The 56,280-nt window shown below is 57.7% G+C and overlaps 6 protein-coding genes across 12 annotated transcripts in view; 3 read left to right on the forward strand and 3 right to left on the reverse strand.

Annotated features, from left to right (window-relative positions):
* Positions 1–15,482: 15,482 nt before the first annotated feature.
* Positions 15,483–29,035, forward strand: SULT2B1 (sulfotransferase family 2B member 1). The gene is made up of 6 exons (XM_029925511.1): positions 15,483–15,648; positions 20,777–20,985; positions 23,124–23,250; positions 23,644–23,738; positions 26,996–27,176; positions 28,828–29,035. The coding sequence occupies exons 1-6, from the start codon at positions 15,483–15,485 to the stop codon at positions 29,007–29,009; spliced, it is 960 nt and encodes a 319-aa protein (XP_029781371.1). The 3' UTR covers positions 29,010–29,035.
* A 192-nt stretch (positions 29,036–29,227) lies between these two features.
* On the reverse strand, positions 29,228–37,457 carry FAM83E (family with sequence similarity 83 member E). Its single transcript, XM_029925459.1, has 5 exons — positions 36,796–37,457; positions 35,230–35,397; positions 34,791–34,915; positions 31,368–31,812; positions 29,228–29,995 (listed from the first exon to the last, which is right to left on the reverse strand). Exons 1-5 carry the CDS (start codon positions 37,267–37,269, stop codon positions 29,720–29,722), a joined length of 1,488 nt encoding a protein of 495 aa, XP_029781319.1. The 5' UTR covers positions 37,270–37,457; the 3' UTR covers positions 29,228–29,719.
* On the forward strand, positions 32,606–33,654 carry SPACA4 (sperm acrosome associated 4). The gene has a single exon (XM_029925460.1). It carries the CDS (start codon positions 32,886–32,888, stop codon positions 33,267–33,269), a length of 384 nt encoding a protein of 127 aa, XP_029781320.1. The 5' UTR covers positions 32,606–32,885; the 3' UTR covers positions 33,270–33,654.
* Positions 37,458–39,103: 1,646 nt separating the features above from the next.
* RPL18 (ribosomal protein L18) lies at positions 39,104–43,451 on the reverse strand. Its single transcript, XM_029926466.1, has 7 exons — positions 43,349–43,451; positions 41,888–41,974; positions 41,241–41,348; positions 40,706–40,804; positions 40,016–40,139; positions 39,866–39,935; positions 39,104–39,219 (listed from the first exon to the last, which is right to left on the reverse strand). The coding sequence occupies exons 1-7, from the start codon at positions 43,349–43,351 to the stop codon at positions 39,144–39,146; spliced, it is 567 nt and encodes a 188-aa protein (XP_029782326.1). The 5' UTR covers positions 43,352–43,451; the 3' UTR covers positions 39,104–39,143.
* Positions 43,452–43,629: 178 nt separating this feature from the next.
* On the forward strand, positions 43,630–52,221 carry SPHK2 (sphingosine kinase 2). Of its 7 annotated transcripts, none has more exons than XM_029926459.1 (7): positions 43,630–43,764; positions 44,665–44,905; positions 48,038–48,515; positions 49,424–49,573; positions 49,702–49,796; positions 49,893–50,008; positions 50,489–52,221. In XM_029926459.1, the coding sequence occupies exons 2-7, from the start codon at positions 44,867–44,869 to the stop codon at positions 51,591–51,593; spliced, it is 1,983 nt and encodes a 660-aa protein (XP_029782319.1). In that variant the 5' UTR covers positions 43,630–43,764; positions 44,665–44,866; the 3' UTR covers positions 51,594–52,221. The 7 variants fall into 7 exon arrangements, with proteins under 7 accessions (XP_029782319.1, XP_029782321.1, XP_029782318.1 ...); XM_029926461.1 differs by having other exon boundaries at positions 44,750–44,905; XM_029926458.1 differs by lacking the exon at positions 43,630–43,764 and adding an exon at positions 43,772–44,090.
* Positions 52,222–52,395: 174 nt separating this feature from the next.
* DBP (D-box binding PAR bZIP transcription factor) overlaps positions 52,396–56,280 on the reverse strand; it is a 5,637-nt gene continuing 1,752 nt past the window's right edge. The window contains 3 exon segments of the mRNA XM_029926465.1: positions 52,396–52,876; positions 54,397–54,608; positions 56,210–56,280. The exon segment at positions 56,210–56,280 is cut by the window's right edge and continues 100 nt beyond it. Coding sequence (XP_029782325.1) covers positions 52,661–52,876; positions 54,397–54,608; positions 56,210–56,280 — 499 coding nt within the window. The 3' untranslated portion in view covers positions 52,396–52,660.

Below are 56,280 nucleotides of genomic sequence, written 5' to 3' on the forward strand. Positions count from 1 at the left end.
CACGACGAAATTCTCCTTAAAATAACCAGCATCAGGGGCCCCAGGGACCTCAGAGTGTTGAGCGTCCGACCACGGCTCAGGTCACGATCTCGCAGTTCGTGGGTTCGAGCCCTGCATTGGGGTCTGTGCGGACAGCTCAGAGCCTGGAGCCTGCTTCGGATTCTGTGTCTCCCTCTCTCTCTGCTCCTCTCCCCTCTCAAAAATAAAATAAATATTAAAAATTTAAAAAAAAGCGAGCAGCTGACAAGGATTTATCGGGTGGCGGCTGTGGGGAGGACGGCAGCGGGGCGAGGAGGCGCCCTGAGACCCCAGCAAGGCAGTGTTGCTCAGAACGTTCTGGATCACGGCATTTGTTAGGAAGCAGCTCGGTACCTCGCGCGGTTCCCCGTAGCCCTGTACGTAGACCAAAACAGGCGATCTTGCGGGCAAAATGAAACTTCGAGAAGGAAAATGTCAAAAGCAGGAGGCAGGCGGGACGCGGACAGTTACGCTGGGTTTCCAGGCGGGGACGCCCATGGCGACCTAGGCCAGGGGACGTTAATTCCTGGTCCCTCTTGCTCACGTGCCTAAGCCACGGTCACCCGCGTAACCTTCCCTGCAACTGAATTGACCGCACAAATGACTCGCTGTTATCATTGCATTTATGGTTGAGACACCGGAGGCCCAGAGAGGTTGAGCGAGCTGGCCAAGGTCACACAGCCGGTGTCGCCGGGGTTTGAGCCGACCCTGCCTGAGTCGCACGCCCCGGCTGGGATGAGCAGGACGAGGACGGGGAAGCTGGCCTGGCCCGATGGCAGGCGTGGTGGGCAGCCCGCGCTCTGCCGCATTTCCTGTCCGCGGGCCGGGCTCGTCCCCAGGACCAGCCCTTCCTGGACGGAGTCAAGGTCAGGGGAAGCCAAGCAGGCATTTGGACCTGCGGTTACCACCCTTCCCTCCCTCTGATCTTGGAGAACCTGGTGCAAGGCCCTTTCTGATGTCTCCCTCTTTATGGCTGAGGTCCCCAGCCCAGGCTTTACAATCCGGCCCGCTCCTGCCCTGGGGGAGGGCTGAGCCGCTCAGAGGTTTTATGGCCCCAGCCCCGCCGTCCCCTGAGCTGCTTCGCCCAAGGAGAAGGGGGCCGCTAATAAAAAGGTTCCAAGCAATAAACGAATAATAAGACATCAGGCTTCATCGCCTGGATGGATTTGGGGCCCCAGATTTGGGCAGAGAGGGGAGGGGACTCAGGGCACCGCTAGGAAAGAAGGTGCCTTGGGAAATGCTCACAGCCCCGTCCCCCCCAGTGACCCCGGCTTCCAGAGTGAGGGGCCAGATGTGTCTTGTTCTCACGTGCTCTGTCGGGGCTGGGAAATGGGAACATCCAGGCGGCCCTTGGTAGCACTGAATGCCGAGGCAAGGAGGGAATTGCTGGCGCTGCTGGTGAGGCCTGAACCAGAGGCCCCCAGAGAGACGTGGCCGGCTGCCGCCATGGAGGGTTGGGACCAGGGCCCCGAGGACTTTGCTACGCCGACAAGAATGCCCGAGTCACGGAGTTCAAAAGCAGGCAACCCTGATTTAAGATCCTGCCACGTGGCTGGCTGGCTGGGACCCGCGGGGGCAGATGGTGGCACTTGGAGAGTCGTCTGTGAAATGGGTGCAGAGGGTGCTGCCTGGAGCCCGGCCAGCCCCGGCGCTCTCTGCTGAGTCAGGATTTCTGCGGTTTCTCTCTCCTCCTTCTGCAAATCCCCTGACCCTTCCTGAGCCAGGAACTCAGGTGCCAGGAGGGGCGGGGTCCGGGCCAAGAATGGTAGTAATTACAACCTTCCCGAGCCTTCGTGCGCCCGGCCCGTCGAGGGCTTTGCGTGGTTTGGCTCCTCACCTCCCAGCAGCCCTGTGAGGCTCCCACTTCTCAGATGGGCACACTGAGGCCCCCAGAGGACGCTTACATCTGAGCTTGGCTCCCAGACCGCCCAGAGAAAGGGGTCAGGCAGGGGCCTCAAAGGGGAGGAAGAGACTATGCCCCACACGTCTGTGGTCTGTCCACCCTCCAGACCCACGCTGTCCCCTAGATGCGCGGCGTGAACCCCGAGGGAAACATTTTCTAGTGGCCGCATTGAAAAAGAAAAAGTGGCAAAAGGAACAGGGAAAAATAATTTCAATTGTGCATCTTATTTAACCCGCTCCATCTGAAATGTTACCATTTCAACACGTAACCGACAGAACGAACTATCGAAATCTATTCCGTTCTTGTCCGACTGAGCCTCTGAGGTCGGGCGGGTTTTCTCTCCAAGGAGACGCCCAACTCCCAGGAGGAGGACTTGATGTTTGGATAGAGCTCACCTCGTGGGGCCCCTGGGGGGCTCAGTGGTTAAACTTCAGACTCTGGATTTCGGCGCAGGTCATGATCTCATGGTTTGTGAGTTCGAGCCCTGAGTCAGGCTCTGTCTGGGCTGACAGCGCGGAGGCTGCTTCGGATCCTCTGTCTCCCTCTCTCTCTGCCCCTCCCCTGTTCTCTCTCTCTCTCTCTCTCTCTCTCTCTCTCTCTCTCAAAGAAATAAACATTAGGGGCGCCTTGGTAGCTCAGTCAGTTATGCGTCAACTTTGGCTCTGGTCGCGATCTCGCGGTGTGTGGCCTCGAGCCCCGTGTCCGGCTCTGTGCGGACAGCTTGGAGTTTGGAACCTGCTTTGGATGCTGTGTCTCCCTCTCTGTCTCTTCTCTCTCTCTGCCCCCCCCCCCCCGCTGCTCATGCTCCATCTCTCAAAAATAAAGAAACAGTTTAAAAAGTTAAAAATAGATAAACATTAAAAGAAAAATAGACCTCACCCTGTTACAGCTAAAAAAAAAAAAAAGTCAATTCCCAGGCCGGAGTTGTTCCGAACCTGCCTTAAAAGTTGTGTCGTAACTGATTCGAGTGTCAGGGTGACAGTTGAAATCAGTAATAATCAAATGGAACCGAAGCGCCCCTATGATCGGGGCCGAATTTCAAGGGCTCAGGAGCCACATGCAGCCAGCAGCGTCCACACTGGACAGCGCGGAGCGAACGGTGTCCATGTTCCTTGGATGTGTGTTGGGAGGAGAGAGGGGGAGGGGAAGAAGAGTCCAAAAGAGCCTCGGGCCAAAGGCACAGCACACACAGAGATCCGAGGTGTGCTGGAGCATAGAGTGTGGAGGGAACAGTTAGAACTTGATGGTGGGAAGGGAACAACACTGGCCGTGCTGGTGCATGGACCTAGGAGAGGTGGAGACACAGGGCGGGGGGGGGCACGGCCGATGGGGGCAAGATGACTCTGCCTTTTAGGGACAAAGCCAAGGATTCAGTACAAAGAGCTCTGAGAATTTGAAGAGAGTGATTGATTTCTTTCGCTAGATTTTTTATTATGATGATGATTATAAAAGCAATACATCAAAGTGATGTGTCCCAAGTGTTTTTAAAACCTATTTAAAGGTTTGCATAATTTTTTAAAAATTTGTTTATTTGGGGGCGCCTGGGTGGCTCAGTCGGTTAAGCCTCCGACTTCGGCTCAGGTCAGATCTCACGTTCGTGGGTTCAAGCCCCGCATCAGGCTGTGTGCTCACAGCTAGCTCAGAGCCTGGAGCCTGTTTTGGATTCTGTGTCTCCTTCTCTCTCTGCCCCTCCCCCTCTCATGCTCTGTCTCTCTGTATCAAAAATAAATAAAACACTAAAAAAATTTTTTTTGAAAAAAAAATTTGTTTATTTTGAGAGAGAGAGAAAATACACACACGAGTGGGGGAGGAGTAGAGAGAGAATCCCAAGCAGGCTCTGCGCTGTCAGTGAAGAACCCAGTGTGAGGTTTGATCCCACGATCCGTGAGATCATGACCTGATCTGAAATCAAGAGTCAGACCCTTAACCCTCTGAGCCCCCCGGGTGCCCCACAAGTTTGTATAGATTTTCAGTGTGTGAGAAATTGGCGAGGAGTGGGTGCCCAGGTGGCTCAGTCGGTTGAGGGTCTGACTTCGGCTCAGGTCATGATCTCACGGTTCGTGGGTTCGAGCCCCGCATCAGGCTCTGTGCTGACAGCTAGCTCAGAGCCTGGAGCCTGTCTTCAGATTCTGTGTTCCTCTCTCTCTCTCTCTCTGACCCTCCCCTGCTCATGCTGTCTCTCTCTCTGTCTCTCTCTCTCTCTCTCTCTCAAAAATAAATAAAACATTAGAAAAAAAATTAAAAAGAAAAAAGAAATTGGCAAGGAGGGAGCAAGAACAGAGGGGAGGAATTTACACCCTTGGAACTTCAAATCCTAGAAGTCACCGCAGCCCGAGCAGTATGACCCGCTTCCTCCAGCTGAGCAGCCCCAGTCCTGCCCCAGGAAGTGAGGACACAGGTCCACACAAGGGCAAGGCCAGTGCAACAGCTTTGTGCCGAACAGCCTGATCTAGAACCAGACGTAAATAGTGGATTGGATAATCACGCTGTGATTTATTCACGCGGTAGAATTCTACTCAGCTGCAAAAATGGAGAACATTCTAATAGACACGCAGACACCGGTGAGTGTCGAGAAGGTTCTGCTGAGCAAAGAAGTCAGGTGCCAGAGTACAGTCTATAAGATGAACGTTCTAGAACACCCAAGAGCAGACAACTCAATTTATGAGGAGAATGCAGGACAGAGGTCACCACCCGGGCCCGGGCGGGGACAGATTAGGAAGAGGCCCGAGGAAAGTTTCTGGGACAGTGGACTCTTGACAGGAGTTCAGAGTGCGTGAGGATATGCGTTTTGTCCAAATTCACTTAAGATTAAGACCTCTCTGGGGTGCCTGGGAGGCTCAGTCAGTTGAGCGGCCGGCTTTGGCTCAGGTCATGATCTCACAGTTCGTGGGTTCGAGCCCCGCGGCGGGCTCTGTGTGGACAGCTCGGAGCCTGGAGCCTGCTTCAGATTCTGGGTCTCCCGCTCTCTCTGTTCCTCCCCCGCTCACACTCTGTCCCTCTCTCTCTGTCTCAAAAAATAAAATAAAATAAACATTTAAAAAAGGTAAAAAAAAAAAAAAGGCTAACACGTTTCTTCAGAAGGAAAATAGTTTAAGAAGATGAAAGTGGGCTATCTCGCAGCTATTTTTAAACGGAATGACAGGCTGCAGATTAACCCGAAGGAATAATCAAGGTGCGGAGGACAGTGGAAGAGGCGAAATCAATAGTGTTTGGAAGGAGGGAGGGGCGAGGGGGAGGGGGGAGGGGGAGAGGCGGAGGGGGAGGGGAGGGGGGAGGCGGAGACGGGGAGAGAAGACATCTGAGCGCTCACACTGTGCTTGTTTGCATGTGCTTCTAGAAGCACCCAGGTTACTCACCAAACTGGCCGGCCTGGGACCCCGCCCCCCAGGCCCGCATGGCATTGTCTGCCCAGACCATTAACTTATTAATAAGCCCGGATGATGGATAAGTGTAGAGCCATGATCCAAGAATTTGTTCTTCTCCGAATTAGATGTTCTTTTTTGTTGAGGGTCATTGACTTACTTTTGAAAGAGAGACAGCACGCGTGGGGGAGGGGCGGGGGGCAGAGAACCCCCATCCGGGGATCGACCACGCGGAGCCGTCAGATGGTGACTTGAGTGGACACCAAGAGTCGGACGCTTCACCCACTGACAGTTCAGAATTCAAGAGGTCCGAAGGTCGGGACGGGGAAAATTCTAGCCATAGAAACCACTTCTAACGCTTCCTGCCGGAAATTTCTCTCTATGCCCATATTCCGTCTTACGCACTTGTTTTGAAAACATGATTAAGATACTACTTTATACTTTGAACCCTTTGTCATGGCTGGGGCGCCCTCCGATCTTTCAGTGTGAAAATTTCAAAACGCATCAAAACCAGGGGCCATCTCTATACCTACCCCCCCCCGATGTTTTATGATCTTTGTGTTATCACATGTCCCTGCATCCCTCTCTCCACCCTTATCTGTGATGCGTTTCAAAGTTGCAGACATCAGTACATTTCATTGCAAACGTTCCCATATTTGCTTAGGGGATTTTCTTTTATTTTTTATGGGGGGAGGGGCAGAGGACGAGAGAGAGAATCTTATCAGCGTGGAGCCTGACACAGGGCCTCCATCCCACGATCCTGGGACCATGACCTGAGCTGAAATCAAGAGTTCGGTCGCTTAATCGGAGTGAGTCACCCAGGCGCCCCAAATGGGATTTTCTTTTCTTTTCAATGTTTATTTATTTACTTATTTATTTTAAATTCTTTAAAATTTGTTTAATGGTTCTTTTCTTTCTTTCTTTCTTTCTTTCTTTCTTTCTTTCTTTCTCTTTCTTCCTTCCTTCCTTCCTTCCTTCCTTCCTTCCTTCCTTCCTTCCTTCCTTCCTTCCTTTCTTTCTTTCTTTCTTTCTTTCTTTCTTTCTTTCTTTCTTTCTTTCTTTCTTTCTTTCTTTCTTTCTTTCTTTCTTTCTTTCTTTCTTTCTTTCTTTTGAGAGAGACACACACACAGCATGAGCAAGGGAGGGTCAGAGGGAGAGGGAGACACAGATTCTGAAGCAGGCTTCAGGCTCCGGGCTGTCAGCACAAAGCCGGATGCGGGGTTCGAACCCACAGGGAGCCAGAAGATCATGCCCTGAGCGGAAGTGGGAGCCACCCAGGTGCCCCAATGGGATTTTCTTTTAATACATGATGTTCACATCACTGATTCTCGGACGTGGGGCATGAGAGGAGGAGAAATTTCTGCTGCCTCCTTGTTCCCATATTGTTGGGGCGGACCGATTTTCAGAAGTCGATAGCCAAAGAAATTAGCTACTAAGTATTAAAAGGGCTGTGGAAGAAGCACACGGGATGCTGCAACGAATAACAATACACAGTGCGCCCAGAGGGGGCGTCTCCTGCCTCCGAGGGGGTGGTCCGCGTCATTACAATGTTGCCAAGCGATTGCCCTAAGCCGGCCAGTGAAAGGAGCCTGTTTTCTCTGTACTGCGGCCAAGGCCTGAGTCACCGCGCGGAGACGGGGGAGCCCAGAGGAGCCGGGGACGCCTGCCCAGATGGGCTCCCAGCGCAACTGCAGGAGGCGAAGGTGCTCCCGCCGCAGAGAAGGACCCAGGCGGAGGCTGGCGGCTGGGCTGGGTGCCGCACGGCGCGTTCAGGAAGGAGGCGCCTTGAACCCCGCTCGGGCTCAGCGAGGCTTGGCGGGGCTCCGCGGGGAGAGGCGGGCTGACCCCAGGCGCCCGCCGTGACTCAGCAGCATGCCGGCTTGGGCTGCTGGGAAGCCTCCCGGGCCGGATTGCGTCCCTGAGGGGTGGGGCGGCTCGCGGGAAGGGGGCAGTGCCGGCGCCCTGCAGCCCCCCACCCCCTGTCCCCTGCTTTGCACGCACCGGTCCCCCGCCACTCCCCTCTCCAGACCCCGCACTGCTTTTCAAGCCTCTTTCCCGTCACTTCTTCTGCAGAGGACTTGCCGTTGACTCCATGGATCGAAAATTACAGCCTTCGCTGGGGCGCCTGGGGGGCTCAGCAGGTTAAGCGTCCAACTCTTGATTCTGGCTCAGGTCATGATCTCACGGTTGTGAGTTTGAGCCCCGCATGGGGCTCCGTGCTGACAATGCAGATCCTGCTTGGGATTCTCTCTCTCTTCTGTCTCCACCCCTCCTCCCTTCTCAAAAATTATTAAAAAATATATATATATAATTTCAACCTTTCCCACATGCTCCGTGAGCCCCACCCACCCCATCTGCCCCGATCACCATCTGATATGCCACACTGAAACGTTTGGGGTTCAATTTTGTCCGCTCAAACACAAACCACAATAGGGCCTTTTTGTCGCTTGCCTTCGCAGCCTACAAATATTTATTGAGCACCTACTCTGTGCTAGCAAACCTAGCAAACCGTAGGTGCTCAATAAATACTCACAGGCTGAATTTATCAATTTGAACCCATCCCAGGCAAAAAGGCCTAAAGCTTCCAGGCATAGAGAGTTCTCTTTGGACATCAGACCAGAAGGTCCCTGGAAAAGAGGTCCCTGGTCCCCTCCCTACCCCGCTGCTCATTCTTCAAATGAGACCAGAGAGGGCTTGAGAGTGGACTCAGATCACACAGCAAATCCAAGGCAGACACTGTTTCTTCTTACACTCCTGTGTAGCCAAGAAGGACACTAGCCAAAGAAATGTTTTGTTATAAGACTGGCTAATGGGCAGTAAGCATTTATTTACATGAATGAGGCTCTTTAAAGAAAATCACACAAGGTACCTCGCTGACTCAGTCAGTGGAGTGAATGACTCTTTATCTCTGGGCTGTGAGTTCAAGCCCCACATCAGGTGTAGAGATTACTAAAAAAAGAAAAGATGGGGCACCTGGGTGGCTCAATGAGTTAAGTGTCCCACTTTGGCTCAGGTCATGATCTCGAGTTTCGTGGGTTCGAGCCCCGCAACGGGCTCTGTGCTGACAGCTTGGAGCCTGGAGTCCGTTTGGGATTCTGTGTCTCCCTCTCTCTCTGCCTCTCCCCTCTCACACTCTGTTTGTCTCTCTCTCTCTCTCTCTCAAAAATAAACATTTAAAATTTAGAAGGACCCTTGTGATTACACATCGGGTTCCCCCCCTGCTCCCCGATAATCTCCCCATCTCGAAACCCTTCCCATAACCGCAGCCATGAAATCCCGGGTTCCCTGCCATGGAGGCTTTGGGGATTGGGAGGTGACGTCTCCGGGGGCTGAGTCGGGCTCCTTTTGCTCAGCGCGGTGCCTTCGAGAGGCATCCATGGGGCTGTGGTTCTCGGGGGCTGCTTCTTGTCGTTGTGAACTAGTGTCTCGTGGTGTGGACGCACCTGTTTGCCTGCTCACCTGTCGAAGGCCATCTGGCTGTTCCGGGTTCGGGGCCATTCTGAACGGCGCTGCTATGAACGTGCGTGTGGGTTCTTGTGCGAACAGATGATTCCGGTGCTCTGGGGTGAACACGCGGCAGAGGGAGAGAGTCTGGTTTAATCATTTATTTATTTATTTATTTCTGAGAGAAACAGAGACAGTGTGAGCAGGGAAGGGCCAGAGACAGAGAGAGAGAGAGACTCCCAAGCAGGCTCTGCACTGTCAGCACAGAGCCCGACGTGGGGCTCGAACTCACAAAATCACAAGACCATGACCTGAGCTTAACCTAATGAGCCCCCAGGCGCCCCGAGAGGATCTGGTTTAAAATCTGCTTCCATTAAGATGGTCCAGGGAGGGGCACTGGGGGAGGGGGGTGGCTCAGTCGGTTAAGCGTCCGACCTCGGCTCAGGGCATGATCTTGAGGATTGAGGGTTCGAGCCCCGCGTCGGGCTCTGTGCTGACACCAAGGATTCTCTCTCTTTGCCTCTCTCTCTGCCCCTCCCCTGTTCTTGCTTTCTTTCTCTCTCAAAATAAATAATTAAACTTAAAAAAAAAGATGGCTCAATGAGATATATTAATATATAGTATACAGTGCAATACAAAATGATAATATTCCCGGAGGAGTTAAATTCTCCAGTAGCCGAAGGGAGGCCAACATCCCTCCCCGAGCAGCCCCTGACCAGAATGAGCACTCGGGGAGAACCAAATTCAGGGGTTACCTCACGGCCCTTGGTGGTTAGGGGGTCACACCGCTAGGGTCCAAATCCCAGCTCTGCCTTCGGTGGCTGTGTGACATCAGACAAGTGACTTTGCCTCTCTGTGCCTCTCTTCTGCATCTAAAACTTGGGGATGGCAATACCACCCACCTCCTCAGTTTGTTGAGGGAATAAACGAATTCATGAAAAATGGATTCAGGTGGGTAGCACGTGCCAGGGGGCACTCTGCATTATTTCCATTTTTTCAACGAATATTTTTTTATAAATTCTTTTTAATGTTTTTATTTATTTTTGAGAGACGGCGCAAGCAGGGGAGGGTCAGAGAGAGAGAGAAACAGAATCTGAAGCAGGCTCCAGGCTCTGAGCTAGCTATCAGCACAGAGCCCGATGCAGGGCTCAAACCCACGAACCGTGAGATCATGACCTGAGCCAAAGCCAGACGCTTTACCAACTGAGCCACCCAGGCGCCCCTCTTCAACGAATACCGTCCAAAGGTCTCCTCTGTGCCTTCCGGTGTTTGGTACACACTAGTAATCAAGACAGACTGAAAAAAAAAGAAATCCCCTAAAACGCCTGCTCTCACGGAGCTTACACGTAAGCCGTAAGCCGAGAAGGAAGGCAATAAAACAAAGCAATTACATGAACCTCAAGAGGCTCAAGGGCGCTGGGAAAACAAAGGCGAGCGGGAGGGGGGGTCACCTGTAAACAGGGTGTCTGGTGAGGCCTCAGGGACAAAGTGCAGGGGTGATGTTGGAGGGGAGCGTGCTAATCGCGGGCCTGAATGGAAGACCGACACATCAGTCAGGTGCAAGGGCTGTGAGGCAGGCTGGGGCCTGAGCTGTTGGGAGGACCCGTGTAATTGGAGCTGAGTAAGTGACGGGCGGGGAAGGGGGGAAGGAAGGCAGAAGGTTCAGGGCCTTGGGCTCAGGGTGAGGACTTTGCTTGTTCTCTGAGGGAGACGGGAGGGGTTCCAACCAGGGAGAGCTCAGAGCCTCCTTAGCTTCTAACCAATGGAGAACGGGCCATGGGCCGCGGAGGCAGGGAGATCAGTAAGGAGGGACCTTGGCTTTTCATCCTTACCAAGTCCCCTCAAGGGAGGCCCTCCTGTCCCCCTTATCCAGAGGCCCAGAGAGGTCAGGCCAGGTATTCAAGGTCACAGAGCCACTTAGTAGCAGAGCCTGAGTTCAAATCCAACCTCAGCCCATCTTCCTTCCCCGCCGTGGCTGCCCCTGGAGATCGTGACGGAGCCCCCACCCCCAGGGGATCTGAACCGGGGACCCACGGGGTCGCTTCACACATGTTGTGTGCCAGGCGCCGGGGATGCAATACTGAATGTGACCAACACACTGTGTTCGAGTGGCAGGGGGGAGGGGGGAGGGGCGCCGTGACAGGTACTTACTGAGACTACCTAGGAAGACGGCTGTGTGACCTTAGGGAGATACATTAACCTTTCTGGGCCTCCACTCTTTCCGGCCCCAGGTGGGCCCTCACTACCCACTTCACGGGATTCTGGGAGACGTCTGAGAATGCACGTCCTTGGCTTCGAATTTCTTCATGCGTTTCCCACCCCCCCTGCTGGTCTCTCAGGTCTGAGGAGGCCAGAGAAATGGGCAGGCCCAGGCTATGAAGGGCTCTGAGTTCCGGGCTAAGGGTCGTGGCCATGTGTGGGGTGGACAGGTGGGAGCGACTGGAGGCCAAGAGACCGAGGAGGCTGGGTTGAGGGCCCGAGGGACGAGGAGGCGGCCAGAACTGGATGGGGGCAGCGGGGACAGAGATGGGGGGCCAGGGCCTGGTGCACGGCGGGTGACCGAGGGCCCGTGCGTTGGGCCGTCCTAGACCCTCGCGTCCTGGGGTCTCCGGCGCAGGGCCGGGCTGGGCACCTCCTGGGAGGCTCCGTAGGCCCTCGGCCAGTTGTGCATCGCGTTGGCTGTTCTTGCTGCAGGCTCTCTGGCCCAGCTCAATGGCTATCTCCACGCCTCTGCTCCCCGGGGCCCAGGTGTGATTCACAAGGTTGGGAGAGAGGCACACAACACACACCCCCTTTAGGACGCACAGTGAGGTTGAGCTGCGCAGGAGTCGGGCGGGGGCCCCACGGCCTCCGTGCTCTCACACGGACAAGGACAGGGAACCAAAGTCTCGGCTGGAGGACTCAGTGGCTGCAAAGGCCTGGAAGAGGGAATAATGCTCAGTGCACTAGGGAGATTCAGCTGGAGGCTGGGGTGCGTGGGGAAGGGGTGACCCGAAACAGAACACTGCCTTCAGGGCTGAGGTTCAAATCCCACCTGTGCCTGGAACTTGCTTCGTGGTGTCTTCCAGACCACGTCCCCCTCCTAATCGTCCGTTTCTTATCTGTAGTCTCAGAGCACGGAGGGAGGTCCCAGCCCTACCCCATTCATGCCTCAGTGATGAGTGGAAGACTGATTCACTCATTTATCAAGCGGTTGGTTGCTCTGGGCTGTGAGGGCGCACTGGGGAGGTCTGGAGAGACCCCAAGCTTTGGGCATCTCTACGGGCCCCACAGGGGACTCTGAAGGGCCAGGCACTGAGAGCCACTGAGGCAGGTGAAAGGTCATAACGAAAGCTCTCTGACTTACCTCCGCTTTTTTCTGGGTAAATCCCTTCCTTCATTCAGATGAATGAATGAACCGAAACCCACCTTCATTCAGTCAGTCCAACACCAGCTGAGCACCAACCTTGTCCCGCCAGGCTTGGCGGATCCCACCGCGGCTTCCTGGGGTGGGGCTTAGGGCCCTTGGATTTGCAGGTTGCACATGCTGGGGGAGGGGGGGAGGCCTGGGGGAGGGGGACCGCCTCATGTCAGAAACTGCTGCAGCGACCCCTGACAGCCGCGGGATCTATTCCCAGTTGGCATCTTCGTTTTCCTCTCCCGTAAACTGGGGAGGAAATTTCTCCAAGTTGCTGTCAGATCAAGGACCGAAACAGCACCGCGTACTGAAGGGAGCTCCGGAGTGGTTATCAGAAGGCAAGCGCTTAACCTGTATTACCCCTCTGAATTCGTCCCTGAATCCTCGGGTACGATGAAAACCATGAGGTAGAGATTACCGTGACCCTCATTTGCCAGGTGAGGAAACTGAGGCTCAGCAAGGGGAGATCCGCTGCCCCAAGCACCGAGCCACCTGTCTGCCCGGTGGTAATTGACCACCTCGGAGCTCCGTATCGCGGGGCCTCATCTGCCTAGCAACCAGTGACGTCATTCATTCCCACCCACCCTCAGCCTTTGGGGGAAGTGACGTCATCACTAAACAGTAAAGGAACTACAGTGCGCTGAGGACTTACTGTGTGTCAAACACGGAGCTCACCAGCCTCTCCTCTGGACGCACACCGTGCCCACTGGGGGCTCTGTTACTGTTTAGCAAGAATGACTCAGCTGTAGCGCTGAGGACTCCAGATCTCAGGGTGGTGAGTTCAAGCCCCACGTTGGGCGTAGAGATGCCCTAAAGATAAAATCTTAAGAAAGCCGCGCAACAGTAGTACCCGCCCAGATTTACTGAAGGCAGACTATGGACTGAGCTCTATTTTAATTATGTTTGTGTCTATCGACACATTATATTTTCCCACTGTCCTTATTCTTAAAAAAGGTTCGCAGGGATTCTCGCTCTCTGCCTCTCTCTCTCTCTCTGCCGCTCCCCTGTTTGCCCTCTCTTTCTTTTTCTCTCAAAATAAATAAATATTTGAAAAGGAAGGACTGGTGCTTTAAAATAAATATTTAAACATAAATAAAATATAAACAGCTGTTTTCATGGGAAGGTTCCCTCCTCCCTTTTACTCTTTGTCTATTCATTTGCTGAATATTTTGTTAAAGTAAAACACGCGGGTCTTCAGTCAACAAGGGAATTTTGCAAAGTAGGCATACCCTGTTACCAGACCCCGGTCTGCCTCCACCCTGCCCTTCCCCCAAGGATAACTGCCGCCCCGCCTTCTAGCGCTTTCTAGCACCTTCTAGTACATTCTAGCACCTTCTAACATATTTTCTATACTTGAACTTCCCACAGTTGAAATTATGGGGTCTGGACTCTCTCGTGGCACTCAACCTTGTGTTTCTGAGTTTTCATCTGTGTGGTCCTAACCTGCTTTATATAACAGAGTATCTGTAACAGTCTCTTCACCGTCCTGAAATGTAATCCAGAGACAGTATGACCTACTCACATCTACTCACATACTGTTCCCCTCCCCCAATTTAACGTATTCAATGTCTCTAGCAAGACATGACAGAGCAGTGCAGTGTGGCCGCTTCGAACTCACATCGAGTTCTGCGGGATCGGAAGCTTATACCGTTGGAAGGGGGCTCTCCTTCAGGAAAAGAACCAATGCGTGGGACTCCAAGCACAGGAGGAGGGGGTGATTATTTGGGCCCAGGAAGAAAATGCCAGCAACTTGTCTCATTTCAAAAGCTGACAAACCCTCCAAACATTCCAGAAAACTGACACAGACTAGCTTCTGGCTCCCTCCCCTTGGAACCGGTGTCTCCTCCTCCACCACATACTTTCCGTGCCAGGTGTCCTGGGACAGGTGAGGCGGGATGTGACTTCTGTGAATTCCTGCAGCCAGCCGGCTTGCACGGATGAAACCATGCCTGGCCCGACGTGACCGCGGACCTCATAAATACCCCAGGGAACTCGGTGAAACGTATCCCCACCTCTACTTCACCTTATAATTTTGTTTAATGTTTGTTTATTTTTGAGAGAGAGTGCAAGTGGGAGAGGGCCAGAGAGAGAGGGAAACGGAGGATCCAAAGTGGGGAAGGGACGGTGTGTGTGTGGCGGGGGGCAGACCAAGGATCCAAAGCTGGCTCTGCGCTGTCAGCTCAGAGCCTGATGCGGGGCTCAAACTCACGAACTAAGAGATGATGACCTGAGCTGCAGTCACACGCTCAACCCGCTGAGCCACCCAGGCGTCCCTCTGCTTCACCTTAGCCCGGTCCCCCAAATACCCACCCTGTCCCATGCCAGGGGCAGGAGACCCCGGGGGAAGGTGCAATGGAAAGACGCAGTGGGTTAAATGGACTGCTCTTAAAACATCTCACTCTGGAAAAATTTTACCTCCGTGTATGGCCCTGTGGACGCTTTGTGGGGTTTTTTGGGGGGAGGGGGGGAGAAATACAGCTCAGGTGAGGGGTTGAAGCGTAAGACTATTTCAGTTTCGGGGTGCCTGGCTGGCTCTTGATCTTGGGGGTTGTAAGTTCAAGCCCCACCTTGGGGTGTAGCGATCACTTAAAAATAAATTCTTCGGGCATCTGGGTGGTTTAGTCTGTTAAGTGCCTGACTCTTGATTTCCGCTCAGGTCATGATCTAATGGTCGTGAGTTCAAGCCCCGTGTTGGGCTCTGTGCTGGCAGCGGGGAGCCTGCTTGGGATTCCCGCCCCGCCCACCCCTACTCGCGCATGCGCTCTCTCTCGCTCGCTCGCTCGCTCGCTCAAAATAAATAAACTTTAAAAAATAATAAAACGAAGGCAGGTTAATGCTTTCTCTTGAGAAAACTAAACAAAACAAACAAAACAAAAAAGACCGTTTCAGCCCCATGGTGACCCCTGGATGGGGTTTCACAGGTGGGCCCCAGCCCCGTGGCCTTGCATAAAAGAGTCCGCGGGACACATAATTTCCGTGGCCTCGGTTTCCTTGTTGGCAAAATGGGGTGGTGACTTAGCCTCTCCCTCGAGGATCGGGCAAAGAATCAATGTAAGGAACGCACTTTGCCCCACTTTGCAGCCGTGAAGCGCTCCATGTCCCACAGGCTGTGTGGCTTTGGGAAAGTCACTCAACCTCTCTGTGCCTCGCCCTCTTCATTCCTAAAAGGGGGTTGCTACTCACTGTTACCTCATAGGATCCTCGTGGGGTTCTGGTAAAACATTCCCACGCTGCAGATGAAGCCATGGGGCTCAAGCAAAGTGTGCTGACGGGGGTCGCCAGCCAGCGGGTACCCTTCTCAGTCTCCTCCCTGCCCGCCCCCCGGGGGACCTCTGGCCTCGTCGCCTCCCAGGTCCTCATGGTGTCTCCGCCGTATTCCTACAGCCAGAAATTGTCGGGCGAATACTTCCGGTACAAAGGGATCCTTTTTCCCACGGGTCTCTACTCCCCCGAGAGCATCCAGACAGCGGAGGACGCCGAGGTGCAGGACGACGACATCTTCATCATCACCTACCCCAAGTCAGGTACCTGCTGGCCGGGGCTGCTGGGGTGGGGGTCGGGGTGGGGGGCCACCGAGGCTGAGAAGGGCGCCCCCAGCGCAAGGGGGGAGAGGACGGAGTGGGGGAAGGGCCTGGATCAGCTCCGAGTCTGGGTGAGCTCGCGCGTTTGCACTGACGGGCCCCCTCCGCCAGGTGTCGCTCTTTCCCCCCGACCGAGGGGGCTCTCCGGTCCTCTTGGTCTCCGGGGCTAAATCACCTGTCCACACCCTGTCCCTCTCTCCGTCCCCTTAACTCGCCTCTACTTTTCTTCTTCGCACCTGTCCCCACCGGCCACTAGACTATGTTTCTGGTTGGTGATGTGTCTTCTGGCTCCTCCGCCCCCCTAGAACATGAGCTCTTTGGGGGCACATGGTTTAGGGTGTCTGAATGGCCGCTCTATTCTTGGAGCCTAAAACACTGCCTGACGCACATTCAGTACATATTTGCGGGAGGAAGGAGGCAGGGAGGGAGGGGAGGACCAGCTTCATTTTCTCCATTCCTCCCTGAAATGCCGTTTACTATCTGCCATGTGTGGAGACACGGCTGTGAACAGGGGAGACACTGGTTAAATTGTTGGGAGAGACAGGCTTTATGTAAACATGCACTTACCTCCTTTACCATATAATCAGGGCTGGGATGGATAACCCCAAGGGCAGAGAGCATTGAATGTAGGTAACAAGAGACCGTCTGGGGGATGAGCGCAGGCTTTCAGGGGGAGAAGATGCTCATGCCGAGATCTAGAAGCTGCAGAAGGTTTGGGTGGGGAAGTGTGCCTAGATGACAGAGAAGTGGCGCACGCAAAGGCCCTGGGGTCGTGGAGGCTTGATGGGATCAAGGGAGAAAGAGATCAATGAGGCTGTGGTGCCAGGGGAGGGGGGGGCATGCGAGAGGCTGGGAATGAGGTAGGGGGAGGCACACGGGCTGATGACACATCCCCTTTGGAGCGAGAGAAGGGACAGACTTCAGCGCTTCCTTCTCTAGAATGAGGGGGATTGGCTACTTCATTTCTTTGTCAAAATATGTTCAAAAATTTTCAAAATATGATTTTCAGATGGAGTTCTGTGAGGGTACTTTTTAAGTATAATTCACAGAGCATATGGTTAACCCATTTTAAAGTGTACAGTTCAGGGCACCTGGGTGACTCAGTCTGTTCAGTGTCTGACTTCTGCTCTGGTTATGATCTCACACTTCGTGAGTTTGAGCCCCGCATGGGGCTCTGTGCTGGCAGTAAGAACACCTGCTTGGGGTTCTCTCCCTCCCTCTCTCCGCCCCTCCCCTGCCCACGCACACAGTCTCTCTCTCTCTCTCTCTCTCTCTCTCTCTCTCTCTCTCTCTCTCAAAAATAAATAAAGATTTAAAACTATTAATAAAATAAATAAATTGAGGGGCTCAGTCCGTTGAGCGTCCAGCTTCAGCTCAGGTCATCATCTCGCGGTTTGTGGGTTCGAGCCCCGCGTCGGGCTCTGTGCTGACAGCTCAGAGCCTGGAGCCTGCTTCGGATTCTGTGTCTCCCTCTCTCCCTCTGACCTTCCCCTGCTCACACTGTCTCTCTCTCTCAAAATTAAACTTAAAAAGAAACATTAAAAAATAAAAGAAATGAAATAAACATTAAAGATCTTAAAGAACCAAAGTGTACGATTCTATGGCAGTAGCGTATTCGCAGATTTGTGCAAACATCGCCACAGTCCATTTTAGAACATTTAGAACAAGGAACCTTGTACCCATCAGCCATCACTCCCCAAACCCCACATCCCCGACCCCAAGCCTTAGGCAACCATTGACCTGCTCTCTGACTCCGCGCTGTGCCTCTTCTGGACGTTTCACATACATGGATGGAACCCTACACCATACGTGGTCTTTCATGTCTGGCTTCTCTCACTGAGCGTGACGTTTTTGGGGTTCAGCCCTGTTGTAGCGCAGGTCAGTGCTTTGTTCCTTTTTATGGCCAAGTACCATTCCATGGTAGGGGCATACTATTTTTTTTTTCATTTTTTAAGATATTTATCGATTTTTAAGATTTTTTAACACTTTTTTTTTTAATTTTTGAGAGAGAGACACACAGAGTGTGAGCAGGGGAGGGCCAGAGAGAGAGGGAGACACCGAATCAGAAACAGGCTCCAGACCCTGAGCTGTCAGCACAGAGCCCGTCTCGGGGCTCGAACCCACGAACCCTGAGATCATGACCGGAAGTCAGTGGCTTAACCCACTGAGCCACCCAAGCGCCCTTGTTTATTGAGTTTTGAATGAGAGACAGAAAGACAGAGCACAAGCAGGGGAGGGGCAGCAAGAAGGCAACACAGAATCCGAAGCAGGCTCCAGGCTCCGAGCTGTCAGCGCAGAGCCCGACGCGGGGACTTGAACTTATGAGCTGTGAGATCAGGACCTGAACCGAAGTCAAATGCTTAACCGACTGAGGCACCCAAACACCCCTTAGGTTTTACACTTAAATCTTTGATTCACTTTAAGACAGTTTTAATATGTGGAATGAGGTACAGATTGAGGTTCTTTTCCCTTGGATGTCCGATTCCAGCTTCTTTCTTTCATTGGAAATGTATTGATTTCTTTCTTTCTTCCTCTCTTGTTTCTTTCTTGAGAACTAAAGCATCCATAGCTCAAGACCTACAAAGGGCTTGCACTGAGAGATCTTTCCTCCTGTGCTCACCAGGAGCCCCTGTGTATCTTCTAGAAAGGGCGCCTACAAGCAGAAATGTACATAAATATATTTTCACGTTTCCGCACCAAAGTTAGCACACTATCCACATCATTCTGTATCGTGGTCTTGTTTATACTTCTGCTTTCTGGGGCGCCTGGGTGGCTCAGTCAATGGGGCATCCAGCTTTGGCTCGGGTCATGATCTCGTGGTTCGTGGGTTCGAACCGCACGATGGGCTCTGTGCTGACAGCTCGGAGCCTGGAGCCTGGCTTCGGATTATGCGTCTCCTTCTCTCTATCTCTGCCCCTCCCCCACTCACGCTGTCTCTGTCTCTCTCGAAATAAATAAACATAAAAATTTTTTCAAATTTATTTTTGCTTTCTTCTTCCTTGTACTTTGACATTCTTTCATCTGAAACTGCAAAAAGAGCGCCTTACTTGTTTACGGTTCCGCAGTGTAACATTGGACGTGTAGGAATTCTTGTTCAAACACGGAGTGGTGTTTGCTAGTTCTCAACCCTTCGCCTTTGTACACAAGGTAAACTTTGTACACAATGATATTTATTTTGAGAGAGAGAGAGAGAGAGAGAGCAGGGGAGGAGCAGAGGGAGAAGGGGAGAGAGAGCCCAGAGCAGGGTCTATACTGTCAGTGCGGATCCTGACAGGGGTCTCGAACTCATGCACCGAGAGATCACGTCCTGAGCCAGATCGAGAGTCGGACGCTTAACCGACTGAGCCCCTCCAGGCGCCGCTGAACTGTAACCTTTAAAATGGTTACATTGGTAAGTTTTATGTGACGTATTTTGTACCAGAAAAGAATTCACTAAGAAGTGACGGAGAACTAAACTCCCAGGGGGTGAAGAGAGCCCCAGTGGGTACAGGAAGAGCCCACACAGGGGTCAGCCACCGCCCCCTGGGCTGGAGCAGGGCACCCAAGGAAATGTGCTGGGGTGCGGGGTGGGGGAGAAAGGGTCCCTGGGGGACCGCGCCGGCCGCGGTCCAACCCAAAAGCCCGCAGGGCGGAGCCCAGAGGACCCAGGACCAGAGCCCGCGGGGTCCCTCCGGCGCCCTCTACTGGCCGAGTCTACCAAGCGGCCGGAGGAGAACTGTGGGTCCCCCTCCAATATCCCCAAACAGGGCGACCTACGAAGCACGACTTGGAGGGAGAGGCAATACACTGAGAACCGGGGCAGGATTATTGTTGGAATCCAGGGGAATGTCGGGGCGCCGGGCTGGCTCGGCCAGTGGAGCATGCGATTCTTTGATGCGGGGCTCGTGGGGTCAAGCCCCACATTGGTCACAGAGACCACTTTAAAAAAACAAAAAAACTGGGGGGCCTGGGTGGCTCAGTCGGTTGAGCGTCCGACTTCGGCTCAGGTCATGATCTCAGGGTTTGTGGGTTTGAGCCCCGCCTCGGGCTCTGTGCTGACAGCTCAGAGCCTGGGGCCTGTCTTCGGATCTTGTGACTCCTTCTCTCTCTGACCCTCTCCTGCTCACACTGTCTCTCTTTGTCTCTCAAAAATAAATAAAAACATTAAAAAAATTAAAGCAAAAACAAAAAAAACAGAGAGCCCAGGGCAACAGAATGCTAATGACAGCTGACTGTGGTTATTATGATTATGATTACTATTATTTCTCATCTGACTTGCCTATATCCTCCATGAACCAGGTCATTGATGAGATCCCTTCCTGTGACGTGACATCTGGGTGTCCCCACAGAGATCAAGGGGTTGCCCCCAGGCCGGGGTAGTGAAGAGAGCGGAGATTTTAAGTCCAGATGCCTGGATTGCCTTGCAGGTGTCTCTGTCTGTTAGCACAACGCTTCTGCCCTAATACGTGAGTGCAGGAAGCTCAGAAACGAAGCCTACTAGAAGCTTCTCCGTCATTTCTTTAAACTCCAGTTGGTGGAGGGATGCAGAGAAGCTGGGGACGATCCAGGCTCTCTCGGGCATTCTGGCTCCTTCCATCTCGTGGCCCGCCATCCCTGGGAGCCCCAGTTTCCACTGGTGTCCCCGCATCCAGCCAGCAGAGAGGGAAGGGGGGGAGGGACGTAGGAGGCGTTTATGGGCCAGCCACCTGCACATCGCTGCCACCTGCACTCACTTGGCCGGAACTCCGTCACGTGGCCCCACGTGTAGCAGGGAGGCCAGAAGAACGCGGTCCCCTCTCTCCCCAGAAGGGAAAGGAAATGGGGTCGGAGGACAGCTCGCTGGGCCCTGCCACAGCCACTTCCTCACCTCGCCACCTTGGCCCTGGTGACTTGTCTCCTTGAGCCTTGGGGTCCTGCTCTGAAAACGATGATCAGGAGCCCTCGCGCCACCGCCGGCCGTGAGGAATCTGAGAGACCCCATGCGTAGCGGATGGTGTGATCAGCCCAACAGGACGCACCCAACTCTGCTTCTCTCTCCTCGCCCCTCCCCCCTTCCCCACCTTGGCCTGATGTGCCCAATTTCTCCTGACAGGCACCAACTGGATGATTGAGATCCTCAGCTTAATCCTGAAGGACGGGGACCCAGCCTGGACCCGCTCGGTGCCCATTTGGAAGAGGGCGCCCTGGTGTGAGACCATCCTGGGCGCCTTCAGCCTCTCGGACCAGCCCAGACCCCGCCTCCTGAGTTCTCACCTTCCGATCCAGCTCTTCACCAAAGCCTTCTTCAACTCCAAGGCCAAGGTGCAGGAGGAGGGAGGGGTGGCGCGGTGGGGGAGCACGTAACTAATTGATGAATTCAGCAGTACGTACAGGGCACCTACTATGTGCCGGCCCCGATCTAGAACCGCAGTAAATAAGCACACAGCAATGCCTGCCCTGTAAGCCCACGTCCTAAAGGGTGACAGAATAGCAGAGAAAAATCTTTTAATCTGCAAAGATGATAAATTCACATCGGAAAGGAGCGCAGGGTGGGGGCGTCTGGGGGCAGAACATTCTGGGCTCAAGGAAGAGCAGGTGCAAGGGTCCTGGGGGTGGGGGTGGGCGTGGGGGGTGCCTGAGGATCAGCAAGGAAGCCTGTGCAGTCAGAGCCAATTGAGGGAAGGGGAGAGGAGTGGAGATGAAGCCGGGGAGGGACCAGGCTCCAAACTGCAAGGCTTGGGAGCAGAGAAACCCAAGTTGCCTTAGGGTTTCGCGGGCGCCCTCTGGAGGCGAGATGGGGGAACAGCCCGCAGGGGCGGGCGAGGAGCGCAGAGTCCAGGTGGGAGGCAAAAGGGGACCCCACCAGGGTGGTGGCCCGTGGAGGCGAAGAGAAAAGGCCGAGTTTGGGGTGTATTTTGAAGGTGGAAGCAGCAGTAGGATTTGCTGACAGATGGGGCGTGGGTGGGAAACAGATGAGTCAAGGGTGACTCTAGGGTGTTTGGTTTAAGCAGCTGGGAAGCTGAGGCTGGTGTTGCGGGAGATGTGGGGGTCGGGAAAGAGGCCGGGGGGCGGGGGGGGGAAGGCGGGAGCCCCCTCGGGGCCCGGGGACGTCCAGGCGGAGGCTGCCAGTGGGAGTGAGGTAACCGACCCGGGATTCGATAGGACAGACCTGCTCTGGACACACGTCTGTGTAATTTGCTGGTCGGTGCAGAGGTGGATGGAGTCGTGAAAGGCAGGAGGCTGGGTGCATCACCAAGGAAGTGAGTGTAGACAGCAAGGATGGCGGCCGGGGTCTAGGAGGCCCCCAGGACTCCACGATGGGCTCACAGATTTGTCGCAAGGATGCCCAGATCTCGGCCATGCTGTTACCGCCACGGCGGCAGGTGGTCCCAGCGAAATGACAGAACTAACGTCGGTGGAGGAGAGAGGCGTGTGGGGTAGAGTTCCGTTGTCTGTCCCAGAGCAGGGCTGCCTGAAGAGCGCCTGCCGCTCCCGGCAGTGACACGTGATCACACGGAGCAGCGGCTCCCGCCTGGGAGGCTCACCCAAAGCCTTGGCACCGGGCTGTTTGTTGGAGGTTGGCCGCGTAGACACGGCAGACCACCAGGGTTGCTGACCGTGGCCTTGGGGAAGGAGACCGTTGCCAGGAAAAGACACATCTGATGGGGCTGACGTGGGCTTGGCTGGGGAATATGAGGCTGGTAATCAGATAGGAGCCAGGAACTCGGAGCCTTGAATGCCAGGCTCAAGGGCAGGGGTTCTTTTCTGGGGGCGCTGGAGAGTCGGGGAGGGAAGGGTCTGCTCTCGGGGAGGAAGGGTCCTCTGGGGCCCTGTGGAGGTTGGGAGGCCTGGGAGAGGGCAGAGGGGAGGGGCCAGGCGGGAAAGGATGAGGCCAGGGGCCTTCACTATGGGAATAGGAGAGGGTCAGTGCCTGTCACCTTGATCGCCCCCATCCTGAGCCCCCATGTCTTCCTCCAGTTTGCATTTGTTTGTTTGTTTGTTTGTTTGTTTAGAGCGGGGTGGGGAGGGGCAGAGAGAGAGAGGGACTGAGAGAATCCCAAGCAGGCTCCATGCTGAGAGCACAGAGCCCACTGTGGGGCTTGAACTCACGAACCGTGAGATCGTGAGCTGAGCGGAAATCAAGAGTCAGAGGCCCAACCGACTGAGCCACCCAGGCGCGCCCCTTCCCAACCTCCAGTCTTTATTCCCTTGAAGCCAAACTGTCACTCTGGCTGGTCCAGGACCGGTCCCTCTGTCCTAGAATGTGGCTGCAGGGAGCTCGGTCCGTCCTCTGCGATGGGATGAACTGATCCAAGCCACGGTTAGCGGGAAGTCCCTTGAGAAGTCTATCCTGTGTCCTTCCTGCTGCAGGATCAGAACCGAGAAGGCTTGGGGGCATGCAGGCTTTGGGGAGGGGTCCTGTTTGACCTCTCTCTCTTCTCCCCGACACCCACACACAGGCGATCTATGTGGGCCGGAACCCCCGGGACGTGGCAGTGTCTCTCTATCATTACTCCAAGATCGCCAAGCAGTTGAAGGACCCCGGCACGCCTGACCAGTTCCTGCAGAACTTTCTTGAAGGCGAAGGTGAGGACTGGGGCAAAGTAGGGGGGGCGCCCCTCTTGGACCCAGACAGGAAGGGGGCAGAGGAGGGGTAAGAAGGAAAGAGACAGAGATAAAGGGCTTTATTAACAGTGAAGAAGTCAAGTGAGTCAGAGACAGCAGGAAAAAGAGATAGACGCAGAGATACAGAGAAAGGGAGAAACCTAAAGAGACAGGAATGCAGGAAAGGGGCGGAACCAGAGAGAGGTGGGGAGGCAGGGGTCCTCTCTCGGGGCGCCAGATGTGGGGGGCTTGGGGCAGGCCCGCAGCTCTGAGGGGCGGCGCCTGGGGCCACGTGGGGCTAGTGAACCCACCCCCCCGCCCCAGCAGGGCGTGGCCCTGCTGCCTGACCCTCCTCCCCCTGCCCCTCCCCCGCAGTGCAGTTTGGCTCCTGGTTCGACCACATTAAGGGCTGGATTCGGATGAAGGGCAAAGAGAATTTTCTGTTCATCACCTACGAGGAGCTGCAGCAGGTGATGCCCCGCCCCCACCCCGCGCCTCCCTGCCTCTCCCCTCCTCACGCCCCCTTCCCTTCCCCCTACCCCAGCCCTGCCCTGCTGCCCGACACACCAGGTTTTGATAGCACAGCGGTGAACAGAACAGAGTCCTGAGCAGGCGAGCAGGAGAGGGGCCGAGGGCAAATAATAAAACAGATGGCAGTTGGGGCGCAGAGAGAAAAGGCAAGCAGGAAAGGAAGATAAGGAATGTGGGGGGGGGCACAATTTTAAATAGGGTGACTGGGAGTTCTCCAGGAGAATATAACACTGAAGCAAAGATCTGAAGGAGAAGGACCCATGGAAAGAGCTGAGGGGGAGGGGGCGTGTCTCAAGCAGTGGGAACCGCCAGTGCAAAGGCCCTGAGGTGACAGCGCACTTGATGTGTTTCCAAGGGCAACAAAGAAGGGTGTGGCCAGAGCCAGCTGGGGGGAGGGACGGTGGGAGGCACAGCGAGGACGTTGGCTTTTCTCTGAGTAGGTGGACACCAGGGGCCAGCCGTGAGCAGGCGAAGTGATAGGAAAGGTGAGGTTGTGCGGGACCGTGGGACGTGGGCCGTGAGCTCCAATGATGGTCGTGAGCTGAGAGGCAGAGGGGAGCAGCGGAAGGAAATAGCCTTTGGAGTTAGACAGGGATCCTGTGTGGACCCCATCAAAGGTCCGTGGCGCAGGCATCTGGGAGAGGGGTGCCCTCTGGCTGGGGCAATCAGGGAGAGCCCCCTGGAAGAAGCGTCGGGCAGAACACCCAAGGCTTTGCCCAGCTGTGAGGAGGAGGCTGGGCCTCTAGGGAACAGCCCACAGGGACGTGCCCAACCATTCCAGGTTCTTAACAAAGATGCTTCCAGAAGCCGGGCACCTGTGAGGCTCCCCTTACACGCCCCTTCCCCAAGCTCCCCAGACATGTTTCCTTCTTGTATGTACATTTCATGCATTTATTTTATTTTGGGGCGAGGGGGAGACAGAGCGTGAGCAGGGGAGGGGCAGAGAGAGGGGGACACACAGAATCCAAAGCAGGCTCCAGGCTCCGAGCTGCCAGCACAGAGCCCGACGTGGGGCTCGAACCCAGGAACCGTGAGATCATGACCTGAGCCAAAGTTGGAGGCCTAACCGACTGACCCACCTAGGCGCCCCCTCATGTATTTTTTTTTTTTTGGTATGCTTTCTGCTGGGACATTTTGGAGGGGGAAGCACCTGAATGTTTGTGTTTGACAAAGCATTTAAAATCCCCCCAAATCTTTCAGGACCTCACGCATCTCATCCTTCAAATGGGTGGGAAAATGCCAGCTCAGGAGATTGTGAGAAGCACAGCAAGAGGTCCCAGCGTATGATTCCCATGTGACAAAGTGCACCAAAGTGTTAATATAGTGCGTAAAGTAAGAGTGATGAGGCTCTGAGCCAGGTCTAGTAAATGTCTCCTAAAGATGGCGAATGCCATGCACCAAACACGGCACGTGGATTGCCTCACTTCATCCTCAAAGTATGGACGGGCGAGTGACCGATTAGAGAGAACCACCTAAAACTACCCGTATTTGACCAGTTTTGATCTGCAAAAAATATATAATTTTATGCGGCTCACCCCAATATTGTGATTACCCCTGTTTTTACGGAGGAGGATGTTGGGGGATTTGTAACCCAGAGAGAGCTGACGACCTGCCTGGGCCTTTTGCCCACGCTGTTAAATGTCTTTTGGTGGAAAGATCCAGAAAGGAGTTTTGGCATTACCACCGCACCCCCATCCCTCTGCTTTTTTTTAAATTTTCATCTAGGTTTTTTTTTTTTCTCCAAAACCAAAAACTGGGCCATGCAGCCAGGCAGACCTTCTGAGCTGCCCCCGGGTGTGAGCAACGGCCAACATGCTAGAATTTCTGGGACAAACCAGCGGTTCAGGTGGATAAAGGGATGGAGGGTTATGAAACCACAAATGACCTGGAAATCCGGAGCTGTGGGGCTGGCGAGAGGGCTAAGCGTACTGGGCACTGAGTACCAGGGAAGGCAGCGAGGTAGGGGAGGGGAGGGTGGGCTCCGGGCACTTAAATCTGCGTGCCTCCCTAGCTGTGTGACCCTGGGCCAGTGTCTTCCCCTCTCTGGGCCTGCATTTACTGATTGGGGTAACAACGTCTCTCTGCCAGGCTACTGGCAGGCTCCCAGAGCTGAGTACACAGTAGGTGCTCAGTCCACAAGACTTTTTACAAATGATTATTTACTTCTGAGAGACAGTGTGAGGGGGGAGGAGCAGAAAGGGAGAGAGGGAGACAGAGAATCAGAAGCGGGCTCTGTCAGCACAGAGCCCGATGTGGGGCTCAAACCCATGAACCCTGAGATCATGACCCAAGCTGCAGTTGGACGCTCAACCGACTCAGCCACCCAGAAGCCCCTCAATCCACACGGCTTGACCAATCGACCATTGCCGGGAGGAGGGGGATGTGTGAGTTGAGTCTGGATGGGGAAGTCTGCCTGGTGGAGGAGGCATTTTTGGTTGCAGGGAGGGAAATGCAGGGAATGGTAAGTTCTGGAAATATAGGCCAAACCAGACCACTTCTGTCCTTGAAAGCCAGGCTTGGGGGGCCGGGACTCCTGTCCCAGGGCACTGGGGAGCCATGGGAGGGTGGGGAGCGGGGAAAGAGTAGGGCCAGCTTTGGGTGTGGGTGCCTGGAGGCAGGGAGGCCGGGGAGGAGGCCAGAGGAGGAGGCCGAGGCTCAGGTCCGTTGTGGAAGGACAAGGCCAGCCCCGTGCAAGGGCGCTGAGAGCAGAGGAGGGGATGAGCAGAGGGAGACTGACAGGGGTGTGGAGGTAGGGGGAGAAAGAGAGGGGAGGCCGGGCGGGGAGTCTGGTCCTGTGACCCGGTGAGTGAGGCTGCTCCTCTGGGTTGGGGGTCTTGCGGGGGGGTGCGTGCAGATTTGGGGCACAGACCGGCAGACCCCCACATCTAATCCAAGCCAGGGATGATTCTGCATAAGGGGCCAAACTGAGCTCTGCCCCAGCTCTCTCTCTCTCTGCCCCTACCCTCCCACCCATGGAACCCCCAAGACCCCAACCCGCGAAAATTCAGCAGCCAGAGCCCCACGGCTCGGCTTGGTGGTGGGGAAACTGAGGCAAGGATGCAGAGTCACCCAGGCGGCTCTGGGTTGGGACTCGGACGTCCAGATTCTGGGCCGGGTGCTCCTTCCTTCCTTGCCCGGGGTCCCCCCCCCCCACCGCCTCGGCCCGGCCTCCCTGACCCCTCTCCCCGGCCCACAGGATCTCCACAGCTCCGTGCAGCGCATTTGTCAGTTCCTGGGCCGGCCGCTGGGCGAGGAGGCGCTGGGCTCCGTCGTGGCGCACTCAGCGTTCGGTGCTATGAAGGCCAATGCCATGTCCAACTTCACCCTGCTGCCCCCCAGCCTGCTGGACCAACGCCACGGTGCCTTCCTCCGGAAAGGTGCGGGGTGGGGGCCTCTGGGGTTCCGAGTCCCACCGGCCACTGCCTGCTTGTGCGCCGCGGGCCACTTACGTTGGGCCTCAGTTTTCCCAGCTGACCCATGGGGTTGCTCCAAACAGAACTGCTTTCCCAAGGTCACTGTGGACCCCCGCCCGCCAGGGCTTAGCACAGGGCGGGCGTCCAGAGAGCCCCAAACGGCAACAAAGCGGCCTCATCCAAGGCCACAGCCAGGACGGAACCGCTGGGAGGTTATATAGAGCCTTCGTGAGTCTTTCTTAGCGTAAGACTCACCCCAGAAATATTCAAGTGCTTGGATTATGGGGGGCGGAGCGTCTTCGTTCCCATTCCTGCTAACAGACCGCAAACGTAGCGGCTTACCACCACCACGCTTATTCCCTTACAGCTCTGGTCAGAAGTCCCAAATCAGGGTCATTGGGTTAAAATCAAAGCGTCCGAGGGACGGCTCCTTCCGGAGGCTCCGGAGGGAGAATCTGTCCCCCGCATTTCCAGTGTCCGGGCCGCGCATATGGCTGGGCGGCTCACCCCCACTGGCCTTCAAATCAGAACATAGCATCTTCCCACCTCTGACTCTAACCCTCCTGCCTCTACGTCTTCTTTCTTTCTATGTTTATTTATTTTGAGAGAGAGAGAGACCGAGAGGGAGCGAGTGGCAGAGGGGCAGAGAGAGACAGGGAGAGAGGGAGAGAATCCCAAGCAGCCTCCCCGCGGTCAGCTCGAACTCACAAACCGCGAGATCGTGACCTGAGCCCAGATTGGGAGTCGGACACTCAACCCGACGGAGCCCCCCAGGCGCCCCTCCCTCTTCTTATAGGGACCCTTGTGGTGTAATCCTGGGCATAATCCTGCATAATCATCTTCCCCATCTCCGGGTCTTTAACCAATAACACCTGCAAAGTCCCTTTGGTAAGGTCACATATTCATAGGTTCCAAAGACCCGGATGCTGGAGGTGGGGTGATTATTCAGCCTACCCCAGGGAGCCCCCACACCCCCCGAGCTCACTAGGGCCATCATGTAATACGTGGTGTGCATGCTTGCTAAAATCCAAACTGCTGTGACCCAAATGACATTGGCTCCTGGACTCCAGGTAAGGGGGTGGCACCCCAGGTTGAGGCCCCGTGACAAGGTCAGAAATGCTGCCTGCCTGGGCACGTGGAAGGGGCAGAGGCCATCCCCTTGCCTGCTGGGTGGCCCTGAGCGTTCCCTGGCACGGAGTGTGGGAAAGCATTTATGCCCAGTGTCAGAGCCATCGTGGGGGAAGTGTAGGTGTTGCAGGAGCCCCGGAGTCCCGAAGCCCTTTTCTAGTCCCCGAGGTTAGGGACAGGGAGCCAGGAGTGCTAGCGGGGGGCAGATGTTCTGGGCAGAGACTTAAGGGGCCTGAGCGTAAAACTGGAGGAGGAAGGCACAGTTCTACTGAAGGGATAGGTAGGGTAGAGGGGGAGCCGAGGGAGGGGCCAAAATGGTGCCCAGGGGACTGGAGGCTAGCGTGAGCCACAGCCACCAGGAGGAGGTAAAGTGGCAACATGGAGATGAAAGGGAGGGGGCAAGTGGTGGGAAAGAGGGTGCCGGGCTGTGGGGCGCAGGGGATGTTCCCGATGCTCCTCACCTCGCCGCCTCGCCCCTCCCCTCCAGGGGTGTGCGGTGACTGGAAGAACCACTTCACGGTGGCGCAGAGCGAAGCCTTCGACCGTGTCTACCGGGAGCAGATGCGGGGGCTGCCCACCTTCCCCTGGGACGACCCCGAGGACGCCAGCCCGGACCCCGACCCCAGCCCCACCCCCGCCCAGCCCTCCGAGGACCCCCCGAGCCCGTGACCCTAAGAATAAACGCATCGCCCCTGTCCCGGCTCTCTCGATGCGCTCCGGAGGGTGGCGCGCCGGCGGCCGGCCGGCAGGGGGCGCGCGAGGGAGGAGGCCGCTGGTGGGGACCCGGCGGCGCAGGGCGCCAGACTCCCCTAGCGAGTCCTGAAGGAGGAGGAGCCCCCGGGACTGGATTCGTGGGTCTACTGCTAGGCCATGAACTTGCAAGGTCGTGGCATAAAGCAGCTTTATTCTGAGCAGAGGTAAAGGGAGCCCCAACAACATGCCCCTTAACACCCACAAAACAGTCCCAGGGCCTACTGCCCTGACCTGCCCCCCAGCAGGGGTCCCCATCAATTTCCTGCCCCTCATTATTAAGCCCTGCTCCCTGGACTGGATTCTCTCCTCTCCTCTCCTCTCCCAAGCTCAGTTTACCCACAGCTCCAAGGCCCGGTGGGTACAGGAGGCTCCCCACCCTGTCCTGGGGACTCCCCGCCCTACAATGGGACATACCCTGCCCTGGGGTGCCAGCTGGTCAAGACTTTCCGCCCATTCATCCAGACTGAGCACTGGGCTTGCCCACGTTCTAGAACAAAGCAGAGGAAATCCCTACTGCTTCCCAGACACTAGGAGGCCAGAAGCCTTGTCCAAGGCACAACATGGAGGGAGTGGGGGTTCTGGGAGCTGGCCGTGGGCAGGCCAGCCCAGCGTGGCTTTGGGTCCCGTCAAGGTCGCCCCCTGAGTCCTGCCTGGGTAGCCCAGTCCGACTGCGGGGTGCCTCGGGGTTCCTGGGGCTTGGAGGCAGCATCCTCACCAAACCTCCTGCCGGCCGAGGACAGATATTGGAGGCGGCGGGCAGGGAGGTGGGGCAGGGGGCCGCCTGGGGACTGGGACCGGCCCGGAGGACGGGGCTCTGTCTCCCCCCAGGGGGCCCCTCCCATGCCCCGCTGCCTCATCAGGGCCTTCGCGGGGGTGTCCTTGGAACCCCAGGATTTCTTGAGCTGTGGAGGGAAAGACAGGGAGGTGAGAGAAGGTCCTGGGGATGAGTCCAGGCAAGAGGGTGTGTGTGTGTGTGTGTGTGTGTGTGTGTGTGCGTGTGTGGGTGTAGGGAGGCCTGGGGGCCCGTGGGAGCCATATTCGTGCCCCCCCCCTGCAACTCTGCACTTGAGGGGGAACAGGAAGCAGCCAGCAGCTGCCTGGGGGGAGCAAATATTTGCCAAGGGAGGTGATGCTGGGTGAGGGTGGCTCAGGACCGGGTGGAGGCGAGGACCTTGCCCCTGGTGTGCCCATCCCCACTTCTCCCCTGGCCCGGAAACCAGAGAGGCGATTTCTGGGACATTCCTCCTATACCCCCTCCGAAAAGGCCCCCAGCTGTGCCCACTTCACAGATGAGGAAACTGAGCCCGACAGGGGCACAGCTCATGGAGAAACTGTACCCTGATTCTGCCGGCCTCCAGGGCGAGGTCACCTGTTTGTCCCACAGACTCTGCCCCTACGCTCTCGACAGCCTGCTTTACAGCGGGGGGCACTGAGTCCCCCCACCCAGGATCCCAGTGTCTAAGCCACTGAGGAGGGGGGAGGCAAGACCCCCTCAGAGCTCACCAAATCCCCCAACCCACTGCCGTGACACTCGAATCTGGGCGGTGCATTTAAAAACTTCACCCGGGAGGCCATCAGGGCCAAGAGTTCCAATCTCTGCCTGGTGCCTCAGTTTCCTCGTCTGTGAAACGGGTGGGGTGTGATAACATCCACCTCAGAGGGTTGTGGCAACGGTCCCATCTCACCACCCCCATGACAGCGCCCGGCGTGTAGCAAGGCGCCCGCAAAAGACTGTTGGTTGTTTTGACTCGGGGCTAGTGACTTGACCTCTCTGAGCCCCAGCTTTCCCATCTGTGACAATGAACGTGAGAAAACTGTTACCTCGCTGACCTGGGGATGAGGGTGTCGTGAACTCGATAAAAATCAATTCCACGTGGCGAATTCGCCGTATTGATGATTTCTAGTTCACCCGCCCTCACTGACTCCTTTCAACCAAACTGAGCATGGGGACCACTGTTAGGTCCATTTGCTAGATGAGAACACGGAGGCTCAGAGAAGGCAAATCTCTGCCCACCAGGCATATCGTGCCCGGATTTGCACCCAGGGTGGCTCTCGGGGTCTGTGCCCCCGGCCACCCAGTGCTCACGCCTGCCCCGCACGCAATAGGGCCATAGGAAATGGTCCCTGCGCTCATGAACTCAGGCGAGCACCTTTGTTTCCCCTGCCTTCCCCCCCCACCTCCTGGCCTGGAGCCAGGCGCATAGTAGGCCCTCAGCTGCCTCCATAGTCCTCCACCTATTCCTGCCCTCTCTCAGGCCAGACACCAGGTCTCACCTCGCTGTCACCGCCGCTGGAGCCGGACAGCTGGGACAGGCAGCTCAGGTCCCACAGGGAGCGGCTAGGCCGGGCCGGGGGGCCGCTGGGGGTCCGGGTCCGCTGGACACTCCTCAGGATGTCGCTCAGCGCCGGCCCTGGGGTGGCCGGGGTCTCCTGCCTGTTCCCGTCAAAGACTCGGCAGGCGGCCAAGCGTTGGGCCAGCGGGCCGTCGGGCGGTGGCGGTGACTTGGGGGCCACAGCGCGGCGGCGGGCCACACGGTGGGGGTTGTGGGCCAGCCGCAGCCCCTCCACGGTGCTGACGAAGGGGCCCGAGCCGGGCGCAGCCGGGAGGGGCCAGGAGGCCGCGTACAGGGTCCGGAACTCTCGGCTGAAGGCGTCAGCAATCTCACCGGTCAACAGGGTCACCAGGCCTCGATGCAGGCGGGAGTCGCTCCACGTGAAGCTGGGGGCGCGCGGGGAGGGGTCAGGCTCTCCGTGAAGCCCCACGGGCCCAGCCCGAGCCCCAACACCGGCCCCCACCTGGCCCCAGGGCAAGCTGTGTGACCTCAGGCAAGTCCTGCCACCTCTCTGGACTCAACATTCCCCTCCGTAGAATGGGAACAACTCAGGCACCTACCCAGAGGGTTGATGTGACGACTACATGACTTAAGATACTTAAATTACCTTAGGGATTCTGCCCCCTTCCCAGCCAAGGCTGCGGCAGTGCCTCGGTTTCCCCATCCGTAGTATGGAGTTCATATGTAGGGAGACCGGAACGAGGGGACAGGGGGTTGAGCTCCGTGCCCCTTGGCCAGCACTAAAAGCCTGCTCGCTTTGGTGAGCAGTGTCCCCACTGTCCCTGGTGTCACGGTGGTGGCATTTAAAGCACCTGGCACAGGTCTGGGCATACAGCAGGTGCTCAGTAAATGCCCTCTTTGGAATCACTCAAACCTGGCTCAGTGGAACTTGGACATGTCTCTCTCCTTTCCTAAGCCGTGGTTTGCCCATCTGGAAAATGGGCTCACCATGGGCTGCATATCTTGTGCCCCAGCGGGCACAGCACCCAGCACCCAGAGAGTGGACGACTCAGCCACCAGAGTGGCCGGTGTGGGTCCCATCGTTCTTACCTTGGTGGGGTGCCAGTGTCCTCCCTCATTCCCTGGCAGCCCTCAGATTGTGACACCCCTCCCCCCACTGGTGACCTCACCCCTGGTGTGGCCAGTGGGAACCCTGAGGAGTCTGTGAGGTCACCCCATTCCGCTCCACAAAGACCCCTGCCGGGTGGCACCTGCCGGCTTGTCTCTGTCCCGGGGAAGCTTCTCAGACCCAAGGACTCCAGAACCGCGGTCACGGCGGAGCTCCTGAGAGGGACACGGAGCGTTGTGAACCGAGGACACTCCAAGTGCTGACCCTGGGAGGCCAGCCCGGGGGCCAAAGTCGCAGAGGGCGGGGACCTCAGGAGCGTCATTCAGCAGTTTCAGGAGGCCCAGAAAGCCCACGGACTGGCTGGGGCACTGTCCCCGCCACCAGGCCACCATGGTCCTCGGCTGGCTGCTGCTTCTGGCAATGGCTGTGCCCCCAGGTGCTAGGGGCGCCAAGGACTGTGCGTTCTGTGAGCTGACCGACTCCACGCAGTGCCCCGGGACCCACGTGCACTGCGGCGAGGACGAAGACTGCTTCACCGGCCACGGGGTGGCCCCGGGGCTCGGTGGCGTCATCAACAAGGGCTGCGTGCAGTCCACGTCCTGCGGCCACGAGGAGCCCGTCAGCTACATGGGCGTCACCTACACCCTCACCACCACGTGCTGCTCCGGCCACATGTGCAACGGCGCCGCTGGGACCGAAATCGGCCAGAGGGAAGGGGCCGCCGCCGCCCCCAGCCTGGTGCTGGGTGTGCTGCTCCTCCCACATTTGCTGTGACCCACCTGAGGGGCGGGGCCTGGGACTGGGCTCCCGGGCTTCCTCTTCCCTGAGCCCCCTGCCTCCACCCCTTCCCACCCCTCATTAAATGCCCAGAGGCCCTGGACAGCCTCTCTCGGGCCCTGGCCTCATCCATTCCAGGGCTGTCCACCTGAGCTCAGGGCTCAGCGAAGCCTCTTCAGGCCTGATTGAGTGGCAGAGAGCCATGCTTGGTGGCTCTGACTGCACCCCCTCTTGTATTTCATTGGTTCTAAGATGCATCTCTTTTCTCATTTTGATCGGGATGCTTCTTTCCAGCAGCGGCACCTTAGAGTCAATGAAATATGGTTTTTTAAAAAAAAAAAGTGAATGATGACCATAATAAACAACAGTGGATGTTTACGGAGCCCTGCGTATGTTAGGTGCCAAGGCCCTGTGATCCTGTTCGATCCCCCAGGCAAGGCTGGGAAGGTAGGCTCTTTCCTAAAGATCCCAGGCTCCACGGTAGCAGTTCCCAAAGTGGGGTTCTCGGATGGTGAGCAGGAACGGATTCTCAGGCCCCATCCCAGGGCGGCTGAATGTGGGGGGCGGCGGGGCCCTGCGATCTGCATTTTGATTCTGATGCAGGCAGATTGCAATCCACTGGTCTAGAGCAATGGTAATGGGCCAGGGGACACCTGGCCATGTTTGGAGACACTTTTGCTCGTAGGGGAAAGAGGGGATGCTATCAGAGACCACAGCTTCAGTTCAGCCCCCTCCAGTGCCCGAGAAGGTCCCCCACAACACGGGACCATCCGCACCCAGCTCATCCCGAGCGTGAGCAGTGCCTCTGTCAAGAAACCCTACTCCCCAAGCACTAACCACATCATCCCGCTCTGTAGAGGGGGAACCTCAAACACAGAGAGGTGAAGCCAGTTGCCCACAGTCACACAGCGAGTTAGCCACGGTTTGAACCCAGGCCATCTGACCCAGGAGCCCACGCATCCCGCACCCTCCCGAGCTGTGACCTTAGGAGGTAGGTGCTGTGATTATTCACACCTTGCGAATGGGGAAACCGAGGTTCAGAGCAGGGGAGGCACGGAGCTCAGTGTCACAGAGCTAAGAGGTGGAGGAGCCAGGATCCAGGGTCGGTAAAGCCCCAAAGACAGGAGAGAGGAGGGTCACGGGCCAGTCCGAGGGCCAGGCCTTTGCACGCCAGCTCCCTTTTTTTTTTTTTTAATAGGTGCGTAGAGAGGTGGGGGTAACTCACTCAGAGCAGAGCTAGGACTCCAATCCAGCTCCTCCTGGTTTGGAAACACACAAACTGCGGGCCTTGCTTTCCAGACGAGGAGACCAGGGTTTAAAGAGAAGACCCCCCCCCCAGGCCGCTAAACTGCCCCCCCCCCGGTTCTCCTCCATGGTACCTCCTCTACCGGCGAGGGTGTTCTGACCCATTTCACAGACCAGGAAAGAGAGAGGCAGGTCAAAGGGATGCCTGCTGCTCTCTGAGCGCGCTGGGGGTGGGGACAGGATACCGCGTGGCATCATGAGGGGCAGCCGCACCTGTAGGATCCGGAGAGCACCCTCTCGCCGTCCAACAGCACAAACTTCTCACGCACGCTGCCGCTCACTTGCCGTCGCCAGCGGCTCTGGAAACTGCAGCCCCGCACGACCCGGATGTCGAGGTTCTGGAGTGGAGAGGACACATCTTTTGCTCAGGCTGACCTCACACGCCTCCGCTCCCTGAGAAGGGCTTGGGGGTCCCCTGCTTAGGACTCTGTCCCAGCTTCCTCAGGCCCACCATTATCGGGCTTTGGAGGGGGCGCTCTTGGAGATAGGCCAGACTCAGAGGGATCCCCATGGGAAGCCCCACCCCTGATTCCCCCAACGCCTTGGGCATCGGATCTCAGCAGACCCTCTTAGGGCCCTGGGGAAGGGTCTGCCCCTGCTGGCCCCAGCACCAGGAGCATGGCGACTGGGGTCCCTCCTGCCAGGCTCCTACCTCCGTGGCCCAGGGGTTCACCCCCAGCTGCTGGGCCAGGATCAGGAAGGCAGGCAGCTGCTGGCGGTCCAGGAGAAGATAGACAGGCACCCAGCGGCGTGTGGCGGCGTCTACCAGGTCCGAAAGCAGGTCTGGGTCAGTGAAGACATCCATGACCACGGCCACTAGCTGGGTGGGGTGGGGAAAAGGGCTGTGGATGGAGCCTGGAGCTCCGGGGACACTGTGGGGTGGGGAGCGGGGCCCTGGGGGTGAGGGGCTCTGGGGGTGGGAGTTGAAGGGCCTGGTCTCGGACTGATGTTCAGGGGGATTGTGGGAGAGACCCCGCCCCCAGACCCACACTGCTGCTCATACAGCGCCTACATGTGAGTGAGGAAAACGCCTTTCCTGGAGACCGAGGCCTTGAGCACTGGAAAACTGACATCCTAATCACATGGGCAATGGCAGATGATGTCCCCGGAGCTGTGACACACTGCATGGTGGCCCTGCTCCAGGGCTGGATGCCCGGGCAGAGCACTGTGGGCAGCTGCACAGCTGGGTCCTTGGGGGTGCCCTGGATACCAGGAGTGGGAGGGATGACCTGCTAGGCCCCCCAGAGCTCCCCTGGGGACTGGAGTGCTAAGCGCCTGGAAATATGTAGCACTGATGAATGTTGATCCACTGGCCAGAACTCTAGGTTCAAATCCCCACTCAGGGGGCGCCTGGATGGCTCAGTCAGCTAATCATCTGGCTTTGGCTCAGGTCATGATCTGATGGTTTGTGGGTTCGAGCCCCGTGTCAGGCCCTGTGCTGACAGCTCAGAGCCTGGAGCCTGCTTCGGATTCTGTGTCTCCCTCTCTCTGACCCTCCCCTGCTCGTGCTATCTCTCTCGTCTCTCAAAAATAAATAAATAAAAAAGTCCCCACTCGGCCACTTACCGGTGAAGAGACTTAACCTCCCATGCCTCAGTTTCCCCATCTCCTTGCTTGGTAAAATGCGTCCGACCTCACAGGACCCTCCGGAGGATCATTAAATGCTAACCCGTGTACAGCACTTCGTGTGGGGGCTGCTTAATTAAGGAACAGGCTTGTGGCACCTGGGTGGTTGAGCCTCCCGACTTTGGCTCCAGTCATGATGTCACAGCTCATGAGTTTGAGCCCCGAATCGGGCTCACTGCTGTCTGCACAGAGCCTGATTCGGATCCTCTGTCTCCCTCTCTCTCTGCCCCTCTCCTGCTCTCTTTGTCTCTCTAAGATAAAATAAACATTAAAAAAAAAAAAAGTAAGAGTAGACGACCCAGGGGGGCTGCAGCGGAGAATCTGGGGGTGGGGCGGAGTAGATGACTGCGCCAGGGGACTCTAGTGAGGTCCAAGGGCCTGGATGCCTGGGGGTAGCCAGAGAGAGGGTGAGGAGGAGGTCTGAGGGACGCCGACACGTGGTCACTGGGGCGGAGAGATGTGGACTCAAGTCCCAGGAGGGCACGGCTGCGGCGCCCTGGGCCCTAGCGGGTGTGCACTCGCAGGTGTGGGCGCTGGCGTGTGAGGACATGAGGGTCTGGGGAAGGGACACGGAGCTCCTCCCGACCCCCACCTTGTGGGCAGCTTGGATTTCCCGGCGCACCAGCTCCTTGAGGGGCGGCTGGCCCTCCTCGGGTGGCTGCGTATAGAGCTGTGCCCGGGTGATTCCCTTCCAGGCCGGGTCCTCTGGCCAGCCCAACCGCAGTGTGGGCAGCAGGTCCTCTGACCGTCCGGGCCAGTAGGTCAGGCTGCCCGAGTCCCCCTCGGTGGCCGCGGCTCCCTCTGCCACCCTGTCTGGCGGCTGCTTGGGTGCTGTCCAGTCCTCGGCCGCTGCCGCCAGGCTCCGCTGCTCTTCCCCGCTCAGGAAGGGCCGCAGCCCCTCACGCCGCACGCAGGCCTCGAACGCCTCCGCTCCCTTGCTCAGCAAAGCCTCGAGTGCCAGCCGCTGGCCCTCGGAATACAGGAAGCCGGGGCTGGCCTCCGTCAAGGGCAGCCCCCCGGCCCCCGACTCCACTCCCTCCAGCGCTGCCAGCTGGGAGGCTGCCATGGGGCTGTTTGGGTGTGACAGCCGAGGCTGGGCGTCTGAGGGTTTGGCCGTCTCCAGGGACAGACCATCTGGGGGGGGCCTCCTGGCCTCAGGCACTTCTCTATGCTCTGCCGCCGTGCAACAGCTTCCGGCCCGCTGGCCACACAAAGCCCCCACTGACCCGTCAGCTGGCTCGGTCTTGGTCAGGCTGATGGCCCACCTGTCCTGGCCAAAGATCCGGCTAACTGCCCCACCATCTCCAGGTCACAGGCCGTCTGCCTGTCACCTACCACCCAAATGTCCCTAACTAAAGGCAGAGTGGGCCGCCTATTTGCCCCTGACCAGTAGTGCATCTATCTGACGCTCTCTTTTCGATCACCTGGCAGACATCCGTTGCTTCCAGCTAGCAATGTCAGTATCTGACCGCCCGGTGGAGCAGCCGGCTGTGCCAGCAGAACCTTGGTTTCTTCCTGACCACGCGTGGCTGGCTCAGCGGCTCTCACGGACTGATCATTCCACGCACCTCCCCTTCGGCCCTGCTCTCTGGGCCTGGGAGCAACAGGCTCCGGCCCCAAGTCTGCGCATCACCCTTGCCTAGCCAGGGAATGAGCAGAGACCTGCCTCTGTCAAGGGGGGACCCTGCTCCTGGGTTTTACACCCACCTGGGCTGTGACAGTGGAGGATCTGCTCAACAGGGGCTCCCATCACCCTGGGACCAGCCCATCTAGATGAGGGCCCGACGAGCCACTGTCCCCTGGATTGGCTGCCCTGCCTCCCTCCCGGCCGCAGTGGTCTTGGGCTGCCCTCGGACCTCTGCTGGTCCCTGGCCAAGCTGGCCCGTCTGCGTTTCTGCCTCAATCCTGCAATCTCCTGCTAGCTGATCAGGCGCTTACTCCTGGCCAAGGACCACTCTAATATCCTGTCCTGTCTCCCTCTCTCGCTGCTCCTTTGAGGCTCCTGAGCCAACCTTTGGACTGTGGACCCCCGATCCCTGCAAACCGGCGGCCCCTCCTTCCAATCACAGCACCCAGGCGGCTTGCCTCCTCCAGACCACAGCGAGAGGCCTGCAAAGATAAGAAGAATAAAGCCAGGGCTCCCTCTCCCAGCCAGAGCTCCCCCCATGTGTCCAGACCCCCATCCCCTTTCCCCGCTTGCCTTGCCTTTTCGGAGGTCAGCATAGGGGTCTGGAGACCTGTCTTTACTTCCGTCGTTCTTCCGGCTGTCTCGCCTCATTCACGAGGTTTTAGTCTGGGATCCGGGAAACCCATCCCCTTGTGTAAACACAGAAGAGGGCCCCAGACAGGTCCCTGCCGAAGGCCTAGTCCGGGTACGGGAAGGTCCCAGCCCAGGGGACACCTACTAGGTCACTGGCCCAGGGCCCAGTGGCCCGCCAGACCCCCGCTGACTCAAGCTTCAGGGGAAGAGGGGAGCAACTCACCTGTCCCCACCTACCCCGCCCCCACTGCAGTCCCGCCCCCTCAGCACTTCCGGGTTCACACCCTGCTCACCATCCCTAGCCAGGGAGGAGCTCGGGCTTAGAGGGGCGGGTGTGGCTAATCCCGGGGAGGAACAGGTGTGAGAACACCTGCCACCTGGTTTACTAAGGGGGCGGGACTCGGCCGCAGGGGGCCCTCCAGGGTCCAACAGAGCAAGATGCAGACAAGCAGCACCAAAGCCTCCAGAGGGCGCCAGCGGATAGAGCTAGACTCCACCCCCCCCAGGGAAGGGCTCCTCCCCGACTGGTCTCCAAGGAGATGGACGCGAATCCTACTCCAGGCTCCCCCGAAGCTCCAATCCAATCCTCTCCCAATCCCCTCCCTTCCCTCCTCCCCCAAGAACACACACGAGGGCCATCAGCAGTTAACATCTTTTTAATAACAAGGCAGGATCTGGGGTTAGTTTTTGTAGCCGCGGCTGGCCCTGCGGCCTCTGGCGCGCTCGAACTTCCGGCCCTTGGATCGCACGTAGGGTCTGTGGGAGGAAAAAGAGGGTGAGATTGGGCCCACACGGGAGCCAAGGACAGGGCCAGCTTGCCGATGCTCGCTCATCGGATGGGGGTGGGGGCGGGAGTGCCGCTGGCATCCACTCAGGAAGGATGATCTGAGGGGCAACGGGGGGCTCAGGCGGCTAAGCGTCTAACCTCGGCTCAAGTCACGCTCTGACGGTTTTTGAGTTCAAGCCCCGTGCCGACAGCTCAGAGCCTGGAGCCTGCTTTGGATTCTGTATCTCCCTCTCTCTCTGTCCCTTCCCTGCTCACACCCTGTTTCTCTCTCAAAAAATCAACATTAAAAAAATTGAAAAGAAAAAAGAAAACAAGGAAAGCTATCTGAGCTGCCCCGAGAGCAGGTAGGACGCAGGCTGCTGGAGACCGGGGCTGTGGGGACCCCCCCATTTCTATGCCAGAAATGCTGCCACTCAGCAGGGCCTCCCCCGGAACTGCCTAAGGCAGGTCTTGAGGAAGAAGCAGTAAGATGAGGTGGGGAGTGTGGGGAGTGTGAGGGAGGCCTGAGGCTGGACTAGCAGAGACACAGAAGGGGCTGGAAGCGGGATGTGGCCCCCAGACCCACAGGGTGGGGTGCAGGGAAAGTCGGGCCAGATGGCAAGGCTGGGTACTCACTTGGTGTGGCTGTGTGGGGTTCCCGGGGCCTTGCCGAAATGCCTGTACACCTCTCGGCCCTTGCGTGGACCTAGGAAGGGGAGGGAAGGACTGGTCAGGCAGGGACCCAGGTCCCAGAAGTAGCCTCGGGAGCCACTGAACGTCACTCACCAGACAGCAAGACAGTGCCACAGCCCTTGGGGGAGTCCAGGGCCAACTGGTCGAAAGTGAGGATCTTGCCTCCAGCTTTGAGGATGCGGCTCCGGGCGCGGCTGCTCACACGCAGCGCGCAGACCTGCGGGACACACGGGACAGGCGTGGTCGGAACCTTGTCACGGCCAGGACAGCAGTCATCCCACTGCCAGCGGCGCCTGGCCATTAGAGGGACCTTCCTAAGTTGACAGCCATTCTTACTGTTTGAAGACGTGTAGGCAGAGAGAGAATGCCAAGCAGGCTCTGAGCTGTTAGCACAGAGCCCAATAGGGGCTTGATCCCCTGACCCGTGAGATCTCAACCTGAGCCAAAATCCAGAGCTGGGACACTTGACCCCTCAGCCACCCAGGTGCCTCTGCCAATTTATTTCTAAAATTGCCTTTAAGCCCGCAACACCCTGAAGTCACTATGGATAAGAAACAGGTGTTAAAGAGACCCCTTTGTCCCCAGGCCACCAACTGCCAAAGAAATCCAGGTTTGAAGCCAGGCTCCGTGATGGAGAACCAGCACCACTGCCCACAGGGACCAGAAGGGGCGTGTCCAGGGACACCCAGCACCAAGACCGCTCAGGACAATCCCCCTCCAATCCTACACACTGCCCAGATGGGGGCTGCATCTGTCTGAGACTGAGGTCATCCGGACACCCACCTTAAGTTTGGGCACCTCCTGGACACGCACGTCATCTGTTACCGTCCCCACAACCACGGCTGTCTTGTTTTCCCGCCCAGGCAGCTTCATCTTCCGGATCTTTGGAGGAGAAATACACATTAAGGAAGTTCCTTCTGGGGTCTAGTCCCCCATCCCACCACTTCAGGCACCCCAAAGGCCAAGACACACGTGCCTGATGAAGCTAAGCCCACCTGCACACCACCCAACTAGCGACCCGTGGGCCTAGCCTGGGAAGAACACCAGACACAACGCACAAGCAGCCCATTCAGCAGGTCACACCTTCGAGGGCGCCTCTGACATGTATGCCCCACATCATGGGACCTGGGCCACACGACAACCACTACAGCCATCCCCTTTACAAGAAAACAAGGCTGAGCCACTAAAGTACCCACCACTATTCGGCGTCAAGGGCCGGGGCACTATGCCCCCGCTGGGTGAGGACACCGGTGGATGGCCAGACCCCAGGCCTGCCCCTGCCCTGCACCCCCCCCTTAGACACAGTCCAGCCCCTCACCATCCGGGAAAGGGACAGAGGCGGCCTGTTGGTGCGACTCATGAACAGTCTCTTCAACACAACTTGGTTAAAGGTAGAGTTGGTCCGTCTGGCCAGAAAGCGGTACAGCTGGAGGAGAGAGAAAAGGGTGAATGAGAGGGGCGCCTGGGTGGCTCCGTCGGTTAAGTGGCCGACTTCAGCTCAGGCCACGATACCGCGGTTCCTGAGGTGGAGCCCTGCATCGGGCTCTGTGCTGACAGCTCAGAGCCTGAGGCCTGCTTCGGTTCTGTGTCTCCCTCTCTCTCTGACCCTCCCCTGCTCACTCTCTAAAAAGTAAATAAACATAAAAAGAAACAACAGGGAGCATGAGAGAACGCAGGGCAGCCCACACCCCTCCCTCCCAACCTTCCAACTAAAGGCAAAGAAAACGATGGTTTGCTCCAGCAAGGCTTCTGCGGCATTTCCCCCATCCCACGGGGCCCGCAGGCCCTCCCTGACCCCAGCAGCATCCTGCCCGGGCACTGAGCACACGGAGCCTTCAGAAGGCCTGGGCAAAAGTGGTTATGAGCCCGCCACGCAGGCCCCTGCGGGAGCCCGGGGACCAATGCGGGCCGGAGGTTCTGGAAGCCCCAGCTGCGGGGCGGCGCGGTCTCAGGCCTCAACCTCACCTTGACCAACAGTCTCAGGTAGATGTCCTGGCTCTTAGGTTCCTTGCGGCGAACCTTTCGGTCCTTATTGTGGCGGATGTCGACTCCCTGCGAAGTTAAGGAGAGACCATGGGCCCAACTCTGATCTGGCAGATTATTCACCCGCGAAAATGAGCTTATTGGCTATTTCCAAGGAAGCGCTAGGACCCCGGTCTCCGAAGCGACAACAAATCCCAGGTCCACCCCTAGGTGACATGTGGAAAGTCACTTAAAATCTTCTGCGTCTCAGGGCACCCAGGTGGCTCAGTCGGTTAAGCGTCCAACTTCGCCTCAGGTCATGAGCTCATGGTTTGTGAGTTCCAGCTCTGTGCTGATGGCTAGGAGCCCGGAGCCTGCTTCCCATTCTATGTCTCCCCCCCTCTCTCTCTGCCCCTCTCTATTCATGCTCTGTATCTCTTTCTCAAAAGTAAATAAACATTAAAAATTTTTTCCTGGCCTTCAAATGACCCCTATGAAAAGCTTTTCACATCAGCCAGATCCACTAAAAAAAAAGCTTAATTTTCTTAGAAACTGTCTCTTTTCATTAACAGAAACCAAAAGCACACTCTACCTAATAACATAACGAAGAATCTTTATTTGCAAGTTACTCCACATAGAATCAATACGAGAACCTTTCACGCAGTAGCTCCTCGAATCCGACCACCGTATCAGGCAGTTTCCCGGTCTTACCGAGAAAACTGAAGAAGCCACAATTTCCACTACACCCTCTCCCGGCTTCCGTCCGGAGACGACGACTTTTTTTTTTTAATAGGCCAAGTTAGGAATTGTAAAGAGGTCCTTGGCTATGCGCAGCTCCCTTTCCTCCAACACTTCAGGTATCATCTAGGACGGGTCCTTCGGATCAATTACTTCTTTCCCAACTCACATCTGTGACAACAGGACTGCAATGAACAGTCCCCAATGAACAGCCCAAGAAGAACAAGATCACAGGGTGGACAAGGAGCTGAGACTTCAGAGATTTGCCTGGCCACGAAACCCAGGAACTGGACGGTCAGAGATCCCCCCTGCGCCCCAACCCCACTCCACCCCCCCCAGAACCCAACGTGCCAGGTCAGGGGAAATAACAAGTGCAGGCAGAGGCAGCAGAGACAAGAGATTAAGAATGGACGTGGGACCAGGTCCCGGGTCCGAATCCCGGCTCCGCCACTTCCTGGCAGCGTGATCTCGGTCATATCACTTAACCTCCTCGTTTTAATGTGCTTAGTTGCACATAGAACACCACAAGAGTAAACAGGAGGGACCGGAGGCTGAGATGACTGACCTATCCCTGGTCTTCGAGTCTCCCAAACAGTTCCCCCACCGCGGCAGTCGCCCCCTCCGATCTCCCCTGGCTTCCCTGCTCCCCTCCCGCATTCTCCCAGCCCAAGTCCGAGACGGATGGCTGCGGATAGTCAGGCCCCCAGCGCCTCAAAGCCCGCTCACCATGATGGCGTCTCCCGCTCAGCCAGGTCCGGAAAGAGAGAACAGGCCCCGGGGTGGGCGGGGAAAGCCTTCGGCGAGTGGCGCCTGCGTGACGTCACGCGGGCACGATGCGGCGCCGCACACGAGTCGAGCCTCTTCGCGGCGAATCGCACAACCGGCCGCAGGGGCGATTCCGGAATAAGTGGAAGACCAACCAACCGGGAACAAGCGCTACGTCAAGAAGGCGGGGCCAAACCCGCCGGGGGCCTCTCTGGCCCCACCAGTCCCTGTTCTCGATAGTCTTCCGGAAGAAAGGGCTCTGGGAGCGAGAGCGATGTGGCGCGGAGCTAGGAGGACCCGGCGCGCGGTGACGCTCTGGCCCGACGCCGACGGCCTCTCTGTGGATCCTGGAGGACCCGGCGGGCCGAGTATTGGAGGTGAGGAGGCGGAGCTGGCGAGGCTTGTCAGAACCTAGGAAACTTCTGACCCCAGGCTTCAGGCATTTCCTTATCTGGTTCACCTCTCTTATCTCGAGCTGCGCTTCCCCGGCGGGGCCTTCGCTCGGGACGTCCTACCTGAGATCTAACCCGAGATCCTCTTGCTGCAGCCCAGTCTAGAGCATCCTGTATTTCCCATTTTTAAGATTCCGTTTCTCCCCCTGCTCCGTCTCTGACCCCTCCTCAGCCTCTGCCATCCGGAGGCTGCTTTTCGCAGCCGGAGAGATTCAAGTGACCCAGCGGGACAGTGCGAGGGCTTTTGCACGGTACTGGAATGCGGAGGGGGCGCACAGAAGCCCCGGGCTTGGGGCGTGGGACGGGGAGGGAATCGCTCAAAGGTTCCTGAAAGAGGGGGAGGAGAGACTTCGAAGGAGATAAAGATTTAGAGGGGCATGGATTGGAGACCCAGAGGGGGAGTGGACAGAGACCGAGGGCGAGGGAAATGGAGACCTAGAAAGAGTTGGAAAATGGAGATGGAGGGAGAGGCAGAGACACAGAAAGATGGTGAGATGGGGTCGTGTCAGCTGTAGCCAAATTCAGATCCTGGCTCTGCTCATTACTAACAGTGTGACCTTGGGCAAGTCTCGTAACCTCTCTGCGCCTTACTTTCCTTATCTGCAAAAAGGGACTAATAATAGGCCTGGCACATAGAGTATTTTCCAGAATTACACGTTAGTAACCAAAAAAAAAAAAAAAAAAAAAGCTTACAACAATGCTTTACCCGAAGCGCTCAATACAGATTAGCCTCCATTCCTATTATTGGCCCTTATTGGGCAAGACCAGACACACTGGATGGGGCAGTGACGAAGCTGACCTATCTCCTCTTTTCTTCTTTCTCAGAGAAACCCTGCCTCTTAGGCCTCCAGCACATCCAGCCTGGCCTACAATCTGCCCTTGATCCTCCTAATTCACCTGTCCTCCGCAGAGCCAAAGGCCAGGCCCGCACTGTTAGGCCTGACTCCTTGCCCAGACCACCCTGCCCATGGCCTCCTGCCCAGGACCAGGGTCTTGCTGATGTGGTAACACAGCAGAGGACCAGTAGATGAATGGACACCTTGAAACAGAGGAGCAGAGGGATCAGGTAAGGAAGGGTCCACGTGAACATTAAGGTCACCACACCATGGGACACAGTCTCCTCCTTGTCTCTCTTCCCTTGCTTTTGTGACTTGGTCTCTGTGGTTGAGTCGCAGCCTCTTTGTCTGGTGTGCCTGCCTGTCTCCCAAACTAAGGTATGGGTTTCCTTGCCTCTCCATCTTACTGGGTTTCTGTCCCGTCTCTCTCTGGATCATCCTTTGGCACATATTTTCTGGTGCTGTTGCTACTCTGGGTTGAAACACAAGGAACGTTGTTTGACAATAAGTGGAACTTCCTCCACTCACCACTTTCTTCTAGCAAGTTCTGTCCCTTGCTCCTTCTGATATGTCTTTCTGTGATTGTTTCTTGGTCTCCTGGTATTATTCTTGCTTTGCTTTCTCTCCATTTTGCTATGTTCTTGCTTCTCTATGTCTCTGTCAACATTTTTGCTTTTCAACATTTTTATTTATTTATTTTATTTTCATATTTGAGAGAGACAGAATCAGAAGCAGGCCCCAGGCTCTGAGGTGTCAGCACAGAGGCTGACGTGGGGCCGGAACTCACGAGCAATGAGATCATGACCAGAGCAGAAGTAGGATGCTTAACCGACTGAGCCACCCAGGCGCCCCAACATTTTTGCTTTCTGAGTCATGGTCTCAGTTCCTCTCAGCCTCTGGTCCTCCAACATCGCCTTCCTTCCTCATCCCTAATCTAGAGATGCTCTCAGATACTGGTTCTCCCCATCTCCCTCTCTTCGTTTCTTTGTCTTGCCATGTCACTGGGTCATTCACTGGGCAGGTGTCCATGTCATGTTGTCTCCATCCTGGTTTGGGTCCAAGGTGAATAGATGAATTAAGGAGCCTCTTCACCCTGGCTTTCATTCCGAAGTATCTGTCACCATCTCTGTGTCCATCATTTTCCCGGTTTTCCTGTGTCCTTAACCTTGCATGTCCTCAATTCTGTTGTCTTTGTCTCTTTGTATATCTCTCCTTTTCTCAGTGCGTGTCTGACTTTCTGTAACTATCTGAAAAACAGAGGGCATGCTCCCTAAGTCTCTGACTGCCTCTGACTCTGCTTTTCTGGGTCTCCTACTAACTCCCTTCGCCTATCTCCCGGTCTCTGTTACCTGTGTTAGGGTCAGTCTGTAGTCTGCAGGTGAAGATCTCCCTCTCGCCTCTCTCCGTTCTTTTATAAAGTCAATGGATAGGGCAGGCCTACCACTTGCCCTCCACAAAGATGGCGTCGGCGGCGCTGGCAATGGAGGCGTGACGCCCCCTCTGCTGCGCGTGTGCCCTCACCTAGTATGGCGGCCGACCTCGCGGAGCGCGACGCCCCGCCCAGCTCGCCCCCTCTCCCTCGGCTAGCCCTGCGCCAAGCTCGCGAGCTGGCTGGCCCCGCCCCCCGCGCGCTTTCACTGGTGCGGCTCCGGCCGGCCGCGCAGCCATTGGCTGAGCCGATGCACACCCTCCCCCCACCCCTGGGTCTGATGGGGGTGGTTGGTGCTGACTTGAGGGGCCGCCCGGAGGAGGACTCGGCGTGTGAGGAGGGTGCGGGTGTAGGATCAGGGACCCGCGTCTGGGGGACCGCGGGATCAAGAGGAACGGAGACGCAGGCCGGGACTGGGGTGCCAGGGGTGTGGGATGGAGACGGAGAACCAGAACCGGGACTGAGGGATCCAGGAATGGAAACCCAGGTCTGGGACTGGGTTCTGGAAATGGGGTGGGGATGGCGGACCTGGACCGGAGGAACCGGAGACAGGAACTCAGGCTTATGGATTGGGGGGAGGGAACCTATGGATGGAGACCCAGACCCAGGGCCAGGTCTGGGGGGCCAGGAGACGGGGGCTGGAGAGAATGGAGACCGGGCCTGAGACTTGAGGACCTGGGGACAGAAGCTCAGGCCCAGGACTGGGGAAGATCTAGGACTCTGTACTTAAGCCTGATTTGAGCTAACGGATGGGGGGGGGGGGTAGTCAGTACAACAAGCGTTCGGGTGGAGCCTGAGGGAGCTGCCCAGGACAGGGGGCAGAGGTGACTCCTGAGGGTGAGTCCCTAGATGGGGGTGCATCTGGGGCAGCTCTGGGCCCAGGAAGGAGAGGGGCAGGACTGGCAGGTGGCTGGGTGGGTGGGGCGGTGGAGAACAAAGGTGAGCTGGAAGGAGGCAGAAGCTGGGCAGAGGGCAGGGGGAAGGTCTCTGGGGAGGGGACCTCAGGCCGGGCTCCTACCCCCCTCCCTGGAGAGCAGGCGGCCAGACGCCCAGGTCAGTGCTCGGGGTCCAGCTCTTGGCCCCTGCCCCTTGCAGGTGCCTGCATGTGGCTTCTCTAACTCTCTGACTCCTTAGCTCCTCCGTGTCACACCCCTTTCTTGGTCTCACCAGCTGTCTACATCCTCTCCCTCCTGCCCCTGCCCCTCCTATCTGCTCTGTCCTTTGTCTTTCTGATACTCAGAGGACCTCCCCGAGCCCCCAAACTCTGACTCTCCTAAGTGCCTTGCATCATCTTAGCTGTCTGCTCATTGAAGCAGGTGGTCTCCTTCTCTCAGAGTTTGTCGGGCTTCTAGAACTTATCCCTCTCTTCCTTTGTGTCCTAGTGTCTCCCTCTTGTTACTTTCTCCATCTGGAGATGACTGTGTGTGTGTCGTGTTCTCTGTCTTTGCACGTCTGTTTCTTCATATCTCCACCATCCTGATCTCTCTCCCCTGCCTTGTTTTTCTCCAAAGCCCTTGTTCTCCAACGTACTATATATTTTACCTCTTTATCTTGCTTTTCTGTCTTCTGATTAGAATAGAAACTCCACAAAGGCAGAGATTTTTGTCCGTTCTGTTCCGTGCTGTGTTCGCTGGGCCTGGCACTGTGATTGGACCGTAGAGGGCACTGAATAATTATTTGGGGAATAAGGGAATGAATGTTTGCATGCCTGGCTGTCCACACTCTAGGATGCTAGCCTTCCCGTACAACGGACTCCTGCCCTGTGTCCTCAGGGTCCCCCCCCCACACTTGTCGGAGCCTGTCTGTTTCTGGTGCTCCCATCTGGCCTGTCACAGCCCCGTGTTGTCTCCTTGTCCACAGGCCCCGCCCCCGCCTTTCTCTATCCGCCATAGGGGTCTTGGACTCTGACTCCTGCCCTCCTCCCTCCCCACAGAGGCCAGACCAGGAGCTGACCTGGAGCTGGGGCCACAGGCCTAGAAGCGCCCTGGACAGGGCCAAGGTCATGGCCCCCCCACCGCCGCCACCATTGGCCGCCAGCACCCCGCTCCTGCATGGCGAGTTTGGCTCCTTCCCGGCCCGCAGCTCCCGCTTCGCCCTCACTCTCACACCACAGGCCCTACACATACAGCGGCTGCGCCCGAAGCCCGAAGCCCGGCCCCGGGGCGGCCTGGTCCCACTGGCCGAGGTGTCCGGTTGCTGCACCTTGCGGAGCCGCAACCCCTCTGACTCAGCGGCGGCCTACTTCTGCATCTACACCTATCCGCAGGGCCGGCGCGGGGGCCGGCGCAGAGCCGCCCGCACCTTTCGGGTCGACGGGGCGGCCACCTACGAGGAGAACCGCGCTGAGGCCCAGCGCTGGGCCACTGCCCTCATATGTCTGCTCCGTGGACTGCCGCTGCCTGGGGATGGGGGTGAGGCACTACACAGGCACTCTGTCCCTAGGGCCACCTTGGTGTCTCTGTGGATTTCCCTCGTGGGCATCTCTGTCCCTACTGTGTGTCTGTCTGTGCTGTGTCTCTCTTGGTGTACCAAAAACGTGATAAATGGACAGGGATGGGCTGCAGAAGGAAGAAACACCACAGGCAGAGAAAAAAATGATTGGGGTCTGCTGCTCCCGTAGGTTTTTGTGTGTCCCCTCCCCCCGCTTCCATGGGCCCTGACCGCAGATGAGTCAGAGGTTCCCGGGCTGGCAAGAGCAGCAGACTGAGACATGATTAGTCACCACGCAGGGACAGGCAGTCACAGAGGTCCCCTGGGGCAACCCAGGAGCCCAGAGGCGGCATCTAATCCAGCCTTTGGGGGTGGGGGTGGGGGTGGTCAGAGAAGACTTGAGCCAAGGCCCCCACCCGGGCTCCTCAGTTGGCACAGGGAGATAAAGGCTCAAGGGCCCCCAGCCAGTGAGCCTTCCTTGGCCTTCCGGGATCCTGCTGGCTGCCTGGGGGCCCTGAGCGATGGTCAAGATTGTTGATGGTCACGGTCAAGGGGCCTTGCACGGTGGTGTCACCTGATCTTGGATTCCAGGTGTTTGGGGAAGAGGAAAGTGAAAACCACAGCTCCCCTTCCTCCTCCCACACATGGGTCCAAGGGGCATTGGGATTAGACACCCAAGCCCTGCCTTTGTTGTGGCGGATGGGGGAGGTGCCGCACACCTGAGCCTCGGCGCTTTAAGCCCCGGAGGGAAACAACCACCTGTGACCTCCCAGCAGGCTCCCGTGGCCCCCCTCCACCGGTTCTACAGGGGGCTGTTTGCCGTTTACCACATCTGCGGTGAGGGGCCTGGGTCAGTGGCCTGCATAGACGCCTTCCCCTCTCTTTGCAGAAATAACCCCTGAGCTTCTGCCGAAGCCACCCCGATTGCTCCTATTGGTCAATCCTCTTGGGGGGCGGGGCCTGGCCTGGCAGTGGTGTAAGAACCATGTGCTGCCCATGATCTCTGAAGCTGGGCTGTCCTTCAACCTCATCCAGACAGGTAAGGGCCGCGTCTGGGTGGTTGTGGGGGCCGGTGAGGAGCCTAGAACTCCCGGGTTTTGAGGCCTGGGGCGTGGCGAGCGGCGCAGCGCGGAACAGCCTGGCTCACCTTCGAATTCCCGCTGCTAGAACGACAGAACCACGCCCGGGAGCTGGTTCAGGGGCTGAGACTGAGTGAGTGGGACGGCATCGTCACGGCCTCTGGAGACGGGCTGCTGTTTGAGGTAGGGCAGGGGCACCCTGCCCGAGCCCTGGGACGCTCGGGTGGTCGGGACCGGGACCGGGACCGGGACCCAGGTGTCCGGTCTCCCGCCCTCCAGGTGCTGAACGGATTCCTGGACCGCCCTGACTGGGAAGAGGCTGTGAAGACGCCGGTGGGCATCCTCCCCTGTGGCTCAGGCAATGCCCTGGCCGGAGCTGTGAACCGGCATGGGGGGTAGGTGGGAGCCTGCCTCCGTGAGCCGGGCACCGTAAGGGGAGGGAGTCCTCCTGCGGCCCAGCACCTTCTGGCCCCACGCCTCCCTCTGCCCACCAGTCCGCTGCCAGTCAAGTTGATCAGCCCGGGATGCTCCCCATATCCGCTCCCCTCCCCGACATTTTTGCCTGGTTGTTCCCAGCTATGTCCCTAGTGCCCAGAAGTGTACCTAGCACACAGATGGCACTCAGGGAACGTTCATGGAATGAACTGACAGGGAGCCTGGCTCTGTAAGAAGAGTCCATCTGGAGGGGGCCAGATTGCTGCGGGCGGGCCCCAGGCCATTGGCTGCCTGGTCCCGTTCCCCCCCACCACTCCCTCCTCCCCCACTGTCTGCTTCCCCACCTCTTGGTGTCTTTCTCCTGCCACCCCGAGCTCTGTGTTTCTCACCCAAGCCTGTATACTCTTTCCCAATGTGTCTATCCGTCTCTGGCTGTGAAGGTTTGAACCTGCCCTTGGTGTCGACCTGCTGCTCAATTGCTCGCTGCTACTCTGCCGGGGCGGCAGCCGCCCTCTGGACCTGATGTCTGTGACGCTGGCCTCCGGCTCCCGTTGCTTGTCCTTCCTGTCTGTGGCCTGGGGCTTCGTGTCCGACGTGGATATCCAGAGCGAGCGCTTCAGGGCCCTGGGCAGCGCCCGCTTCACGCTGGGCACAGTGCTGGGCCTTGCCACGCTGCACACCTACCGAGGACGCTTCTCCTACCTCCCTGCCACTGTGGAGGCCACCTCACCCACCCCTGCCCATGGCCTGCCCCGCGCCAAGTCCGAGCTGACCCTGGCACCGGCGCCAGCCCCGGCCCCAACTGTGGCACACTCACCCCTGCATCGTTCAGTGTCTGACCTGCCCTTGCCCTTGCCCCTGCCCCAGCCTGTTCTGACCTCCCCTGGCTCCCCTGAGCCCCTGCCCATCCTGTCCCTCAATGGTGGCGGCCCAGAGTTGGCCGGCGAGTGGGGTGGGGCTGGGGATGCCCCCCTGTCCCCAGACCCACCACTGCCCTCACCACCTAGCTCCCCAAAGGCAGCTTTACTCTCCCCCGTCACTGAGGGGGTGTCAGAAACGCTAGCGTCCTCTGGGCTCCCACCTCCCACCCCCGATGATCCGGGAGCCATCTCTACCAGGGGCCCCCCTGACCACCTGCTCCCTCCCCTGGGCACCCCGCTTCCCCCAGGCTGGGTCACCCTGGAGGGGGACTTTGTGCTCATCTTGGCCATCTCGCCTAGCCACCTGGGGGCAGACCTGGTGGCGGCCCCCCACGCGCGCTTTGATGACGGTCTGGTGCACCTGTGCTGGGTGCGTGGCGGCATCTCCCGGGCCACGCTGCTGCGCCTCTTCCTGGCCATGGAGCGAGGCAGCCACTTCAGCCTGGGCTGCCCGCAGCTGGGCTATGCTGCGGCCCGTGCCTTCCGCCTCGAGCCTCTCACGCCTCGGGGCGTGCTCACTGTGGATGGAGAGCAGGTGGAGTACGGGCCACTGCAAGCGCAGATGCACCCGGGCCTCGGCACACTGCTCACCGGGCCTCCTGGCTACCCGGCTCGGGAGCCTTGAACCTTAACGAAGCTTGCAGTCCGCCAGGGGCGGGGCCAACATTCCAAGGAGGCGGGGCCTGACCTGGGGGCGTGGCCTCGCTGCTAGAATTAGGGCAAAGGTCCCATAGGCAGGTGCCCCCCCAGCCCCGTCTCAGGATTGCGCCCGCCCCCGGAGGACCAGAGGTGATGTTAGATGGGAGTGTGGCCCGAATTCCGGAGGCTCGTCACGGTCACAAATGGGCTGGCCCTGAGGGTAGTGCCTGACCAACGAGGGCAGGGCTCAGTCCAAACCCTCGCTTCCGGCTCGTAGGACGCCAGGTTGACTGAGGGCGGAGACTGTCTTACGTCTTGTCCAATGACGGGACCTGGCCTGTGCGGGCTGGGGAAGGCCTTAGTCAATTGGCCAGTCAGGGCCCGGGTCTCGCCCTATCCATTCCGGTGCCTCCACTTAACTGGCCAATCAGCCCTGGAGGGGCAGGTTCCCCGGGGCCGACGCTCGGATTTGCACTAATGTTCCTCCCCGTCCCCTCGCCGGTGGGCGCGGGGAAACAACCGTCCCGTCTTCTGTCTCCCGTGCGTCCCCGACCCCGATCTTCAGAGCAATTGAAAAGGTCTATGCAATAAAGGCAGTCGCTCCATTCCTCTCAGGCCGTCGCCCCTTCTGCACCCGGTAGCCCGCGGGAGGAATCCAACCCCAGGCGGAGCTTCTGGTAGCTGCGGCCTTCTGCGGACAGAAGCCCTGACCTGCCCACATCCAGCGTGACCCTGTGGCCTTGAACTGGGACCGGGGAGCTGCCTCCTCCCCCCACAACAGCTGGCTCTGGGGTTCTCAAGATTTATTCAGGGTGTGAACGGAGGCGGTGGGAAGATGGGGTCCCCGAAGTGGCAGGGGCACACACAGAGGACCCTCCCCGCCCCCGCGAGGGAGCGGGGGAGGCTCGCTTTTTCTTAAAAATATAAATGTATTTATCTGCATCGTCACGTCCCTGGGGCACCCAGCTGGCCGGCCTGTGGGCCACACGGCGAGGAGGGAGAAGGGCGTCGGGGCGCAAGTCTGAGCGAGGCGGGGAAGGGTGGGGGACGGCCTCACAGGGCTCCGTGCTGGGCCTGGTAGCGGGACAGCACGGCGCGGTAGTGGGACAGCTCCTGGCGCACGGCCACCACTTCCTGCCGCAGCAGGGCGTTCTCCTTCTCCAGGAAGGCCGCCCGGACCGATATCTGGTTCTCCTTGAGCCGCCGGGCGTCTCGGGACCGCTTGGCTGCCTCGTTATTCTTGTACCGCCGGCTCCAATACTTCTCGTCCTGAGGGTGGGGTTTGAGAGGCACTGAGGGCCAGGAGGAGCAGCTTTCGTGTGCCTCCAAGGGCCGGAGGGCATCTGAGAGACCCTCTGCGGGGCTTCTTGCCCAGCAGTGGGGCTTAAAGGTTACCAGGTCTTTCCTAGGATGGGTGCCCAGGGGGTCTGGTTGCTAAGGTGAGCAAGCCCCCAGCAACGGCTAAGGCCTGAGATAATTCCCCCTCCCACCGCCCCCGACACACACACACACTCAAAGCAGTTGGGTTTCATGTCTCCACCGTGCAGAGCAGACCCCAGCGCTCCTCACTCGACAGAGCCAAAAGTTAGCGCCTGGTTGCTAAGGATGCCTGTTCCCTAGCAACGGGGCCTTCAGGGTCGGAGGGCTTCTCCCCATAAAAAGCACTGTTTTATGCATCACGTGCCCAGAGCCTGGTTGCTAAGGAAAGCCAAGGCTCCCTGGTGATGGGGTTCTGTGTCCCATAAATCCTCCCAGAGTTGGGGGCCTTTGGAGCTGGTTGTCAAGGCAACCTCCTCCTCCCCCAGCAAACAAAGGTAATGTCTATGTGGTCCCAATGACTGCAGCCCATCTCTGACCTACTGGCCTTGAACAGAGGCCAGAGAGCTGCCTTCTTCCCAACGGGCCCTGGATGCCAGAAAAGCTGTCCTTTAGCCAAAGGCCCTGTGCCCAGGCCTCCCCACACTATTACACTTAGGGCTCTCTGGTCCTAGAATTTGGCTGTGGAGGACCACTCCTAAGTGACAAGGGCCACCCAGAGCTCCAAAAGCTGCCCTCCCACCCCTGTTTCATTAAAGCCTCGTTTCTGCTCACTACGGTAAACCCAGCCCGGCCCCCCCCCCCCCCGCACCCAGACGGGTCTGGATTGCTTTTACAGCCCAATCCCTGGGGCTTAAAGCAGTTGTGTCTTACACAGGGGTCTGGTGAAGTCTGGTGAGAAGCCCAGGCGCCTCTTAACCAGGGGAGACCCCAGCCCTGGCAAAAAGGCAGAATGCTAGAAAGAAGGGGTCACTGCCCTGAATCAGAACATTAGCTCTGGCTACGGATGGGAACTTGGTCTCTCACTAGTGAGCGGTCCAGGCCCAGAGGGGTTGGCAAACCCTGAGCAGTGCCCCACGTCAGAGATCAAAGGACCAGCCCCAGGCAGAGATCAAAGAACCAGCCCCAGCCGGGCTGGCAGCTCAGAAGAAACAGACCGATACCCTGCTGCTAAGGAATGCTGTTCTTAGCAACTGGGCCTGGTCCAAGCTCCAAGCCTGTACAACAGGGCCCAGCAGGGCTGGTTGAGGCTGCCACCCATCATGATACCAGCTTCGTATATCCCAAGCCCAAACCTCGGCCCCTTGCACTCCATGGCTTCTCACGACTGACTCATCTGCGGCTGTAGGTTAAGAGCACCTGAGAGCTAACCCCAGTGAGAAGCCCAGGCCCGACTGGGAGGAAAGGGCTCAATTGCGGCTGTGAAGGGCCTGTAAAGGCCAGGCCTACGCCCCTCATGTAGTAGCTCTCACCTTCTGCTCCTCGGGTACCTGGATCTTCCGAGCCTTCTTCATGATGGGCTGGGGCTTAAGTTCCTCCTCCGAGAAGCGATGTCTCCGAGGGTCAAAGGTCTCGTGGCCAGGAATGCTGGACAGGGCTAAATCTGCTGGGTCAGGCTCAAATGTCATCAGCACCTCCACGGTGTCTGGGTCCACAGGGCTGGGTGTGTCCCGAGAGGTCAGGCCTTGGGGAAATAAAATGGGCCACCCGAGTGTGTATGTATTCGGTATTCACAGAGGCAGCCCCCTGCTCAGGTATCTTTTCCACCCTGAGGAAGACCGTTATGAGGTCTTACCCTAAAGCCTGCCAGAGGTCAACCTCTCTAATATACACCCCGAAGGTTCCCTAAGCTACTTTGTAGCTTAGATATCAGGGAGCCAATGCCACTTTTACAAACAGGGAAACAGGCCCAATTATAACTGACTTACCCCAAATAACACATGAGTCTGGTCTATGCTTCTAAAACCTCTAGCCCTCGGATTGGCAGTGTCAGCTTCTTTACCATAGTCTAGTCTGAATCCTGCTTACGGAATCCCTGGCCAAAGCCTAGACCCCGGGCTGCTCAGGGAAAAGAAAACCAATGCCCGGAAAAGCTTTCAGGTAAGCTTCTTAAGAGCTGCTGGCTTCGAAGAGTTAGAGTAGAAAAGCCGAAATGACTGAGGTTTTTGGAGATTGGTTCAGGAGGGGGCGGCCTGTGCCTTTAAGAGCGACCCAGCCGGGGCCAGCTGAGGACACAGGTTCAGGGCCAGTCACGTGCGGGCGCCTGCTTTCCCGCCCCGCCCCCCCTGCTGCCACGGGCACCCTCTAGTTCCCCAGACCCCGCCCCCTCCGCGTGACCGCGCGTGCGCGAAGTCAAGACTACAGAGGAGAAGGAGGGCTCACGTGGCGCGGGAATGTGCGGCTGGGAAGGGGAGGGCCCTGGTTGTGCCCGGAGGTCCGGCCAGGGGCAGGTGTGTCCGGGAATCCCCAACCTGGAGACCGCCCCTGGACGCCCAAGTGCCCAAGAGGGCACACTTTTCCTTCTGCTCCTTGGGGTCTCTCAGCTCGAACCTCCCAACCTCCAAAGATCCAGGCCCTTCTGCCCTCTGGGAGACACTGAGAAACGGCGCCCTCGAACTCCTTCTCCTTCGCCACTGGGAGACACAGGATTCTGGGATCCCAGGCCCCTCCTGTCCCGGGACTGTAGGAGGCTCGGTCCTCGCCCCAATGGAAGATATAGAATGAAGATCCCCGACCTTCTCCCCTCTACGGGACTCCAGGATCTGGGGTCCTAGCCCCTCTCCACTGGAGGACTCCGAGACCAGGGCAGCCAGTCCCTTACATCCTGGTGAAACAGCAGTCTGCCCAGACGTTGTTTCCTCCCTTGTAGAGGACCTACGAGTTATGGCTCTTCCACACTCCACCAATTCCGGGCCCTGATTCAGGAGGGCAGTTCGCTCCCCAATAAATAATTCCGGTGTCCTGGGACCCCAGTCCCGGCTCCTCAAGTACTCGGGCCCTCGGTCCCCAACGTCACACAGAAAAATCCACACGACCTCCCCCCTATACAGACTTCCTGGAATTTGGGGTCCCAAGTCCCTCATCTCCAATGGATCCAGGAGACCCACTCCCTGATGGATTAAGGGACACAGAATCCGGACTCCTCTCCAAACATCTCTCGGCTAGGGGGTCCAGAATTTGGGCGCACAACCCCAGCCCCACCACCCAGTCCCCGAGTCGCACGGTCCCGCCCCTGAAGTCCAAGCCCCGCCCAGCCAGGACCCGGTCCCGCCCCCGCCGTCGCACCTGCGCGGTGGCCGCCCGCGGCCCCAAGGGCAGCCCGGGTGGGGGCGTGCCCCGGCGAGGAACGAGGGGAA

Source organism: Suricata suricatta, chromosome 16, assembly GCF_006229205.1.
Source record: "Suricata suricatta isolate VVHF042 chromosome 16, meerkat_22Aug2017_6uvM2_HiC, whole genome shotgun sequence".
NCBI lineage: Eukaryota > Metazoa > Chordata > Mammalia > Carnivora > Herpestidae > Suricata > Suricata suricatta.

What these genes read in the sequence shown, in the direction of transcription:
- SULT2B1 (XM_029925511.1), top strand. Translation starts at nt 15,483, where the DNA reads ATGGTGTCTCCGCCGTATTCCTACAGCCAGAAATTGTCGGGCGAATAC. An exon ending in TCTTCAACTCCAAGGCCAAG is followed by an intron (nt 20,986 to 23,123) that starts GTGCAGGAGGAG and finishes ACCCACACACAG; the next exon opens with GCGATCTATGTGGGCCGGAA. An exon ending in CGGTGCCTTCCTCCGGAAAG is followed by an intron (nt 27,177 to 28,827) that starts GTGCGGGGTGGG and finishes CCTCCCCTCCAG; the next exon opens with GGGTGTGCGGTGACTGGAAG.
- SPACA4 (XM_029925460.1), top strand. Translation starts at nt 32,886, where the DNA reads ATGGTCCTCGGCTGGCTGCTGCTTCTGGCAATGGCTGTGCCCCCAGGT.
- FAM83E (XM_029925459.1), bottom strand. Translation starts at nt 37,269, where the DNA reads ATGGCAGCCTCCCAGCTGGCAGCGCTGGAGGGAGTGGAGTCGGGGGCC. An exon ending in TGAACCCCTGGGCCACGGAG is followed by an intron (nt 34,916 to 35,229) that starts GTAGGAGCCTGG and finishes TCTCCACTCCAG; the next exon opens with AACCTCGACATCCGGGTCGT. An exon ending in CCAGCGGCGGTGACAGCGAG is followed by an intron (nt 29,996 to 31,367) that starts GTGAGACCTGGT and finishes TTCCCTCCACAG; the next exon opens with CTCAAGAAATCCTGGGGTTC.
- RPL18 (XM_029926466.1), bottom strand. An exon ending in AGGAGGTGCCCAAACTTAAG is followed by an intron (nt 40,140 to 40,705) that starts GTGGGTGTCCGG and finishes TGTGTCCCGCAG; the next exon opens with GTCTGCGCGCTGCGTGTGAG. An exon ending in ACCCCACACAGCCACACCAA is followed by an intron (nt 39,220 to 39,865) that starts GTGAGTACCCAG and finishes TTCCTCCCACAG; the next exon opens with ACCCTACGTGCGATCCAAGG.
- SPHK2 (XM_029926457.1), top strand. Translation starts at nt 46,355, where the DNA reads ATGCACACCCTCCCCCCACCCCTGGGTCTGATGGGGGTGGTTGGTGCT. An exon ending in GAGACGGGCTGCTGTTTGAG is followed by an intron (nt 49,797 to 49,892) that starts GTAGGGCAGGGG and finishes CCCGCCCTCCAG; the next exon opens with GTGCTGAACGGATTCCTGGA. An exon ending in GCTGTGAACCGGCATGGGGG is followed by an intron (nt 50,009 to 50,488) that starts GTAGGTGGGAGC and finishes CTGGCTGTGAAG; the next exon opens with GTTTGAACCTGCCCTTGGTG.